At 41.7% G+C, this 71,322-nt stretch overlaps 2 protein-coding genes across 2 annotated transcripts; both read left to right on the forward strand.

Annotated features, from left to right (window-relative positions):
- Positions 1-10,342: 10,342 nt before the first annotated feature.
- RASGEF1B (RasGEF domain family member 1B) lies at positions 10,343-37,365 on the forward strand. The gene is made up of 14 exons (XM_058803367.1): positions 10,343-10,440; positions 22,445-22,627; positions 24,068-24,190; positions 24,966-25,103; positions 27,666-27,881; positions 27,981-28,055; positions 29,347-29,442; positions 30,022-30,124; positions 30,804-30,883; positions 31,271-31,366; positions 32,741-32,836; positions 34,485-34,608; positions 35,243-35,315; positions 36,118-37,365. Exons 2-14 carry the CDS (start codon positions 22,451-22,453, stop codon positions 36,140-36,142), a joined length of 1,422 nt encoding a protein of 473 aa, XP_058659350.1. The 5' UTR covers positions 10,343-10,440; positions 22,445-22,450; the 3' UTR covers positions 36,143-37,365.
- A 13,489-nt stretch (positions 37,366-50,854) lies between these two features.
- Positions 50,855-71,272, forward strand: PRKG2 (protein kinase cGMP-dependent 2). The gene is made up of 18 exons (XM_058803494.1): positions 50,855-51,361; positions 54,084-54,250; positions 55,841-55,954; positions 58,661-58,766; positions 59,948-60,011; positions 60,663-60,740; positions 61,782-61,876; positions 62,645-62,713; positions 63,478-63,576; positions 64,513-64,663; positions 65,931-66,067; positions 66,227-66,316; positions 66,491-66,632; positions 67,426-67,589; positions 68,230-68,352; positions 69,247-69,309; positions 70,156-70,222; positions 71,071-71,272. Exons 1-18 carry the CDS (start codon positions 50,868-50,870, stop codon positions 71,164-71,166), a joined length of 2,319 nt encoding a protein of 772 aa, XP_058659477.1. The 5' UTR covers positions 50,855-50,867; the 3' UTR covers positions 71,167-71,272.
- Positions 71,273-71,322: the final 50 nt, after the last annotated feature.

Consider the following 71,322-nt stretch of genomic DNA (forward strand, 5'->3'; position numbering starts at 1 on the left):
TGCACATACAGCTGTAGAAAGCATTGTGAGCAGGGACAGGACTTCCCACCTTGCTCTGGCTCATCAGGATGCATTGGCAACACTGTCCCCAAGGTTTAGTGAAACATCTTTCCTTTGACCATGTTTCCTGACAGACACACACCATGTGGTTGTGGTTTTCTGCAGTTCTGTTCTGATATCTTCTGCAGATATCAGACAAAGCTTGTGAAAAAAACTGAAATCCACTAATTTGTTATGTACTCTTGGAAAACAGCATGTTATCATCTACCTGCCTGTGCTTCTGAAGCTGCTCAGCACAGGCTTGGTTCTTTTCCATGCGGGTGAACCAAAGAGTTTTAGATTTTCATGCACATGGATTTCACAGTGTTCCTTGCTGGTGCCCCTCCTGTTTGATTACAGCACAGCTATACAGAGCTTAAACTGCAATAAAAGGGCTTAGTGAAAGTTGTACACAGTGATCTCTGATTTCCTCTTAGGAACTACAATCCCCCTTCATTATTTTCTGCATCCTGGAGTTTGGTTGTTACTTTTGTGGCTGGACTTCTCTTTTAGCCAGTCCCCCCTGTTTATCCAAATGCCCTCCCTCCTTCCCTTTCTGGAAGATAATATTTGAGGGCATTTCTTAAGCAGTGGAAACCCTCAGAGCCTTGTGCTGCCTTAGCCAGAACACTTTTATGGATAACCTCTAATCTGTGTGAGTGAGTAACTGAAGGCCCACATGTCCCAAGGGAAGGAAACCTTGGAAATGGGAGCCAGAGTGGAGTGTTCAGCAAATAACAAAACCCTTTTGGCTTTGTTCACATCAAACATTTGTGTTTGCCAAGACAGGGAGAAACTTCTGCGTGACTATTTAGAATGCCACCTGCTCATTTAGCATTATGAATTGCATCTAAGCCTACTCTTAAATTAATCCTGTCCTCAAAGACTGGTTAGTAATTTTGAAGGAGGAAATACTGTCTTACAGAGATTTTCCTCAGCAATCTGTATGTATTTCTAAACTTCTTATTTCTCCCCTATGCTGGAAAAGGGAAGGTACAGTCCAGACTCTAGATAAATGCAATAAGTAATGCTTATTCTTCATAAATAGAGAGCTGTGCTGATATATATTTGATTATTTGACTAATGGGTAAAAAAATCAATGTTGTATTTAACCTCTCTAGCTGGAATCAAATGGAAATTGTTTTGTGAAAATTTTTCATTTTCTTTAAAATATGAAAGAGAAATTGCTTTAAAAATAAAAAAATATTTTTCCTACACCATCCAAAAAAACCAGAGCAGATGTGTTTTGCCAGCTGCACTTTCCTATGTCTAAACCAAGCCCTACTGTATAGGTTGTGAGGAGGGTGAAGTGTATAACATCTAGAATCTCTGCCTCCAAATTCTCACAAAAAATTGAAAAATGAATACCTTGATATTAAAATAGGGCTATTTTTACGTGCCTTTTTGAGCTTTAAATACATATTTTGGTCATATATATAGGTTTTTGTCCAGTAACTATGAAGCTTAGATAAAACCAAATTAAGGAAATGTTAGATTTTGTGCTTAATAAAATTTCTTTCAATGCAAGGAAGCAAAAATTTTCAAGCTACAACACTTCTGCTAAAACCCTTGGGGCTGGGAAATTGAACTAAATTGCTCAAAAATGAAAGGACAATTCTAGCTTTTGTTGCATTATGATAAATGAGTACAGAGCTATCCCAGAACTCCAGCAAAATAGAAAATGTGGCACTTCTGGTTTCTGGAGGCTTTTTTTCAGATGCTTTCATAAATGCTTCCTACATTTAACTACTGTCATGTTTCTGAATTCTGACACCATGGCTGTATTACTGTTCAAGTACAAGAAAGAGGAATTGATTAAAAAAAAATAATAATAATTAGATTCAGAGCCTCTCTTGCTTTAAAATTAGTCTTCTGATGAATTTGCCTGGTGTGCAGTGTTATTCATCCCAGCAATGAAGTCAGAGGTGATGAGAAACATCTCACTTGGCTGAGGTTATGCTCTTATTAGGTAGCACAGCTCTGCTAAGTAGAGATGACAATAAAGCAATAATATTTAAACACTACTGTAAATCTGGGGAAGAAATGGCAGTCTTAAGTGTAAACCTCCTTTTTTTTCAGCCTGTGCCTACATATCTGCATTGATGGCCTCCATTTGAAGCGCTGTGTAAATGTTTAGTGAGACTCTCTCTCAGGTCAGCTCTTATTAATGTTGAGTGTGTGCAGAACAGTTTGCAGAATCTGAATCTTGCTTTCTGGCAGAGTGCCTTTCCTTCCTATTACACTGCAAGAGGGGGGAAAAGCAAACTGCCAGGGAGAAGTAGGGAACTGACAGCAGAGAGCTGCAGCCTATAATGGGTGTAAAAGCATCCTAAACCATATTTAGACAAGAACTGAAGCAGCCACTATTTGTTCTGTTTCAAGAATGGCAGTTTTGAAGCCATTCCTGTTACATGAAGTAACATGTGAACAGTTTTCAAATTCCTGCTGCTTGCTTAATAGAGCAAAAACCTGAAAAGTCAAATAATATCAGTGAAGGTTTTAAACTTCTGTTGTTTCCTTCCAGACTTTTGCTGCCCACCAAAAGTATTGACTCAATGCACATCTTTGAATTTACTGAGAATAACAGCGGAAAAAGCATAAATAATCACAGATTCTATTTTCTCCCCCGCCACTGCTGGGTTTATTTTTTAGGAAAGGAAAATCTGAGCAGATTTGTGCAGGAAGAGACCCCTACCCAGACAGATGCATACCCAGTGCCTCTGCCTGTAGCTGGAGAAGGTTCTGCTTTGCTTAGCTTTGTTTTCTGCCTTGGATGTCCTTCCTTGCAGTCTGTGAGCTCAGGAACAGCAGCTCCCAGCTTTCTGGGAGACACACACCATGCTAAATAAAGGGGATGGGAGGCTGAGTGCCTGCTATTTTTCTTGCTTTGGGAGTAGTGGCTGCTCTGTTGGGGCAGGGGGACAGCTCCAGGAAGGTTTTATTCTTCAGAGCTTTGTAATCCCCCTCTTCACTGGAAGCTGCAAGGGGACAGCTGGGGACACAGCAGGCAACCTTTCAATTAAGTGGAAAGAGTAAGAAATTTTCCACTGACAGATTTTTCCCCTCTTGACCAGACAAATTTGCAAAACTGAACACTGTGATTTAAATTTAAAAAAAAAAATTAAAAGGTAGCTCTTGCAAAAACAAGCTGATAACCTTCTTTCAGGGAGAGAATTGAAAAAGATTTGAGCTTCTTTTCTTCTGCTTAGTTATTTCTGAATATTAAAAAGCAGGGATTTTTTTTTCCAAGCCAACCTTTTTTTTCACATGTTTAAATAAGATCTTAAATAATACTAAGTTTCTAATTTGAAATTTACACATTTAAAAACTATATAAATAGAAATTTCAGTCTGAAATATGTCCAGGATTGTTGGCTCATGAACATGAGATTTTTGGGGTGATTTCATACTTATGTTCTGATTTGGGAGGGATTCTCAGCATCTTACAAATACTTAGGGAATACAAAAGCCATTTCCCACACAGCTGCTAGATGCTGTGGTGAGAGTTTGGAAAATATAAATCCATTCCCTGCACTTGACAGAGGTTACCCACCAAATTCCTTTCACTTAGACTGTCAAATTGCTTTTATTAGGAATAAATCTGCTTTTTTCTGCACTGACCAGCAGCTGAACTAACACCTTACATGTAATAAAGTCTTAATTTTCTATGTTTTTCTTCCACGTCTTTTTTGTTTAAGTGCAAGAGTCTATTTTGTTGCACATAAGGGTGGAAAACATCCCAGCTTCCCTCACCAAAGAGCATGCCCAGGGAAATGTGTGAGCATACTTTACCCACACTTCAAAACAAAAGCTGTGGTTTACGAAGTCTTTGAATCCTTTGTGCACTGGTTGTGGGTAGAGATGATTGAACTCCGGCCAGAGATTTTGAGAGGGCACTGCTAAGTTTATTAAACATCTGGGAGGCAGACCAGGTTTCCTGCAAGTCATTTGGTACAGAAGCTTCTTACTTCTAACCAGGGCTTTGAGGTTTGCAATTACAGCTCCTAAGAGCCAAGGCTGTCACAAGTTGAAAGGATTCATTTCCTCCGTGACTTACTGGGACACGGTTGGGATGGCTGCAAGTGACAGAAGAGAATGTCTTTCAAGCTAATAGATCACCCAATATAGCACAGTCCCAGACTGGCTACATGCCAGGCAGACACACCAGAGAAACAAACACAGTGCTAGTAAAAACTTAAAACAAACATAGTGGGATCACTTTCTCCGTTTGATAATCCATTGAAATGGACACTACTTCGTCCTCATGACACTTGCAGCACAAGTCTCTGCACTCCAAAAGCAGTTCAGAGCCCTTCAGTTCCAGAGCAGTTCAGCAAGGATTTATGAACATTCCAAAATTCAGAGGAAGGATTGGCTTTGGCCATGGGAGGAGGTGGCTTATTTGTTTTAATTTGAGGTTTGGCTTTTGAGGGATAGGGGATAGTGGTGTTGGTTTTGTTTTGAGGGTTTTTTTCTGCAGACATCCTTTTTTCCTCTTTATCCTGTTGTTTTCCTGAACCAGTGAGTCTGTTTCTTATAACCCAGATCCCAATACTGCAGCACAGGCAAAGATGTTCAAAGCTTCACTGGCCAGAGATGGGGCCTCGCTGCCTGGAATAGCCAAGTGTGGCTGCTCATCCATGCGGGTATTCCCTCCAGCAAGCCTTTCCCAGCCCCCAGCATGGCAAACTTCAGTGCAAAGGGGTTTTTTTGGCTGCCTGTGTGAGAGTAGTGAGTCTGCAGGACATTATTATTCAAACCCTTGAACCTGTGTCAGGTTGTTAATGTCTTAATGTTTATTCAGGGGTCAGAGACTGCTGGCAGGTGTCACAGTAAATGGGAGGCTGTCAATAAGCAAATGACTTGCCATTCACAGTGTGATTGCTGTCAGCAGGTGACAGGATGTCAGACTGAAAGGGGAGAGGATGGGGAGGCAGGAGAAACTGCAAATGTTTCCTGGTCTTGAGGAAGTGAGGGAGAAGCCTTCAGCGATAGCCACGGCAAATCAACATTTAAACAGCAAGAAAGATCCCAACACCCAGGTTTGGGATAATGCTACTAAAGGAGCAGTTTAGGTCTTCTAAAGCTTGGCGCAGATGGCATTGACACGTTTGGAAACACTTCCACTTCTCCATCAGGAAAGAAGATGGATTATATTTACTGGTACTCCCATTTCTCCCATATTTGTACATCGTGTGTACAAAAAGAGGTGAGGTCCTAAACGAGTGGTTTTATCCATAATGAAAGACAGTGATTGTGCAAAGTATGTTATTTCTTCTAGATAATCTGCTTTTAGGCACACTTCCCAGTCCATAAGGTTCTGACCTCCCAAGCCACAGAGGACCTGGCGTGGAGATCAGGATTCTGTTCTCAGTGTTAGGTGTTCACATGCTGCATCATCTGCCTCTGAAAATGCCTCCATTTCTTCGTGTGTAAGACAAGGTGGAATATTTTTCAAATTTGCAAAGACTCATTAATTAAGATACTTTGGGGAAGTTTTCTAGAAATAAAAGGGAGACTTAATTATTTCGTCCCGGACAGTTTATTCCTTTGGGACAATTAAATAGAGGTCGCTGATAATGCAAGTGATTGCAATTAAAAAATAGCATCTTTTAGTGATAAAAACTGGAATTAAGCCATACTGAGCCAGGATCAACTTTTCCCCTCCTTTTCACACTGTCTTGGTGCTAACATCGAGGGGACAGAGGATATAAAAGAGTCTCTCCATCTCCTCAGCTCTGGTGCCCGCTGCACTGAAGGGGATCACAGTAGTGCAAGTCCAGCTCAGCCCCTAAAACCTGTGACTGATTTTGTCCATCATGAGAAGGTGTGTGAGAACCAGGCTGACAAATTTTCACACGTGCTCACAGGGCAGGCACAGAGCTTGTCTGAATTTGGGCAGTTCTTGCATTAAAGGCAAAACATTCAAGGAAAATTAGAGAGAGCATATTCTTTCAATTTTCAAGACCCTGTCCAAGGTTTTGCACAGATTTTCCTTCAGTAGGTAACAGGAAGAAATAAGGAAGCCATAGTCAATACACAATAGTGTCTAAGATGAGCAATAACAATAGATTTTTGTCCACCACCTTTTCAGAAGAGTATAAATAATATTTTCTGAATTTTGTCCTAGCCTGAAGCAGGAACTTGCCACCAACACTTTGAGCTTCAATTGCTTAAATTCTGACAAAGTTGTAAACAGCTAAAATCAAAGAGTCATTACAACAGATCTGCTAGAGGAACTGCTGTATGCTACCATTCAAGTGCCCTGAGTGCTTTTACATCTCTAATGTCCACACACAACCCCTGCACTGCCACATTACTGCATCTAAACACTGAAGAATGTTGCCTGAATTCCTCTGTCTTAGCACTTCGTTTCAAATTTGTACCCAAGGCAAAGTTTAAGTGATCTGCTAGACTGATTCATCTACTCTGCATGTCTACAGAGTGAATTGCAGCAGTTTTTTGAGAATTCAGAGTGGTCAAGAGCTTTGGTATCTGTATCTTCAAGAAATTCAACAGATGTGTGAAATTCTGCAGGTGTCCCAATGATTCCAGCAGGAGTTCTGTGCACAGGTTTAAATGTGTGCTAGCGTTGCCAGACTTCTGAATTTCAGACAATTGCTTACTTTTGAATTTCAGACAATTGACTTCACATTCTAAATCCTTCCCTTCCATCCATTTGCACAAGAATACTCTTTATGTACAGAGTTCTGCTGAGTACTTTTTGAAATGCCAAATGTTGTGCATGTTTTAGGTAACAGGACTTTAATACTACTTTTCATTTACTTTGCCTTGCATCTCATTTAAAACCACAGGCTAGTTTTGGCAAGCATTAAGAGCTCTTAAATGGTTTGTAATCTGTTTTTAATATGATCCTAGTTCAAGTTCAAGCTGAATAAACATAGGGCTAAAATGAAACCTGATGTCTTTCTGCTTTATGCAGGGAACTGCTACAAACCACAGGGTAAAGGCTGATTTATTTGCACAGCAACAAGTCCTAAAATTAAAAAAAAAAAAAAATTACGGGTACTGGTTGTTTTCTCTTAATTATTACTCTTGGGTGACCTTTTGGAGTTACAGGAGGCAGACAGCAGCTAGTTTGGCCAATTGTTTTACCTTGCTCTGACAGAGAACTGTCCAGACAGTTACTTGCTGAAACAAGAGAGAATGTTCTCTCTTGATGTTTAAAGTTCACCCTCATTTAACTGTTTGAGCATGCTTGCTTGGCCAGCAAATGATTGCTGGACAAACTGAGGGACATGGTTTCTGATTTGTCACCTGGAAATGACCAGTATTGGGCTGGGGCACATATTCACAAGCCATCCTACACGAGGTCAGGATAAATCTGGAGATGGGGAGGATGCAGGTTGTTTCATCAGTACACAGATTTTCAACCATGTAATAGAAGTTAGGCCACAACACAAGTTGTTAACAACTCTATTTTCACTATGTCCAGGCTTGGTGAGTTTTCTAAAGCTGCATTTCCTCAAGTTATCTGATACCATTAAATTTGCTTTCCCCCCTACTCTCCATTTTTTATAACTTGTAACTCTTGTGTCTGAAAAAGATATGGAATAGTCTGAATATGCTGATTTGAAGCATATTAACTCACTTAATAGTCACCAGAAAAGTAAACAGAAATATCTTGAAAAATGCATTTTTATTCTATGAAAGTACCAAAATTTTAAAGCTTCCACTCCTTCAGCAGTTGATATTGGCATTGCTGTCAAACTCACCTTTTCTGGAATGGACCTAAAAACCCAGGAGCCTGGTCACAATCATCCGGAATTGTAGTTTGTTTCCCCAGGGATTTTCTATGTCTATGACACAGAGAAGTACTCTTCCCTCCTAAAATCTTTTTTTCTTTTTTGAAGCCACACATTGTTCTCACATGCTGATGTTTTATAATAATCATAGAGATCAACTGGGGCTGTGGATGACATTTTCCACAGCCCACATTCACAGACAAAGCAAAGCCTGGTTTGCAGTCCAAGCCTGCAGCCTGTATTTCTGCCATGGTGGATGGTCTCATGTTAAAGCCCAGCCTAGATGCTGGGTTTCACACTGGCAGATCCGTGAGGACTAGGCTTGGATTTTAGGAGAACTTGTTTGGCAAGAATTTGTTAAATTGGTTCAATTATTCCCCATGTCATTTTTTGGGCTTTGTTCGTGCTTAATTCCTTTAATCTGCATTGCTGTTGTGAGGACCACCGTATCAAAATGGGAAAATAAACAAGCAAAACATCTGAGCAGCATAAACCAGGCATGTTCTGTGCTTGCAGTGTTGACTCATAACTGTAATTCTTTACTCCTTCCAAGTTTTGATCTCCTCTCAACTCTGGCCAAGTGATTCATAACCACCTGCACTATGCAAAGGAGGCCTGAGCAGCACCACACAGAGTCACTTCCCTGGGATTTTCCTCCCTGCCAGGGAGCCCAAGGGCTGCCTTCACTCTTGTCAGCCTGCACCAAAACAAAGCAGAATAAACGTGCCTGTACTTGCAATTAATTCAGCAAAATATTTCCACTTTAATCAAAGATGTTGTCTGAGAACACAGGAGACGAGGGGAGGGAAAAACAATGTTTGCCCTTGCATCTGAAAGGGGCAAAAAATTAGGGAAAAAAAATGGAAGCCTCTTTACCTGGATGAAGTCTAAATCTTTTTTCCAGTAGATTTCTTGTATGTATAGTAAGATGGGCTGTCTAATAAAGAGAATTGTAGGGGTAAACAGGAATCAAGAAAGCCAGGTAGTCTACTGCATTGAGAAACCTGTCACAGAGGGGAATTGGAGGCAGAACCACCACAAAGCACAGCCTGAAGAAAATATATCACCATCCTCTGATAGCACTGTTCACTGACATGCTCACCAAAATGGGAAAAGTACCAGGGTATGTGTGCTAGTGCTGGGACCCATGACTGGCAGTATGTCATCTTCCTTCAGAAACACCATTGCAATGTCATTTTGTTATATCTCACATTATATGTGACACTGTCCAAAGGGACAGAGCAGGCTTTTGTGTGAATCCAGAACATAAAGACTTGCAAGTAATTTCTAGAATCCACAGTGAGACCATGTGGGTGTTTAAGTCCTAATTCCAGAAAGAGAAAGCTGCATGCACAAAGGCCTTTTGTGTTGGGATTCCTTTTACTATTAGTTAGATTGACAGCACAATTACTTTTCAACTAGTTTTTACAAGTATTTCTTTCTATATCCTCTATTTAAAGAAATAGGAAGGCATGTAGGCAGGATTGCAGGACTGCCTCCAAAATCATCCTGGCCACAGGGTATGAGGTTTATTCAAGCTCCTTCTACTCTTGAATGCAGAAATAGTAGCTAGAGACATCTGTCTCTCAGGGCTTTGACTATCAGGGACAATTTTCTTCAGCTAGGGAAGATCTGATGCATGTAGTTAGCCTTGCTTTTAAAGGATCTGACCTGGCTGCTGCCACTCCATAGGAAGACCTTGGTTGGATGTTCTGAGGGGTCAAAAAAAGCAAATTGAGCATGCATCAGTAAATGTTAGGAGAGGGGGTAAAGAGCAGTGAAAGTTGAAATTTTGCTCCCTAAATCTGAGGTTCAACTGCACCTTGAACTGTGAAGATGCAGCTCCCTCATCTCAGAAGGTTTAGAGGTACTGCAAAAACACTGGTGGAGGATAACAAGGCTTGTCCAAGGTTTGGACCCTGGACTTTTCATCCTGGAAAAGTGCTGACTGAGAGTGCTGAGAGCACAAAGAAGCAAAGTGTTTGTCACTCCATCCAAGAGCAACGGGACACCAGGTCCAAGCTAGTAAACCTAGTTGCAGAGAAAACGAAGGGCGGTGGGTTGAAATGGAGGGAGTGGTGATGGATCTGTACAAGATCTTTTTGAATATTACCATGCATGAGCTGGAGGGGGAACTGGACGACAACTGGGGAGAGAGAAGAAACAGCACTGGGCTGAGGAAAGAAATCCTCTGTGCTGGAAATACGACCTGGAAGACTCATGGTGCTGGGCCAGCGGCACACCAGCCGAGGCTGGCATCAGCACAGAGGACACCTGCCCGCCGGTGCCCGCTGCCCGTGGTAGCCCCAGCACAGGGGACACCTCCCCGCCGGTGCCCGCTGCCCGTGGTAGCCCCAGCACAGGGGACACCTCCCCGCCGCTGCCCGCTGCCCGCGGTGCCCCCACAGGCCGCTGAGGGCCGGGCGGGCCGCACCGCGCTCCGCCTCCCGCGGCACGGGCGCTGCGGCGGGAGGGACGGGGCGGGAGCGGCGCTTCCCGGCGCTTCCCGGCGCTCCGCCCGCCGCCGGCACAGTCCGTGCGGAGCCGAGCCGTGCTGTCCTGTGCCGTGTCGGGGATGATGAGTGCGTGAGAGCCGTAAAGCAGCGTCTGGGGCCGGGAGCACCTGCCGCTTCCAGGTATAGTCTGCGGTGCGTCTGGTCTGTCCATCCATCCATCCTTCCGTCCATCTATCTGTCTGTACATCCATCTATATATCCATCTCTGTCTTCTTTGCCACCTCCGGCAGGACGGTCTCATTCCTCCTGGTGTTTAATCTCCTTCCTGGCTACCCAGTTCTGTATTGACAGAGCTACTTTTTGGGGGGTATCAGCATACTGGGGAAGACTTCAACCCTGCAGTGGTGATGCAGTGATTGGGTCCTTATCCCCTTCTCTATAGTAAGATAAAACAGGATCCTAAAACTGCATGATGTGATTTTTTTTCCCTGTGGCTCTAATCCTTGGAGAAGCTTTCCCTGCTTTTCTTTACACCCGGTAGTTCAACTGATTAGTGGGTTGGTTTTTTTGGGGTTTTTTTTTGAGTGGGAAGGATAAAAAAGCACTGATCTACCAGATTGTGTTTGTAGGGCTGAGTAAAATGGGGGTGTGGGCGGGATGTGTCTGTGTGTATGTGTGTCACTGGGCATCTGCCGAGTGTGAGTGTGATAAAACTTCAGCCTCCTGCGCTGTGTGGGGTAGCAGCAGTTCAGGGGTACGAGGCGAGTAAGGACTGTTAAATGACCCCAGATCAGTGTTAAATGACCCCAAATCAGTGTTAAATGACCCAAGGTCAGTGTGTCAGTCCGGACTGTAAGCTAAGGCAGCCCTAACAAGCAGTGCCTCCCAGTCTGCCCGTGTGTAAAGCTAAATACAACGCAGGGGGATGAGGAACTCTTCCAGAGGAGTTCTCCGGAACAGAGCGGAGGAGGGCTGCCTCCTCTCAAAGGGCAAGAATGGCCTGAAAAATCAAAAGAGCCGGGAACAAAGAGGTGCTCTGTACCTCGGGCAGCTATTTCTAAGGCAGGAATGTTGAGGGGGCTGCTTTCAGTGAGATTAGCGCCTTGGTGGGCTGAGATGTCATCTGTGCCATCTGTGACAAACTGGGACTTGGGCAGGCAGGACTGGGTCTCCAGGCTGTCTGTTTTGAAAGCTGAGAAGAGCTTTTTGAAGTACGGCTTCCTCAGGCTTATCTTAGGGCTTCCAAATGAGATGCCTTGGAGAGAGGCTGTTAATCAGCTGAAAATCAATGCTAAATATACTCAAGACAAGCAGCTAACTGATGAGCTGTACCGAGAGAGCTGAGACCAAGCTCTGATTTTGGATAAGCTGAGACCGAGCTCTGATTTTGGATAAGCAGTGGGGATATCACTCCTTTGAACAGCAGGACTGAAACGGGCCGCTGTAGGATTTGTTAAATCTTTGTAAAAGAGGAAAGAAATGACTGATTTAGCAGGGGTTAAGCTCACAGCTGTGCCACGCACTGAGTGAAAGGCTTTTTTTGTGTGGTGTGCTGAATCCCTGTTGGTTTGCATTCTTTGTGGTTTCTTTCTGCCGAGGTTTTGGGGGACAGCTCTGTGTGTTGGTGGCTGTGTGTGGGTTGTGTGGGTTATCCAAACATTCCTCGGGGAGTGCGGGGTCACCGTGCCTGCTCCCGGCCTGTGCGGTGAGTGCTGGCACACTGTGACAGGAGTGACAGGCACAGCTCAGCCCTGGAGCGTAATCAGTGAAGGAATATGGACTGGAAAAGCTGACAGTGTGGGGCTTTACTTTCCTAACTGGGTGGTTAAAAAGTGAGGTTTTCTTGGGGTGAAGACAGGAAGGACTGTGTGTGGATGATACTGCCAGTCTGTGCTGTACATCACTGTAAGGCTCTGCTGACATATCCCAAGGGCAGTTTGGGATAGATTGCCTGCATTTCAGGGGAGGAAGCACAATCTGTGATTGCACATACTTAAGGATTTTTTCCAAATGTTAGTAAACACACAGGTGTACTCTGCAAGCACTAACAAGCACCCTTTGCTTGGCACGGGTATGAGGGACTGAGCCACATCATCTAATAAACACTTTGATAGAAAATGAGCTTGTAAACAAAGCTTCCAGAGAGCATTTTGCAGCCACAGCAAGACAATACATTAATTTACAAACAGGAGGCAAAGACTCCAGCTGAAAGCTGTTGCTAATTTCTCCTCTGTTCTAGCTGCTGTAAGAAGTGGTATTAAAAAACTAAATTGCTACTGTGAGGAACCTGAAGGGGTGGCATTTAGTATGGCTGTATTTTTAAATAGGAAATGTGCAGGATCATGACAACAATCCAGCTCACTCTCCCTAGGCGGCTCCAGAATAGCACTGAATGACTCAGATCCATGCATTCTGGCTATTTTGGGTTCGATTCATCAAAATGCATCTTCTCCCCAGAATAAAATGTTGCCCAGCTCACCTGCCCCTCCCAGGGGGTGAGGTACTCTGCCTGCTTCTGGTCACACCTGGAAATAGGGCCAGAAATGCCAGGTAACACACCTGCAGAGAGGAGCCTGGGAGCTGTGAGACCTTCGGATTCGTGAGGAGTAAGACAGAGGATAAATAAGCTTGAGTCAGCCTGGGGAGTGGGGTATTCTGTGAGGTAATTGCTCTCATTGATACAAGGCCAGGTGCTTTCTGCATGAATGTAGCGTGCTGAACTGACTGTACTTGTCCATCAGGACTAGAGCTGATCCTCCCTTAAACATCCTGCTGGGGTTCAGACGCTGTTAGGCCACGTTTGTAATGATCTTTTCACAGCCCGGCGTGGTGTCCATTTGCTCAATATCATACCTACTGGGTGGTGACTTAATAGATGTAATTGTTGCAGGGCAAGGAGCGTTTGGCCATCGATTGCACAGCCCAGGGGTCCACCCTGAGTCGGGCACGGGAACTGCTGCTGGTCCCGAAGGCTGGCACCAACCAGGCTGCTGTGGGCCTGCCCTGACTGGGGAAGAACATCTTTGCAGTCATTTTGGCTATAAGATGCTTCTCTTTGATTTCCCAAGGAGTCAAGCAAGCTGATTGCAGACGGCTGTTTACAAGTCCTCTGTACCTCAGACCCTGCTCTGTTCTAGAAGCCTCTGGCTGATACCCAGCCCAGATATAAATGGGTGAGAGGCAAGTGTAGCTGGTGCAGATATGGAGCTGTACTTCCTCTCTTAGCTGACAAAGTGCAGCCATCCATTTTTATCTTCAGTCTAGATACTGGAAAGTATATTTTTGTTGTTGTTGTGGTGATAGTGGGGTGATCAGTTAGTACTTTGACTGAAGTATTTCTGTTGCAGAAACTGTGAATATACTGCTTTCAACCTGCTGTATATTGAAGTGTCAGTGAAAATTCTGTACTGCTCATGGAGACATAAGGACTCAGTGATCGGGGAAAAAAAATCTTATGAATTGTTTGCCCTAAAACCAGCATATTTTTCTGCATCATCTAAATGGCAGAGACATCTGGCAATGAGGTTTTAGGTAGAAAATGAAATTTAGTACTGTTATTTAACACTACAGCAGCTTGCTGTTGTAAATTATAACTTGGCTGCCTATTATGATTACAAAAGGGAAAGGTGTTTTCTTTAGAAGTGTACTGTATGTAGCACCAAAAGGCTAAGCATGAGTGTCTGCAAAGACTTTTTGGGATTCAGAAGTTATCTTGCTTTGATGAGGTTGAAGAAGGAACCATGTCAAGAGAGCATCATGCTTAAGGCTAGTACCATGCTCCTGGCAGTAATATAAGATACACCTTCTGTACACCTTTTGAAAAAAGATCTTAGTGCTTAACGAAAGGAAATAACCCCTTAGTTATCCCTCTTTGTACTGTCAAGCAGAGGAGTGCAGTAATGAGAAACTGACTAAAGCCACGTGAGGAGCTTGTAGCAGAGTCAGAAGCAGATCCAAACAAGCAGGTGCCAGGTCTAAGCACTGAAATAATGCCATAATAATTCTGTTTTCTGTGGATAGATATGGGAACAGCTCTTGATGAAGCTGGTTATCACTCTGAAATGGTCCAGAATGTGCTTAGCTACTGCCCATGCAGATAGAGAAAGTGGATCTTCTGGCTTGGATCACCTGGGGTAGGTTAGGATTACATCCCTGTCACATCCCAGGGTTCACATCCCTGCCACATGGAATGGATCACACTCCCCAAGGTCAGTGAAAGTCTAATACCACAGTGATTCTCTTCTGGTGGTAGTGTAGGGGAATCTGCCCCCATTTTTTGTTGAAAACGTCAAATTTCAGTTTTGTCAGCTTGAAGTATGCAGGAGGCACAAAGCCTGCTACAGAAATTATGCAGAGTGCAGAACTCTGTAGATACAGAGCTACAGGACTCCTTTCAGAGTTCTGATTCACTGGGGGGGTAGCATAGCATGGTGGCATCACAGGCCCCATCTGTCCACCCCACCCCACACCCCATTCCTGGACATCTCAGGCACCGTGAATCAGCTGCTGAATCACTGGTTTTACAGTGTGATGTTTTGGAATAAAGCATCACTGCTGTTCCCTTGCCTTCACACTACTGACCTCAGAGCTGCAGCAGCCCATCAGCTGAGTGAGGAGCAGCATCCCAGCTGCCCCTCTGCAGTGTGGGAGCCAGGCTGCTGAGCTCCTCCGGGCTCTGGAGCTCTTCTGCAGCCTGCTGGTGGATGGCAGCCCTGACAAACCAGTCTGCAGCTGGCTGAGCAGAGAGGTGAGGTTTTAGTGTTTTAAGGCTGTATTTTTTAGTGTTTTAAGCTGTAATATTTAAGAGCAAATGGCAAAACTGTTGTGTGCTTCACTGGGTCCAATAAGGGGAATGCTTTGCTTCTAAAATCTCCACCCTGCTTCAGTAAGGTAAAGAACTGGAAGGCTTTAGTAGCATTCTTGCTTTCAGTCCAGCTGTCAGCTCAGAAATTTTGGTAGAAAAGAATAGCTATATGTGTTGTCTGTATTTTAACATGGGAGGTGTTTCATTGAATCCTTTGGCTGGCCTGAGACTCTTGTGCATTTTTCCTTTTCATTCATTCTGTAAATCCCTCAAGTTTTAAAGAGTCGCTATGGAGCATGCAATGGACTGAACTTTTCTAGAATCTCATGTGCCTTCTGACATTTAATAACTGCTGTGCTAATTCATCATGTCACTTTATATTATATACTTATCCTGTTTAATCATGTTTTAAACTTCTCCTCTGAAACTGGGATTAGCAAAAAGATGTACAAGTTACAAAATTCCCACGCTTATATGGGGAAAGCCTTATTTTGCATTCAAATGGTAAAAGAACAGCATCCAGATGAAGAAATTACCTATGAAATTAAAAATAACTTAAAATGAACTTAAAAATATTAATCAGTCACTAATGGAGCATGCTTCATATCTTTTTAAATAATTGTGGTCTCTTCAGTTTCCTAACCTACAGACAGAAATCTCAGCAGCACTGTGGTCATGGTAAGGGACAAGTGCTTTAAGAAATTATATGTTATAGGTGTGGCATCCTTTTAGTGTCATGTGTTTCAAGGCTGTTGCTTTTGTGTGTCCAGCAACACGGACAAATTGTATCATGTGTTTTGTTTGGGAGGAACACATGTCCTGTCCTCACCCTGGACTGAGTAATTTTCCTGCAGCTGGGATTTGTGCCGTGATGCAGTCTGCCTGCATGTGCTCCTCTGGCACTGCAGCAATGCTGGCACAGCCACTTCCAGCATCATTAGACTCTCTCTCTCTTCCTGCCCCACTGAAGAAGAGGATGGGAAAGGATAGAAGGGGAGCTGAGTTGTGGGGCTTAAGCAGGGAACATGGATTTACAGCATATCAGCAACAAAGAGGAACTTGTTTGTTTCCTTCCCTTTTTTATGCTTGCAGATTTGGGGAAATTCAAGCCATTCTTAAATGCCCCAAAATGTTCCTAATGCTCCCAAGTAAACCCACAAATGTGTTCATGCCCATCACAACTCTGCTGTTCAGTATCCAAGGACTTTAATTTCGAGTCATTCAGGATTCACTTAATTACTGTGCCAGAGTTCTCATACGTGAGTGATCAGTCAGCAGTGCTGCATCTGACCTTCCCAAATCATCAGCAGGGTCTATTTATAGACCCAAGAAAAATGCACATTCAGGAGGAAAATGCCCCTACTTGAAATTCAGTTCCTGTTTTAATCTTTGCTTACTGGTGTTTTTCATTTTCCTTTGCAGCTTATTGTTGCCTGGGTGATTTTTGGAAAACTTTACAAAATTGTTCCTCCTCTGCTGTTTTAGTGAAAACCAAAGAGTGCTTTAAGGCTGAGTCAGGTTTCTTACATGCACCTCAGGTCTTTTCTTGCCCCACCAGCAACTGTGCAAGGTACATTTTCTATTGTTATGGCATTGTCCAGCATGGATAGTTTTGGTCTTCTTCCTCTGGGCTGGATTCCTAATGAGAGGTTCTTAATTTTGCTCTTGATTTCAGTCTGGAAAAAGCCAATACCACTCCCCTTTTCATGTCCTGTGTGAGTAAGAAAAAATATTCTGTATTCTGCCTCTTTAAAGATGCACTTTATAAGTAATTCTAAGAAGGAACTATAACTCAGGGTTGGTGCTGAAGTCACACTCTGAGAACTGTATGGCAAATTCATCACAAAGAGTGGAAGCAAGAAGGCTTGAGCTGGGACAGTTCTGTGATCTTAATTTCTGCAAGTGAGACACATGAAACACCCATCTGGGAGTTTTTCAGGTTTCTTATCTTCTCAGTAGCTTGAGCTGTAAAATTTCCCTTTACCTTTCAGTGCTAAAAAAACCAAAAAAGGCTTTGTGAGTGAAGCACACACACCAGGAAGAGCTGTGTGGAATGCCATGGGCGGCCCCTGGGTCAGGTGTGCTTTTGTTTTGGGCAGCCTGGGTGGATGCCCCAAGCACTGCAGAAGGATTCCAGCTGCTCCAGTCACCTTTATCCAGGGCCTGGCTCAGATAGCTCTGCACAAACACACATGGCATGGGGAACAAACAGGGAGAGTCAGAGACATGCACATGCCTGCATGGGTGTGATATCACTGGCATCAGTGGCTGGAGCACTGCAATGGAAGGTTCTTGGCTTTTCATGGAAGACAGGCTGGGGAGACAAGGAGGGGGTGTAAGTTTGGAGGAATATGGGGAAATTGTACAGGAGGTTAGGGATGAGGTTAAGAAAGCTAAGGACCAGTAAGGGCTTCTGTAGGCTTGTTGCTAACAAAAGAAAGAGCAGGGATAATGAGAGCCCTCTCTGGAGCTCGCCTCCTGCAGGGAGTCAGTCTTTTGTTTTGCCATACCTCAGTTTTATGATGGCATCCTTAATAACAATGGGGGATGGTAATCACCTGTTAAATGTGGTTAAGGGTTTCAGATTGTATGGGGAACAGCTCTGAGGGGTTGTAATTGGCTTTCTGCAGTTTGCATCTTTTAAGGGGAGGTGTGCCTTAGGAATGCTACATTCCTCTGCCTGAGGGATATAGTGTGGGAGAAAACTGTACCTGAAAATGTTTGGCAGTGGCTTTAAAGGCACTTTTTATGGCTACTACTGAACTTCTCAGTGGGTGCTTCTATGAAGGATACCAGCTGTCCCTATTACTGAGTTTGTTTTATGAATCTGATATGCAGCCTGAGCTCTTCAATATAAATTAAAACAAACCAATGCAACCTTTCACTGTTTATAGTAGAAAACAGATTTTTTTTTTTTTTTTTTGTTTAACATAAAGGTTTGGAAAAGCACTTGGCAGCCTTGGAAGCCACGTCTGATTCCTTTAGTTTTGCCAAACTGAAACTTGGCTCCAAGGAGATGGTGGGGGTTTGAGCACATCATCTTTGGCTCTCACTCCCTATTTGCAGTGCTGTTCTGGGAAGGTTGAGGCTTCTTTCTTGTCAGAGGCTACTCACAGGCAGAATATGGACCCCAGTGCCCAAGGTCTCATGTTCTCCATAATGATACTAAAGGCAGAAAAAAATGTTGTATTCCTCTTTCCACAGTGCAGAGTTTTTGTCTTCTCTCTGTCACAGGAGAGAGGAGAGCATTACTGGTAAAGCCAGGAAATTATTTCATTGCTCTTTCCTTCAAGTCAGATCTTTAATAAAATAGAAAACAAAACAAAGCAAAACAAAAAAATCCCACTCTTTTCATTCTTGGGAAAAAAATAGAGAGAAGAGATAAATGGCTTTCCATGTGATTGCTAGCCAAATGTTTCCAAAGCCCAGTTAAAAAGTTCCAGTTTTTAACTCTCAGAACATTTTTCATTGGAATAATATTTCTTGTCTTTTTTCCCAATTCCTGCTTGTCAGATCTTGCCCTGCTGTGCTTTGTCAACAATATTTTTAGGTTCCAAGACACTTCTGCTCTATATGCCACGGATTTGTGGACCATTATCTGCTCTGCAACCACATTTCAGTTTCACTCAAGCTATTCTGAAGGCAGGGTTCAGCTGAAGCTTTAGCTAAAGAAGCTTCTAATTAGAATTAAGCATGCTGCTTTGTGCCTCCACCTCCAAATAAAATACAGCAGAGGAGTCAAAGTCAGGATAATAAAGGAGTCATGCTGGAAAAGCACATGTGTTGTATGAACCACCCCGTTGACTATGCTATATTTATCTCTGTCACACTTTGCTATCAGCTCTTTTCATCACAGGGGGAACGTGTCCTGTGTGCTGCTCACTTCCAAGTGAAACCCAGATCTGACCACACAGACCATCACCACAACTTGGTGTCTCACTGAGGCAGGACTGAGCCCTCTCTGTCAAGCAGCTTCCAGAAACAGACAGCAAACAAGTGAGACAGTATGTGCCCTTTGGGAGAGACTTTTGAGAATTTTATTTCATGGTTACAAATTATTGGCCTGATGATTTTTTCTTTCCTGTTGATGAGGCCCTAGGAGACTGTGTCTTCCACCTGCCTGATTTGTGTTGAGAGGATTGCATGAAATCAAAACTAATTGCTGGCTAGTCTGGCTAAATCCCCTGCACGTTCCAGTCTCACCCTGAATCAGGCTGGTTTGGTTAGTATGAGATCTGGGTTGGAACAACTACTCACCCTGGTTTTTTACAAGTGCTAATATTGGTTTCAAGTTGTTTTGCAGATGCAGACTAGCCTTTCTCACTTCGCTGTGGAGTAATACCTTGGAGCCACAGTGCTGCAAATGTTTGGTGGATTGCAGTGTTTACACACTGTTCACTACCACTTGCATTTTGACTGAATAAACTGCGCTGCAGTAGCTGAAAAAAATCTGAATTTTGGTGCAAACAGGACATCTTTCAGTGTCAGTGGGCTGAAGAATATTTTGGAGTTGGTTCAAGTCTGTAGCTTTTCATGCAGGATATGAAAACCTAGGAAACACTGCAGAAGGTTCCTGTCAGCTCCTCAGTAAAGTTTTGTTCCTTAAACTGGGTTAGCCTTGCAAAGAACCTGAAGGACCAAGAGTCTTTGTGGATCAGGATGCTTTATTGCTGCACAGCATGGCCATGGTAGGCTTGCACTTCACCTGCCCAGTAACTTGAACTCCCTTGTACAGGAACCCAGTTAAGTTCAGCCCTGCACTTTACACTGTGGCATGTGGATTTACTTTGTTCTCCTCCCAGTTAGTCGGGCTGCATGGAATTGAAACGCTGGTTGAACAGCTGCATAGAGTGTCTGATGTCACTTTTCAGGCACTGAGACTTTTCAGTCTTTCCCATTTTGATGCAGATATCTTTTGGCACCTCTCAAGGTGGAATTAGCACAGGTCCTGTAGGCCAGGAGGCTCTCTCCACTGTCCTTCTCTGCCTTTGTTTTTGGCTTTCTTTTGCTGTTTATTTACTGAACCACTCAGGCTTGTGCTGGTTTGAATGTCTGCATTGTCTGGACACACTGCCAGCAGCAGCGAGTCTGTGTGGTGCTCCAGGTCGGAGCTAAGGAATCTGGCTAATAACTTAATAGCTTCTCATCTGCACCGAGCTCACTCTGAAAAGTGCTTTATTGCGGGCTGGGGAGCACACAGATGGCAGCACTCTATTTGTCTCCAGGCTGTCACATCACTAGTTGTTCTCAAAACGGGGTGCCTTCACAGGCTGGTGTTCACTGAGGCCTGTGGCTTTAAAGAGGCTTTTCCCGAATAGGATTTGATACAATGGGGAGAAAAGAAACAGCATCTGCTCTTACAATGATGGCTCAGAGGCATTAATGCTTTTCTCATGCACATGTCGACACATGAGCACAGCAGCCTGTGGATATTGTGTTCTCAGTTTGATCTCCCTTGCCTTGAAGTTGTGGGTAGGGTTGGAAACAGAGTGCCATCCATCCCCTTTTGCAGTTTGTCTGTCTCTCCCTGAATACCCATCAGCACCAGTAACTCTCGGGTTCTCTAGTTGGTCAGAGTGACCCCAAGATACGTTAGAAAGTCTCTTTTCCCAGCCCAGAGATCGAAGAAGGAGTCAGAATTCCTCAGTTCTCATTCTCAAGGTTGTTTATTGTTTCTTATCTATAAAATTCTTTCTCCTGGCCTGCCAAGGTCTGCTCAGCAAGACAGTCAGAGGCACTCTGCCTGCCCTGGGCAGTGTTACCTTTTTATACTAAAAACTACGTGTACAATATTTACAATTACTTTCCAATACCTATCACCTGTGTTAGACAGTGAGCTTCTACTCTAAACCAATCCAAAAGTGCCAACATCACCCAGAAGATGGAGGCCAAGAAGAAGAAGGAGAAAGGCTGGACACACCCAGATCCCTCCACCTTGCCCCCTGAACCCCCATTCTAAAAACCCCAAAAATATCTATTTTTCACCCTGTGATAAATTCACTATCATTCTACTTAAACTGTCGTGGCTTGTAATTCTTCATATAAAGGTTGGTAATTGTTTTTTCCAAGGGCTAAATCAAAAGCACAGGGGTCTTGGGCTCTGTGCCAAGGTCTCTGCGCCCCCTGGGCAGGGGCTCGAGCCCTCCAGGGCAGCCAGAGGAATTTCCTGGGTTCCCACAAGTAACTGCTGCAGTAGAGAAAACCAGCTTGTTTGGGGTTAAAACTGGGCACAAACTTAGCTTCCCATCGAGGCTATAAAATCTAAGTTCCTTAAACTGACAAGAATTGCTACTCCCAGAAAGCAGGGAAGGAGGGAGAAGGAAGGAGTTTATAACTCAACACTCAAGCAATCAGAGAGATTTTATCTTTTGGCCTTTTCAGATACTGCATTACCAGAAGAGCTCCTGAGTGGTCCTGGCCCCCTTGCTGCCTACCCACTCCTCTGAGTGACTAAACAGCCTGCAGCACTGACTGATCTTTTCCTTGGAAAGACATTTTGATATTTTGATTCCACAGGCACTGAGATGCAAACTGATGAGTAATTGCTTTATTTTTCCTAAAGCTGGGAAACACAAGGCTGGATATTTTCACATTTTCACAGAATCTGGGGAGAAGGTTTAACAAAACTCTGAATCTGGTCTCATCTTTTGTATCATTGGTGAACTTGGACAGCAGTGGTAAGCAACTATGCCCAGGCAAGTTTTTCCAAATTTCTGTAGAGCCACTCAGAGGGTAGGTGGAGGCAGATGCACTGAAGCATCAGGCTTTAGCCTGGGTCACGCCTGTCACAGTGTTACTGGGAAAACCAAGCACCAATTTGCCAGGGTGGAGTTGGGAAATGGGAGGATTGGGATTGCAGTTACATGGCTGTCGTGTTGCATAAAGAAGACTGTGTTCTCACATGACTTTTCCAGGGCTTCACTTCAGTCTCTCTCCTTCTGCACTGGCACTGGGACAGCCTGAGCCTGCTTCCCCTCTGAGTGCTGCTCTTAGGGAGCTGCTTTCAGGATTTGACCAAAGTGAATGTTATGTCACATCTCCAAAAGCTTTATACAAAGTCTGAGTTCCCAAAACCTGTTAGGATTTTTGTACCTCCTTCTAACTCTTAGCCTGAACATCTTATCTGTCATTTAATAAAGAAACAGCAAGATAGGAAAGAAGCACCTGGCAATTGTGACAGGCAGTGGTGAAAGCCTGTGTGGCCCTTTCCTGAGGGGCCTGCACAGGCTTGAAAACAGTGCAGTCTTTACTGTGTGCAAGTAACCCATGACGTGACACTGAGGTTTTTTTTCTAGTGCTGTATTATCTCTGGGAGTTAGAAAACCCCTTACATTGTACCTTCCCTGAATTATCCCTTATCTCTTTTGTGTGTCTCCCCAGGGCAAGATGCCACAGACACCTCCCTTTGCAGCCATGTTTGACAGCAGCAGCTACAACAGGAACCTGTATCAGTCAAAAGAGGACAACTGTGGAGGGCTCTATTACCATGACAACAATCTCCTGTCGGGGTCTCTGGAAGCTCTGATCCAGCACCTGGTACCCAACGTGGATTACTATCCTGATGTAAGTTAACTGTGTGGCCAGGCCTGATGTGTCTCCTGAAGGGAAACATGTGCTGCAAGAGCAGATTGTGTCCCATCCATGGCTGAGGAGGGGGTTCAGCTGGCTGACCAGCAGTGATAACAGGTGCCTTACCTGAGTACATCCTGCAATAACTCACCCAGCTTAGGAAGTCCAAAGCTTTATTACTCCCGTTGTATGGTGAGCAACTCGTGACTCATTTATAAAGCACACACCTAGACTGGCTTATGGCTGATGGACTGTGTGTACCATTAACCCCCAAAAATGCTGCCAGGCAAGCTCAGGAGGAAGGCATGACCACCATCGTGACAGAATGAAAGTATTTATTGCAAAACCGAGTGGTTTTAGTGCATATTTCCCATTGTTCATCTGAGGTCAATGTGTACTTGCAATGAGCAACCAAAATGTTGGACTAGTACCACACTATTTAGGATCAGCAGAGGCTGGATGTGACAACAGGAGGTTTGTCAGTTGGTAATTTTTGACCTGTGTGGGCACATCCATGCATTGAGACACTTTCTGTAATTCTTAGAAAAGAAAATAAAAAAGAATGGTATCAAAAGGTGGCAGGAGAGGGCAGCTGGGGATAACTGATGGATGATGAAACTGCAACTCTACTTGTAAACATAAGAGAAGACATAACTCTGCTTATATTGAGCTTCTGTTATTGTCAGAGTTCTGTTCATGTTTCCAAGACATGATCTTTTTTAACTTGGGTCAGAATTAACAGCAGCACATTACCTAAGCTACTGCTTAATGCTTAGTGTAAACTTCAGATATGTAGCAATTTAGACACTGGTTGGTCAAACAGGATTATTTATTCCTAGTTTCTAGAGCCAGAACGTTGTAGAGTCTTTGTAGAGTGGGTGCCATGGATACTTAACTACTGGCAAAGTGGAAAGTGGAATGGATATCCTGAATAGTCGTCTCACAATGAGTTCAAATCATGATACATCAAAAATCGAAGGAAAATAAGGAGCCTCCTCTTGTAACCTCAGAATCAGTTACTGATTTTTATTCTGTAAAAATAAGCTGTGTAGTTCCCTCTGCTTTCATCCAGGAGATAAAAGTTTACTGTAGAGCAGGAGAAGATGAGTTGAAATTTTGTTCCGAGTAATTTCAGATAATAAGCTTGCAATAAGGCTGTGTGCAATAGGAGAGCTAAACTACCTTTGCCCTGCCTTGTTTTGGTTTAATCTTGCATAACTTGGCTCCAGCACAAATTTATAATATTGGTTCTGGAGCAATGATAAGCGTTAAATTAAATTATTACCTCTGTAGTAATTGCTTTTGGCAGAGCCACATGTAGTTTTCTTCTGCAGATAGTAAAGTACAAAGAGCAGAGTTTTCAGGAAGGCATTTCAAGAAAATATAAAAAATGTTGGTAATTTATGCTTTTCTATGTCTTCCTCTTGCTCACAGAGGACGTACATCTTCACCTTCCTGCTCAGCTCCCGCCTCTTCATGCACCCGTACGAGCTCATGGCCAAGGTCTGCCAGCTGTGCACTGAGCAGCAGAGGCTCAGCGAGCCTGGCCTGGACAAGGTGAGGTCCCACACTCTCAGGGACTTCCCAGCTCCCTGCCCAAACTCTGCTATTCGAGAAGGTCCTCAGTGGGATAGAACAGACTGAAAACCTGACACAAGCACTTAGAATGTGACCCTTTATTCAGTGAGATTCTTGGGGAATTTCCATACTGCTCAGCCTGTCCTCCATGAGGGCTGCTGCTCCTGCTGCATTGCTTGTTTTACCAAGAGGATCTGTGAAATAGGGTCATGAACAGACCAAAATCTGCCCTCTGAAAGTCCAAGGCAGAGGTTTTGTTGACCCTTGTCCTTACTTCACTGAGAATCAAAAATCATTTTGTGGTCACTATGCCCAAGGCATCCTCTGACCACCACATCTCCTCACCAGCCCTTCTCTGTCTGTACACAGGTTTCTCCCTGTAAGGTGTAGTGCATGCATATGTCGTGGCACAACTGAAATTTGCCACTTTCCTTGTTGAGGGTTAGTCATAACTTACAGAAACACTAATCAATGCCTTGCACTGAGGCACTCCTGATAATGAGGGGAGTCATTTCCACGCACCTGAAGCCCAATTTCCAGGTCAGCTAAACCAATGAGAGTCTCTTCATTGGCTTCCATGGCCATTGGCTCTGGCATATAATCCAATGCTGAATGAAGTTAAGATTAAAATTTACCTGACATTCATGCCCTTATGCTCCACAGTATCCTGCAGACCAGAATTCTGTTTCCTTTGAGCTGGATATTTCCTGCATTGCTGTTACATGTAACATTCCTCACTACTGTTTCCGTATAGAACTGGACCCAGAAAATTGCACCAAAAATCCTGCAGTTGTTGACTGAGTGGACAGAGACTTTTCCTTATGATTTCCGAGATGAAAGAATGATGAGGAACTTAAAGGAGCTGGCACAAAGAATAGCCAGTGGGGATGAGGTAAGTTGTCTGCACACAAAGTTACCGGATAAAAAGGCATTCCTGTTACCGCTTTGATATTGCTGTTAATAACATGGTGTGGCTCTGGGTGCTTAGGAAAACTTATTACCAAGGTGCTGGTAGGGAAAAAGTTCTGTCTGGTACCTAAGCCTAGGATGAAACCACACAGAATAGGCAGATCTTCTCCAAAGCATGGGCAAGATTCTCTCCACCTCTAAGCCCATAACATAATCCCATTTTGTGCAGACAGGCACAACTTGGTGGATGTTAGTATTTGTCATTTTACTTGGAAGAAGCTAACTGGGACAGTACCTGAGCAATCCCTATTGATGTTGATCATTTCTTGAGTAAGGTGTGTTGGAATTGGGCCTTTGACCTGTAGGTCAATAGAAAAGTTAGAGCAGGTTTGGGGAGAAATTTCCAAAACAGGAATGGACCAGAAGGAATTGTCTCGAGCTTGAAGTATCAACTCAGAGGAAGTGTGTCCTATTCCTTCCTGTGTGGATGGAGCACACAAGGAAATCTTGAAATCCCACTTTTCAGATGGAAGTTCCACGTGGGTATTATGAAATATTTTGATGCTTAACTGATGCTTGTCTGTTAAGTACTGAAATAAACTCGGCCAAAAGCCAAGGGTTATATTTACTTAGTGGAAGGGAATTAAAAAGGTGTAGCTGGCATAATGCTGCAATTGCAAAAGACACTGGAGCGACATTTGGAAGAAGTATAAACACAAGTAGCAATTGCTAAATGGCATTGTGTTTCCAGTGTTCCTCAGGGACCAGTGTTCCTTATATAAGTTTTTAAGTAATGGTGTGGATGAGGCAGCAAACAGCACATTAACAGGCGTGGAGGTAAGCTGCACTCAGAGAAGCTGAGAGTGCTGCCAAAGGCCTGGAAGGGCCTTGAGTCTTGAGAGGCTGTACACAAGCATGGAAAAGAACAAACCTAAACTGAATTTGGAAGCTGAAATACATTTTGATGTTGTCAGAGTGGGGAGGGACAGAAGATGGGACAAGAGAGTGAGATGTGGTATGAAATACAAATGAAAAAGAGACATAATTTGATGTGCAAGCTGAAAGTTGCAAGGTAGTTCCAGGGAGCTCTGGGCTGGGAAGGGGCAAGAGGTGTTCCCTCACTTCAGGGGGGGCAGGTTGATTTGTTTCTAGATACTCTTCATAGCAAGGTAGGAAATTGAATTCAGTTCCAGGCAAAGTAGTTGCGATTAAGGGCTCACACCCACTTGAAAAGTACTCACTGGCACAAAGAGAAAGAGCTGCTTAGCCTGGAGGAAGTTGAGTTGGTGGATGGAAGAATGAAATGAGAAGAGGGAAGGGTTGTCTGCAATGAAGTTTCTGGCACTACAGACAGTTTAAACAGTGAAATTGTCTACTGAAGGGAAAGGCAGATGTACAAAGCTGCTAGAAACCGTGCAAAGGGAGCAATCTTACTCAGAGAACTATAAATCCTTACTGGCTGTAGCTTTGAGGGTTTTTTGACTTTGATGTTTCCTTTAAAAAGACAAAGTTAAAGCACTGCAGTAAATTGACTTGTTTTATTGTGAGCTGCTTGGAACAGTAAATGGCAACTTCCTTTACCTTGCCTTTCTACAGATCACTTGGATTTTTGTGAGTTGTTACCTTAAAGGATACAAAAGAAGAGTTTCCTATTCCTGCTCACTACAGTTCTACTTAGAGCTTTTTATTCCACTTCCTGAATTATTGTACTCCAGTTCTTTTAAGAGTTGGTAGTAAGAGTACAACCAAAGCCTCTCACCACACTCACATATCTCTCCTTTAAAACAACATATTTAGGGAAATCTTTGGAGAAAAGGACAAATTCATCAGAGTAAAGGAAATATTGCTGCCTTGGACTGATCATACTATAGTTTGCAGACAATAGTTTTTAGATGATCTTTTTTGAAGCCTCTTAGGTTTTGCTGTAATGGCTTTAGGATGGTATGTGGAATCTGGAAGAGTAACCCCCTTGGTTACACAGATCTATCTACTTAAGAGTTGAGTTCTGCTCCTACTTTAAATTGTCACTCCTGGTAACTTAAATCACTACATGGAAAGGCCTACAAAGGCAAAAGAAGAGAGAGATGCTTTTATTATCTTCTACTTTTCCTCAGATTCACTTCAAGTTTGAGCTCTGACTTTGGTGATCACTGGTCGTGATTTGCTGCAGAGAGAAGCAGGCCCTTTGTTTATCACTGAACGGCCACGTATATGTTTTTTTCTGTGGTCTTAAGCAGGAGAAGATGGAGTATTTTCATTTCTTGTATTTCCTCCTGTGGTGGTTGGTGCTTTTCAGGGAGTGAATTGAACACATCTTTTCTTTGAGCTGACTGGGTCAGTATTGAACCTGAGAGACCATCACTGCTTAAACCCTCGGCTGGATTCCTTTTGGTCTGATGAGATGCTGATATTACAAATTCATATAATAGAGCTTACCTTGACAAGAGACACGGGTATCAGCATCCATCTGCTGTGGTGTTGTGCAGACTTTAGTGCTGTATTCTCCCATTTTGGAAGTGCTTTCTGACAGTGTGGTGTTTAACAGATGTACAGGAAGAGCGTGCAGCAGCTCCTCCAGACCCTGCTCCGCAAGCTGGCCACCGTGACCCAGTACGAGGAGGTGCTGGCCAAAATCGATGCCTCCACATCCACAGATCGCCTCACACTCCTGAAAACCAAGCCCCAGTCCGTGCAGAGGGACATAATCACGGTCTGCAATGATCCCTATGTGTTAGCTCAGCAGCTGACACACATAGAGCTCGTGAGTTGTTACCCTCCCAGGGATGACTTCGTCCCTCCCCTCTTTTTGAAGTGCAGGTTAACAGGGGATATGACCTGGCTGCTTCTGTGCTTTGTTTAGGAGAGACTCAATTATATTGGACCAGAGGAATTTATCCAGGCGTTTGTGCAAAAGGATCCTTTGAATAATGACAAGGTAATGGGAGCAGATCTGGAGCAGCTCTGAAATGCATCATTTACCACCAGGTGCACCATGAGCTGGGAGTGAGGTCCAGCAATAAATGAGGACCATCAGAAAACAACCTTTAGTTAAATATTTTGTTAATGTTTTTTTTCTTTCTGGAGTACAACTCCTGAAGCTCAAGAACTCAGCCAACAAATGGACTTAAATGAACACATTTCCTGGGTTTTCTGACTTATGCTAAGGGAGAACTTAATCCTGTGAATGTTTTCCCCAGGCCATTTATGTGGCCTACAGCTGGAAGAAGCTGAATTTAACTTTGCCTTCTGCATTACTCATTTTCAACATCTGTTCTCCCTTTTTAGTAAACTGAACTCTTTGCAGCCAAGTAGCACATGGGGGAATTTGCAGGTAGAGCAAATAGACATAACAAAAAGACCACAGAGGGCTCTAGGTCTATGTGAGATGGAGGGAAAATATGCAGTGTTTTTAACCAGCCATGATGGAGTTGTCATCTCTTTGAATGCTGTTTTCAAAATGACTTAATTTCTTATGTTTTTCAAGATGACTTAACCTCTGTAAATAAACTGTGACAGAGTCAATCCATTAAAACTTGAATTATCCTTAAACTGACAAACATAATAGAATGATGCAAGTCTACAATTTGATGTTCAGTCAGATGGTCTCTGAAATTGTTTTTGCAGATAGAGATCACTGAAACTGCTGCCTGCCCCTTTTTAGGCAGCTCTGAGATGTGGTATGGGAATGATTCCAAGGTGATACAGCATAGCACTGCTCAGAAAAGGGATAATCCCATCAAAATGGTAGAGCTGATCTCCCAAACTTAGGATGCAGTATATCCATTTATCATCAACAGCCAAACATAATGTGCCTGACATCTGTTTTCCTGCTGCACTTGCAGAGGGCCTAATGTTTTACCTACTCTATCAGAGGGACAGAAGTAAGGACTGTAACAGTGTGTGTATTCAAGGGAGCTTTATGCAGATATTTATCCCTGATTGTTTGCATAAGTCTGTCTTAGCTCCTTAAAGAATCCCAGTAGGACTTAAAGCATTCCACATGCCTGCTGGAGTGTTTTACTGGGCCAGCAGCTCAGGAGGAAGTTACACATGCTTGAATACTACCACTGCTGCTTTCCCTCTAAGGTTTTTTTATCACTTTGGGTAATTTGAGTTATTCCTGGTTACTTGACAGTGCTTGGGAATGGCAAGGCAGAAAGCCAAAAGATATCCCAGGGAAAAGATGGAAATGGTGCTGAAAGTTGCTGTTTTATTTCTGTCTGTAGAGCTGCTATGGGGAGCGAAAGAGGACTCGGAATCTTGAAGCCTATGTGGAGTGGTTTAACAGGCTCAGTTACTTGGTTGCAACAGAAATCTGCATGGTGAGCAAGGACTCTTTGTGCTGAAAGGTTTTGTTTAGTTATCAAAAAGTCTGAAGCCTTTTCTAGTTTGGTGCCTTCAGGACTTTCCATTCTCTTGGTTCTGTAATTGTTGACATTTGGATGCAGTCAGAGCATGTCTGAGGAGGAAATTAGTGCAGTGTTTTTAGCATTATACTGGTGCCTCAGCCTTGTTGGTGTGACAGTGATGATTTATTCTGGGTTAGCCCTTCTTGGTACATGAGCGTGTCTGGCCTGCTGTTCTCCCCTCTGGAAGGCCCTTGTGAATTGAGGCACATTCTCTCCTCTGGCTGACCCTCTGCTCTGCTCTGCTGCTCTTCATATCCTTCTTCTTGGCAGAGCCTCTTTGCCTGTCCTTGCTCTCTGCCTGCCCAGGGTCTGGTTTGTCCTTGCTGTCCTGAATGCTTTTGAACACAATAGTGTAACTGCTTCTACACGTAAAGGATAGTGTGAAACTGTGCTACATATGGAAAAGACTTATAACAGGGGTCTTATTTCTCTGGGGATGTGTCTGAGTGCTGTTTCCTGCTGAGCATAACCCTAAAAATGCATCTTTTGCAGCCTGTGAAGAAGAAGCACAGAGCAAGAGTGATAGAATATTTCATCGATGTGGCACGGGAATGTTTCAACATTGGCAACTTCAACTCCTTAATGGCTATTATTTGTAAGTATGTGTACTCAGATATTATTTTATCCCTGTTTAAATCTGAATAAAGTGCTTCACACAGCAAGCTTGGTCAGCAGCATGAAGTTGCTCAACACTGTTGTAGTGCTATGTGTGTAGTATAAAGTTGGTGTAAACCAAAGTTTTCTTTGCAACTCTTCAGAGACCTCAATCCCCACTTTTTTAAACCAACTTCAGTGCTAGATTGGAATAGTTACTTTCCCTGTGATATGGAGAATTGAAACGTCTTCCATCATTTCTGTCACATCCTAGTGGTTTGAAATCCACACCTCTTTATATCTGGTAGGAAAATACTGGGAATATTTTTTTTCATTTGAAACGTGAAAACTTCATAGTTGGGTGTAGTTTTCAATGAATTGTGTAAGAGATGGTGTTCAGAACACTCATTTGAACTTCCTGTTGTATGTACGTGTTTTATCCACATTAAATAATGTCATAGCATTTTTTTAGAGCTTTCATTCTGTAAGAGATGAAGATTTTGTTTCCAAGGTTATTTTGGAATTTAAAGAAAATAGTGACTGATTTCTTGAGTAGCTTCATTGAAAATACTTTTTATGGGTAATAAATTCTTTGCTTTATAAATACTTACTGGTCCAAGCTACCTAGAAGATTTTTCTTTCTTTTAAATACTCCAACAATCTCTTTCTTTTATATCAAGCTGGCATGAACATGAGTCCCGTGTCTCGATTAAAGAAAACCTGGGCAAAAGTGAAGACAGCCAAATTTGATATTCTTGAGGTAAGTTTGGCTAATATTTGGACAGGAGGCTGTTTATACCATGTTACTTTAAACTGCTCAAAAATGTGAGTTTGGCTTCATTATGACATTTAATTTCGTTTATTTGTGCTCTTAATGGATATTGTCCAGCTGACCTTTGTCAAAGTCATGCAGTTGCAGCACTATATGAGTTTGTGATTTATCCAAGAGAATGTGTTGGATCCCTTGTTGTGCTGAATAGACATTTTTAAAATAAAAAATGATCAGATGAACAGACAGAGCGATACCACAGTCCTCTACAAAGCTGCATTTGTGGGGCTGTTCAGAAGACCTTTTCCTATTTAAGAGTTGCTCAGTTGAAAAAGGGTTGTGTGTACCTCATTATTTGCATCTTTTCATGCCTTGCAGCATCAGATGGACCCTTCCAGCAATTTTTACAATTACCGAACTGCTCTGCGTGGAGCGACCCAGAGGTCCCTGACAGCTCACAGCAACAGGGAGAAGGTGTGTTTGCAAATGAATTGGCAGTGGGCAAAAGGGAAATGTGCTTGTTAAGTTGTGTGGTAAACCTTTATCCTGGAATTCTCATTCGCAGCAACTCTACCCCTGGTTGGCTTATAAAAAGCTGCCAGATCAGTTTGGTGCTGGCTGAAAGTCCAAACATTAAATGATCACTTTGATTATTTCAGTGAAATAAGTACTTTGCCTCAGATCATTTCTGTTTGACAGACACATGTATCTCACAAACCCATACCACAAACAGAAAGGCTAAGGGCTGACATGAGGTTGCTAGTAATTTGTTTTTAAAGCTGCTGCTTGTGCTAAACTTCCAGTAATTCATGGCTTAAGGTGGAAAGGCTTTAAAACTTACTCATAAAAGGTGTTCCAAACCTCAAATTTAGACAGAGCTGTGGCTTTTTTTTTTTTGTATATAGTCTTTAGATGCAGAATCTCAGTGGTAGTTCATGTGGAAGGGAATCAAACAGCTTCCCAGCTGCTCCCCACTTGGAAGCAGTTGCTCATCAACTCCTTATGATATTAGGACTTCATGCTGTGTTGAATAAACATGATCTTGGAGTTCATGGAATAAGCTACCAGGCAGATGAAGCAAATCCACGTGCAGTCTGCTGATCTATACTGTTGTTATACATGGAATGTCTTTCTGAGTCCTCAGGATCTGTTCACATATCATTCAAAGTACCAGAAGTCTAAATATAAGAGGCTTACTTCTTTTCAAAGAAAAGTCAGTTTTAAGACTTCAAAAAAAAAAAAAGATATTGAAATACGGCACAGTGAAGTGTTCTGTGGAAATAATAAGTGGTATTTGTTTTATCCCCAGTTGTAACAAGGATGTGTAGCTGTGAAAACTTCCATAGGATAAAAATTAAAATAGAACCATTTTAAGAAAGTAAAATTCTCCAGCATTATCCAAAGAAAATTCTTTGTTCCATTGGCAGGAAATGCCTCATTTTAAGCCAATCAGTACCAAGGCTCCATGACTTGCATGAGTTCAGGGAATTGTAGCTCAAACCATTTGTGCTGCTACCCCAATATTCCCTACCATGCTTCAATGGACATCTCCCCTCATTTACCAAGTCAGTCCTGTCAAGAGGAAAGCTACACTATGAGATACTCTGCAGGAATTATTTGTAAGAAGTAGGTGCCTCTGACCGTTTATGTTCTGGAATCTGCAAGGAAGAAGAAAAAAATGAAAACAAGAAGGACATCACATAGAAATGGAGAGCTTTGTGGAGAGGCTTGTATTTTAAAATGTAGTGAATGCACAGCTTTTGTGTAAAGATGTAGAATCATTTTTCTCTGTAGACCATTGTGTTTTGATACAGGACCAGACTGACAATAATGCTGCTCTCTCCCTAGATCGTGATACCTTTCTTCAGCCTCTTGGTCAAAGATATTTACTTCCTCAACGAGGGTTGTGCCAATCGCCTTCCCAATGGCCACGTCAATTTTGAGGTAAGGGGAGCACCGAGTGGGGTTTTAGTGCAGGGTCATCCCGTTTAACAGAAAACTGAAACAGATCCCTGTCCAATTTCCACTGGGTTCTGGGAAAGCAAACATAGACTGGAATTTGAGTGTATCTGTTACTTTTCAAGGGAGCTGGGAGGTAGTCAGGAAAAAGGAGTTTTATTGAAGATGGAATGTTAATAGAAACTTTCAATATTCCCAGTTTTTTTAGTGGGGGGAAGAAAAGTCAGAACTTCTTCCCTGTGCTCAAATTTGTCTCAACATTTCAATTCACAGGTTTGTTTTAGTTAACGGCAAAATGTTCAAATATGGTATTTTCAGGGTCCCCTGTCGAAGGAGGAAATTATTGAATCTGACTCCATGTTCTTAGAAGGCTAATTTGTTATTTTATGATATGATATTATATTAAAAATACTGTACTAAACTATATTAAAGAATAGAGAAAGGATACTTACAGAAGGCTGAAAGATAATAAGGAAAACTCATGACTCCTTCCAGAGTCCAACACAGCCTGACTGTGATTGGTCATTAAGTCAAAACAATTCATGTGAAACCAATCAAACAACCACCTGTTGGTAAACAATCTCCAAACACATTCCAAAGCAGCAAAACACAAGAAAAGCAAATCAGGTAATTATTGTTTTCATTTTTCTTTGAGGCTTCTCAGCTTCCCAGGAGAAGACTCCTGGGTGAAGAGATTTTTCCAGAAAATAGGACTGTGACATTCAAATTAGTATTTTAGGGCTTTATCTTTTAATTCCTCACATAAAAAGCAAGTTCCTCCTTTAACAAGATATATACACAGCATTTTCATGCATGTGAGTCCCAGATTGTCTCTGCAGAAATATGTGATAGAGCATCAGCAAGGGAGTTTTGACTCTCTTGTCTTCCAGTAGTTTCTCTGCCTCTGATTTCATACTTGTTATCTGACACAGGGTGAGTTACCCAATGATTTGTTTCCTGGTACTTTCAGTTTTCAGGAAGCCTGGGTCATCCACACAAAAGTACAGTACATTTCAGTTGTAGTCATAGGCCTGAGTTAGCCTAAAAGTTCTAAAACTAGGCTGTGCAATGCCCTTTTGCTCAAGGAATCCACCTGCACTTGTGTTATGTTAACTTTAATTGAAAGAGCTTATCAAATAATGGCATCAGCATGCTACATGGGGAGTGTTTATTTTTAGCATACATTTCCAGCAAGAAAATAGAGCATTCATATTTACTAAGTGACAGGAAACATCTGGATTTTGAAATGTCAGTATTAAGCATCTGATGTGAAAATCTATGTATTTAATTGCAAAACAAAAAGCATAAGCATCAATGACATTAAAATTTGGGCATAAGGAGTGTTACCAGCTCCTTGAAAGAAAAAATTGAGTGTACTTCATCTACTGTATTTGTATTCACAACAGCAATTTTAACAAGGTGAAGGAGTGGGAAGTTACCATAGATTGAAACAGGAATACAAAAGTTAGAAACTGAGTTGTTGAGTCAGATCATGTTTAAGTCTGTCTTAAAAGCCAAGGACAATTGAAGCCTTGGTCTCCAAACCAAGATCTCTCCTTCTTATTAAAAAAATATTCAGGGTAAGCAGTGCTGTTCAATGTATAGCAACATCTTCTGCTTTGTCTTCTGACAGAAATTTTGGGAACTGGCAAAACAAGTCAGTGAATTTATGACATGGAAGCAAGTGGAGTGTCCTTTTGAAAGGGATTGGAAGATTCTGCAGTACTTGCTCTCTGTCCCAGTCTTCAGTGATGATGGTAAGGAGCTCTGGGCTTCTGCAGGGGTGGTGTCACTGGCTACTGCTTAAACTCATTCTGTGTTAATTTGTGGCTTCCTCACAGTAAGGAAAAACTGTCCTGAGGACATCTCTGTCTGGCAAGTGAAAAATGTTCCTCCCTTACAAATGACAGAGAAGATAAGATTTTTCTTTTATGTGCGTATAGTCTGTGAGGGTCAACATTGGTTCTGAAATAGAATGAAGTAATGTGATGTGGTCCCTGTAAATGTCACATGAAATGTATTTATGTGGACTTTCAGGATACTTTGCACTGAAGGGTGCTGCTTAAGAAAGAAAACAGGGACTTCACTGGCTGCTTACAAAGCACCATGTCCCTGGGCTCAGTTTATTTTCTCTTGAGTGCTTTCTTCTCCTCATGCTTTTGAGTTTCCACTGGTTGGTTTTTCCCCCCTCAGGGCTGTCTTTGTTCTCATGCACAGTTTGTTAGCATTGCCTGGGTGCAATTATAAGCAATGCTATACTTCTTAATGGGAAGCCCTAAACTGAGGGATGGATAATACATGCCTGCTTCATTTAACTCAGGCTGCTTTGCAGGGAGAGCAAATTTTAAAATGCCAGTAGGCCTAACATAATGTATTTGCTTCTGATTGCAGCACTTTACTTGGCTTCCTATGAAAGTGAAGGTCCTGAGAACCACATTGAAAAGGACAGATGGAAGACACTAAGGTTTGTGTCAGAGGTTACCCAGATCAATAAATAAACAGAATAGGATACAGAGCAAGCATCAAGCAGTTAAAACCAAATGGAGTGTTACATGTTTCAACAGATGGGGTGCAGCATGGTTGTAAATCCCCCCACCCCAGTCTCTTGACTCTTCGTAAAAATAGAACAATCATTCTTTATATTAAACCCTCTCAGTCCTTCTTTCCCTTAGGAAAGGGAATTAGATAAGTAATTTTGTATTTTAATTCTTTGTGTTATTCAGTGAAGAAAGAAAGTGCTTTCTGAACTCCAAGAAATCCCCACTTCATCACAAGTACTATACAGAGCACTCTGGATGCCACACAGATGTTTTCATAGCTTCTGCATCCCTTTCTGCACCAGCCTTTCAGACAGGGCTGAGATTTGCCCAAAGGTCACTCTGGGGCAAATGCATTAATGAAACCAGCTAACAATTTAGAGCTCAGGCTGGGGAAAAATGTTCAGCAAAGTCATATTTTTGGCTTTTCTTCTACTGCTATTAGAATGCAGCCTCAGCAGCTCTTTGATTTTACTAATTGTGGCAGGATATGTGAACCATTGAGGCTGGGGATGTAACAATTCCATCTGATTGATGCCACTAATTTTGAGGAGGAGACAAGAAGAGAGTTACATCAGGGCACAGACATTCCATGTTACACAGGGTGACAAGACTTGTAACAGCTGGAATCTCAGTTTCACAGCTTCCTTATCACAGTCACTCTGTCTGAGAAGATTTACATGGTTCTATGGTTGCCTTTACCCATTTGCATTTCCCTCTGCCTTTCAGGTCAGCGCTTCTGGGCAGAGTCTAGAGCACACCCTGTCTGCTGTTGCTGTGTTACACGGATTGCCAAGGGCCATGGCTTGGTTTACTTTTCTGTGCACTGAGTGGCACTCAGAATGATGAAAGATGTGCAGTCAGTTGCAATATTGTGGCAGCAAAGATGAAAGAAGTTAATTCAAGAACAAACAGGCGTCTTCTCCCATCTGACAGATGAGATAAAATCACAGCCCACTCATCTGGGATTCAGGCTGTAGTATTGATTGAGAATCCTTTGAAGATCTCAGATGCTGCCTATGAATCATTTCACACCTGGATGGAATATTCTTTCCTTTCCTTTTGCTGCAGCTTGCTGCTGCAAGGACTCTGCAGAGCTGCTAGAAGGACTCACAGGAGGCTACAGAGGGGAAATGTTCACTGTTCCTTTCAGTGAAACCCAAGTCTACATTGAAGAGCTCTCATTCCTAATAAGCTGAATATATCCCAGAAGTTTGGGATTGCTAAGAAGGGAAAGGACTGGACACAAGAATTGGCTGCTGAGGAGAATTTCTCCCTACCACTGTAGTGGTGGCTGGGTTTTTTGTCTTTTTTCAATGTGTTTTTGAGTTGGCTGCTGGCAGGCAAACTCATTATTATTTTAAGTTATTTAAAAAAATATAAAGTAATAAAAATCTAAGCTGTGGTAGAAAATGCACCTGCTATAAAAGGCTAGTAGCTATGTAGCTCTACAGCTTCTAGGGAGGCTTTTTCTTTTGTTCACTTCTTTACAGCTAACCACTACATGCTACAGACACACTTATTTTTACTGTGAGGTTTTCTTACTCTTGATTTTCCATACTTGACCTTCTTCTTTTATTAGGTTGAACAAGCTGACTTTTCTAGAATAGTCATTGAGAAACTGGCATAAAAACTGTTGAAATGTGAGAAATGTATGTTTTTATTAAGTAATTTTTATAACTGCCTTTTTTTTGAAAGGGTAACAGTGGAGAACACAATCCACTTTGAAACAGCAAGATACTGAAAAGAAAAAAAAAGTCTTCTCCACTCCAGCTATGAACAAAACAGTCTTCCTGTGTGTTTGCTTTAGGGATTATGTTTATGACTGTGAAGTAGTTCACTGTGTTACACACCTAATGAGTTTTTACTAGCTCTGAATACTTAGTCACTCTATCTATCCTAGGAGGAACCTGATTGAAAAAGAAATACAAAACTAAGCTGTAGCTGTAGATCACCCTGGATGCAAAAATCAATAAGCAAAGTACATTCTTGGCAAAAAAAAAAAAAAAAAAAAAAAAAAAATTTGCAATTATTCTGCTGCTGTTGTTAAAAAAAAAAAAGGAAAAAAGTAAGAATAAATATATTTATTTGTTGCACTGCATCTCTTGAGTTTTCAGGTAAGGTGTTTTTTATGTTCTGTGTGTGCCTTTTCAGGCATATATTTTTATTTTAAATTCCCCAGTAACATGTTGAGGTAGCCTTTGTTAATGGGGATACTGTCCTTAACTACAGCTGTTTGCTGAAACAAGGCACTGGAAGTCTCTGAGTTATGTATTCCACAAGGAATTCCCTTCTCACCTGGGTTTCAAGCCCTGACAGAGAAGATTTCCTCTCCTCCTTTCCCATTCCCTGTGTTGGGGTGAAGGAGGAAGAAGAGGCCAACCCTTGGAAAGGAGAAAACTGCTTCTGCTGTGCACAGGCCTGCCTCCCAGCTTTCATCAGGTGAGGTCGTTCCCATCCTCCCCTCTACATCCCTCCCCTGTTGCTGCTGGTGCTTGAGAGGGGAGTGAAAATCCCAAACCTCTGGCAAGCCAGAGCTGCTCCTTCAGCCATTATTTAACTCAGTGTTTGATGTCAGAGCCTTGCCATGCTCTGTGCCCTCTGCTCCATCATTTGGTGCAGCCAAACCACGCTGGGCTTTAATTTTGAGCATCCCAAGCTGTGTCAGGCTGTTGAACCACTGGTGTGGAAAGAGCCATTCACACCTGTCCATAGCAAATGGGGGAGAAAAGGACTCATTCTTCCATGGTCCAGCAGCTCCCAAAGGAAACATCACAGACTCTCAGAAATGAGGAGTCACAAGAACTCATTAACTCTGCAAGCTGAGTGTTGAGGCAGGACTGAAAATCCCAGCTCAGTGCTGACAGATGCTCAGTGCTCAATGGGGGCAGAGGCAGCAACGATGTCTCCTGTACAAATGGCTCAAGCATTACTTAATTTCTTTGTGGTGCACTTTCTTCTCATGGTGCGGAGACAAAATCTCTGCCTCTTACAGAGCCATGTGAACCAGCTTGTTCCAACGAATCTGCAGATGTCTGGCTAAGCCCACAAGAGCAATACCTGTCCTTACCATCCAGCTATTTTCCTGCTCTCCCAATTGGAAAAATCTCCACGGCATCACCATGAAAAGAGCAGTCAGATGAATGCAAAAGTGTGTAAGAGCCTATCTGCAGCTCTCATGCCTAAAAGAGCAAGTAGGAACCTTTACATCCACGTGGGTATTTTGCATTTGAGTTGTATTTTGTCAGCCTTCCCAGACAGATGTTCTTGACAGAGCTGAAACAGGCACTAAAACAGGGAAATAGGCCAGTAGGCAAAGCATCATTCATTTTCCAAGACTTCTGTTACTCTAGGGAATATTCCCTGTCATTTTGGTAGAGTTTCTTTACTATATAAATAAGAAAAAACAAAAAATAAAAACACATAGAGAACAACTTTAAAAAAAACAAAGTCAATTTAAAAAGTCAAAATCGCAGATAAGAAAGTAAAAAGATGCCTTAGTCTTAAGCTAAAGTTCTCTTATAAAACTATAGTAAAAATATAAAATATATATCAAACTCTTTTTATTATAACTCATAAAATGCATTAGAGCAATGTAACATTCTAACTACAGCTATAAGTAAAAGCACTAGTGCTGAAGCAAACAGATGTTAAAGTAATTATGATCTAATAAGGAGCTTAAACAAAAAAAAAAGAAATAAAAAACGTTGCCCCAAAAATAAAAGAAAATCTCTGTTTCTCAGAGATAGATGAAAAGAACTTTTATGCTAAAACAGCTTATCCTTAAAATAGTACCCCATAAGTTAACATAAACCATATAGAAACTATAAGAAATCTATAAAATATAAAAAAACCTTTCACACTGCAAACAAATTTTCCTTTCCCAAGCAGCTAATTTGCTGACATTAAAACCACAAGAAAACTATTTCTTGTAGAAAAATCTCCATAGCATAACAAGAGACACCTCTTTCCCTAAAAAAACTAAAAAAAAAACTATTCTAAAAATAGCAAACTAACTAAAAGTCTCAAATTTTGTCTCTTTACATTTTTAATTTAAAAAAATGTTCTAAAAGTTTTATTCTAATTCTTATTATTCTGTGTTTTAATTCTATTAATAAGGTTTTCTTTATGCCCTTTAAAGCTTTAAGCCTGCTTTGCTCTCCTCCTAATTCTCATCTCACAGCCAAAAAAATAAATAAATAGTTCTAATATGTGCACTGGCATTTAGCCAGCATTAAACCCACTATGTTAATTAGTGTTTTAGCCAAAAATCTCAAATTAGCAAACCAAAACCACTGCACTTACACTTACTGCATGTGTGTAGCATGCTCCTTTGTGGGCTTCCTGCAGTATTTTTGCTGGAAAAGAAGAAGAATCCTTTTGTAGTGCACCAATGTCTGATTTTTCTCTCAGCTCCTCTGTCTGATCTTGGTAGCAGATTTTTCCTGCTTAAAGGGAAGGCATGTCCTAAGCTGACACTTCATACTCCAAGAACTGATAAAGTTCAGTGAGGGTTTGGTGCCAGCAAGGGCATCATTTGATACGCACTGACACTTCATCATCATTACACCGTGCTGCATAAAGCTACTGTGGAATAGGATTTTTTCTTTCTCCTTCAGCAGAAAGTTTTAGCTACAGTGTGACCCAAAAGAAGATCTCACAGTAAGCCAAGTAAATGCAGTGTCCTCCTTTCATGGAGATTACTCTTCAGGAAGAAAAATGCAAAAGATATTGTGAATAAAGCAGCTGGTTTTTATCAGCTATTTATGTAGCCAAAGAAGTCTGAGTGCCAGTGATTCTGTGGGGCCAGATTGTCTGCTTTGTCCTACTGCTTTTCTCCCCTGTCTTGTGAAGTCCAGAGGCTGGAAAGGGAAATGGTTCTTAGGTGGGCTTCCAGCTGCAGGGGAAAACAGCATCTGGAGCCAGTGTATTCCAGGAAACAATAAACCAAAATATCTGTTGGTGTTACAGCAGGATCTTCTGCAGGCCCCCAAGTCTGGCCTAGTGGTCAAAAGATTAAATAACTTTGCTGGCATTAACAAGTCCTTATTGTCTGACAACTCACTAGCGTTTACATATGGAATGCCTCACTGCTTTTTAAATGAGTTTTTCTTGGCAGAAAGCTATATGTAGGAAGTCAGAAATAATTAGGACTGGGAGAAAATTATTTCAGAAGGAGTTAGACTTTCCCTTGTCCTTTTCTCCTTCAGATGGTTCAGAGAAGTTGAATTCTGCTTTTCCATTAAAAAAGTTAGAAAAGCAATATGGAGTATTCTATGGAGTATTCTATTATTCTATGGAGTAATAGAAAAGAGAATCTGGTAAGAAATGAATTGGCACCCCTTTCCTGAGGCATGTCACATAATTGTAGCCAGCAGTATTGGATAGAAGGAAGTGCAAGCAATAAAACTTTAAGTCACAGTAGTTTGTTTGACTTGCATATGTTGAATTTCTTATGCTGCCTAAGAAGCTCCACTCAGAAATCCCACAGTTTTTTAAGGGAGTCAGAGATGTGCTGCATCTGCTACCAAGCTTTAGAGAAGATAACATCCAATGCCAGCAAGAGAAACCTAGTAGGATGACAGCCGAAGTTTACAAAAACAATAATCAGTTAGTAAGAAAAGTTTAGAAAAATAGCATGTGAAACATGAGATAAAACAAGTATTGGCTGCATCCGATGTGTTTCTTCGTCTGCTGTTGCTAAGGCAACAATCTATTCTGATGCTAACAATGAAGAACATTACTGTTTCTCCTTAATTTCTGTTTGAGCAAACATACAACTCTTATGGTACTTCTTTCTGTTTGGCAGTTCAGGATCAGGCCTAGAGGAAGCAGCAGGTGATACTCCTTGATCCCTGTGTGACTCAATTTGATAACCAGTAGAATTGGAATTCAGAGGCTGTTTGCCCCCCATAAAAAAGTGCTTACAGCGTTACATACTCTCAAGCAACCTCACAGAGAACAGGTCTCATGTGAAGATCCAATTTGAATTTGGAAGGTTGAGCATTAAGGAAACCTCATCTGTGAATTTCTGTTTCAACAGGTTTACTTTAAAATGCAATACATGTTGAGCTGTTTTTCACAAAAGATTAATGAAAATATATTCCGGAGCAATATTCACAGAGTATGTCATTAGTAGATTAAGTTTCAAGAAAAAGGTAAGTGTATGATGAGAACAGTGCACCACAGTGTGAGCTTTTTAACAGATAGAATTTTGCTTTCCTCATACAAAATCAAAATCAGGTTTATCCCAAATAGCTGCTTTCATAATACAGATTTTCAGGACACAGTACAAGTATTTTTGATGTGCTATCAGGTTGTTATAATTAAGAAACAGTCATTCACCAGCTTTAGAAGTGAAGTGGGAATTTATTCAAGTCCATATATTTATCTATACAAATTACTTTTCATATAATAGTGGCATACTTGATTGGATTATTTAAATGCTGCTTTTCTTCTCAAAGAAGAAAACTCCTTCCTTTTATTAGCTGCCGTGGGAAGCCATAGTTACACAATGTCTTGTGAAGAGTGCCAGTTGGTATATCAGTAGTTAGCTAGTTTTCAGTGAAAACAAGTGAAGAAGGCACTCCAGTTATCCAGCATGACTGAGAGAGCCTTTTCAGTTAAGTATTACATGGTTGGCCTGCTCAAATCCCTTCTCTGCAGCCTGCTACTTTTGAGTTGAGTTTTAAAAATTGCAGAGGTCCTGTTTGAGTGGGAGGAGGGCAGGGTGGGTGTTTGTCCCTCCCACTCAAGGGGAGGACACTGACATTGCAGGGGCAGCCCTGGCTGTTCTTTCAGTGCCCCTCTCTCTCCCTGTAAGCCCTTTCAGTCCACGAACTTTCCTGATTTCAGCTAATGCCTTTCAAGATGTGGATGGGAAACTTTATTCTGATGCAGAGTGCCCTCTTGTGATACAAGTGAAACAAATCCAGAGATCCACATGGGATGGGATGAGGAAAAATGAATGAAGGTTCCCAAGAAAAAATGTGTTTAGATTGTGGCCATACCCAGAAGCCAGCAACTGCTTTGTCTCCACACTCTTCAACTTCTGCCAACATGCGGTGTGAAGCCAATGAGAATTAAGCATCATAATGAATTTTACTGGGGCATATGTCCTGCACAGCCTCACTTCTCTCAGCTTTTTCCCTGGAATAGCTACTTTGTAATTGAAATAAATCTGAAAGCAAGCAGCAATTCAGGTAGGGCACTGCATCCTGTTTTGAACCACCTGGAAAGCTAGTTTCTTTGGAGTAAAGGAAATGAGACTCAGCACCAATGTTATCTTGCGTAATGCCCAACTGAAAAGTGTTCATGTATTTTAAGACTGAAATGAAGTAAAATGCAGAATGAAAAAAAGAAAAGCATCGAGAGCATTATCAGAGTTTTCTCCCTTTCATTTTACATCCTACTGAGTCAAGATTGCACTCATTGAATGTTTCTCTTGGGATTGGCCATGTGTGGTATATGATTCAATGTAAATTTTCTCTTGTAATTCCTTTTTTTCCTCCTAACTGCAGATGGGGATATGCAAACCCCAAAAAGAACTCTAGTGTTTTGTAAAGAAAAAAGCAACAAGCCTGCCATCATGTACACGTTTAATTTTTGGAAACAAATACTCAAGTACTTGGGGAATGAACCCAATGAGCATATTAGAATGGTTATGAATAAATTTATTCTCCCTCTCTCCCCTTTCTCCCAGGCTTGTCATTGATCAATTGCAAAAACATTGGTTCTAAGTGCTGTCTCTTACATGTTGATTTCAATCCCATTCTTGCTGCTTCTCCCAGTCCATTCATTTATCAGTTTGATATCTCATTGCTTCAGCAACTTCCTGTAAGCAGACGAGTCATCGAGTTTACAATTTGGAATTTACTTGGTTATAGAACAAATTATATAAGGTAGGTAAGCTCATGGCAACAGGCTGGCTCCTGCTTTTCCAGCAGCAAAATGGCTCTAAAACAGTTGTCTGAAGTTGAGGAAATTGCTTGTCTTGGAAACACATTAAGTTTTGAAGAAACACTGAACAGGGATAAAGACAGACCAGAGCCAGAGGTGGGGAGTATCTGCTCGTTCTTGAGACCAATCTTTTGTGTCAAGTTACATTTGCCTCGGGCTCTTTGGGCAAAAGAGCTTTGTATACTGAGAGATTCATCTGATGTCACACCTATAAGCCAGGGTGTTGCACATGTAGATTAAGACACTGGAAAGAACCAGGCACCTCCAGCACTTCATCGCCTCTCAGGTGAAGTGATCTCACTCTTTTGCTGTGCTTCCTGGAAAAGATAAAATTAGACTTGATCCCACCTTTAGCAGATGGAGTATGGAGTATGGAGTAGTCCCTGACCCTACATATTTCTTTCAATTCATAGAATAAATATACGTGTCCTAGTGCACAGTATCTCAGTGGGAGAGCTTGAATACCCTTCCAGATGTGTCATGCACTGAAGGATCTGTGACTTAAGTAAGCAGTTTTCCAGCATGAACTAAAACAAAGTGATGTATAGCTCTCTTCCCTTCTTGCACTACAGAGCCAAAGCATACATAAAATGTATCCCAGAAAAAGAGGGGCCAGAGACTGCAGGCACATGGAGGTGGTCCAGAAAGGACCACACACATTGTCTGGAAATATTCCTGCTTCCAACTGCTCCTGGCTGTCTCAGGGACGAGTGGGGTGCAGTTATCTGGCTGCAGAACTGACTGAAGCCATTCTTTGCCCTGTGGGGCATCTGTGTAGCAGATACTGCCTGGGGAGGTGTCACTTGCCCTGCTGGAAGTGACTCCTCTCCTGCTCTGAGCACACTTGCATGGCAGAAGTGACTTGGGCACAGTCTGCCCTTTCTTCTAAACACCCAGGACCAGCAGGTCCCTGAGGCTTGAAAAGGGGAGAAAATGAGTGACAAAGTAAAAGGGGAACAAAACTGAACATAAATCCTTGCTGCATAAACAGAATTTGTTTTTTCCTATCACTGGGCCAAAGTGTAAGAAGAAAAGATCCTGCATCCCTCCCTCGTTTGGCTTCCCTTGTTCAGCTGCCATCACCAGCTCTACCACCAGATGTCTGCACCCAGCAGAAAACCAAAATGTACACTGAGAGGAGCAGCTGGGAAAAGAAATGAAAAGAGGTAAAAAGTGGCAGGGAGGGAGAGTGCAAAGGGAGCTGTAAGGGTTTATTTCCAGGCCTAGACACCGCTGAGGCAGGGTGATCCAGGCGAGCTTTCATTCCACAGTGCAGGACTGTATTCCCACACCAGTGATGTTGAGCTGAGCTGGATCTCTTTGGAGAGTGCTCAGGAAAAGGGAGTGCTCAAAAGCAGTGCTGTGGCTGTTTAACCTGGCTGCTCAAACTCACGACTTGATGGGCAGTCCCGCAGGAGAACTTTTTCAATGTAAGGATAAGACCTGGGTCATCACCAGAAAAGGTTTGCAAGCAAGAAGTAATCACAGTAGCAGGATGCTTTGAAATGTGATAGTTGAACAAGAAAAAAATGTGTCTTTTCAAAGTGTGATAGGTCCCAAGTGATTCTAATAATCTATTCTTGCATGTAATCTTAAGACTGGTTTCTGTTTGAGAATTAAGAAGCAGTGCCATTTCCCTCATGCAGTCCCTTGTCACTGTCATATTTTCTGGAAAAATACTTTTGCCAGGATTTCTCTCCTGGGAAATTGAGAAACCTCAGAGAAAAGGAAAAGTATTATCTCATTTGCTTCTCCTGTGTTTTTCTGCTTTGGAATGTGGCTGGAGATTGTTTATCCAACATGTGAATTGCTTTTACTTAATGACCAATCATGGTCCAGCTGTGTTGGGACTCTGGAGAGAGTCACATGTTTTTCATTATTATCTTATTAAGTCTTCTGTCTGTATCCTTTCTCTACTCTTTAGTATAGTTTTAGTATAGCATAATATAATATAATATAATACAATACAATACAATACAATATAATATAATACCAATTTGCCTTCTAAGAACATGGAGTCAGATTCATCATTTCCTCCCTTTGATGGGGGACCCTGAAAATACCACAGTCCCTCTTTTGTATGCCATAATCTCTGTTATCATATCTGCATAAAGAGGCTGCTCAAGACATCCTAGCAACATTCAATCTGTCAATCAATTGTAAAGAGAGGCAGCAAAATATGGTGAACTTTGCCCAGTGATCGTTTTAGCAGGATGAGAAGCTATTTTTCCCACAAGGCTGAAGAGAAGGAATTTTTTTTTGGCAAATGGGGACAGAAAGAAAAGCAGGATCTCACTTGTTTTCTGCTGCCTTCTGAACAGCCACTGTTGGGATCCAGCCTCAAGCCAAGACTGCAGCACCACCTCTTGCCAAGGGTGTTGTCCCAAAAAAGCTTTCCTCACCCAGTGTGCAAGAGGCCAATTTACAGACTTGAGGTATTTATTTACAGTTCTGTGCAGACAGAGGTGCTGGGTGGCAAATTCACAAAGCCAGCACGACAACTACCAAACCTTTTGCTCTTTATACACTTTAGCAAACAAAACATGCTTTCTTTTTTTTTTTTTTTTTTTTTTTTGACAGCAGTGTATCTTAGATTATTAATGTCCTTTAGGTTTCAAACAATGTTTTTCTGATTGTTTGATTTTTAATTATGCTGCTAGATGAGCCAAAACCACAAGAACAGCCCCACACCCACAATAAAAAAAGCTATTATTTGAGGTGGAAGGGAAGAAGGGATCAACTCCAAACAAAACATTCTTTCTGGAAGTACGGTGGGCAAGTGAGACTGTGTTGTGTTTCAGGTTGAAGTCCCTCTTCTAGATTGCTGATTCAACAGGCTAGTCACAAAATTAGGAGCAAAATTGTTAAAATAAAGAAATACTTCCCAAGGCATGAAAGAAGGAGAAGCACTGTTATTTTCTGTTATTTTCTAATCTCTGTTTGATTTCTACTAAAAAAAACAAAACAAAACAAAACAAAACAAAACAAAACAAAACAAAACAAAACCACCAACAAAGCAACATTTAACATTAACATTAACATTTAACATTAACACCATCAATTTTATTCTGCTACAAAACATGAAAGCAATCTAATCTCCCAAGTTTTCAGGCTCCTGCTCCTCATTTATTGGCTTCCTGCCAATAAATATCTCATCTATTTCTCTCTAAGACAACAGTACAAATGGAGAGGATTAACAACAGGCCACCCCTGTTGTGCTTCACAGGTTTACTGCTGCCCCTGCAGTTTGCAGATAGGACAGTGGTTATTATGGGATATAGGCCTTGTGTGATATGATTGCACAGCTTTTTCTTTCACAGTAACACCAAAATAAGCTTTCCAAATTTTCAAGCTAGCTTGTATCAAAGGAAGTTCTAATTTATCTTGACCAAAGCACCCCTAATTTTTCCCAAACATACTGCTACCCTGAAACAAGTTCTGAAGGGATAAAAAGGCTCTGTAAGATATCTAAGGAATTTTTAGACGAGGTGTGACAGCTGGACCTGCCCACACAGGTATGAGGCCCTCCAGACAGAGCCCTGCAGCTGACCTCAGTCCTTTCAGGTCTGGAATGCTGATCTCCACAGGATCCTGGGAGGTGAACTTCTGGTGTTCCCATTAGCTTTTTCACCTTACAGCAAAGAGCAACACCCCACGGAGCCCTGGTGTACCACAAATAAGGACCAGGCTCTGGATTCCTGTCTGCATTTCTTATGAACTTTGCTATAGGAGAAGAGGATGCTGGCAAACTGCCTCGGGGAACTGGAGCCAGTTGCTGCATCCCAGAGCAGCTCACTTGCAGAGGAGTTGCTGGGACAAGTTTTCTCATCACATGCTTCACTGAGCACTACAACATTTCTCATTTGAGGCTGTTCAGCAGTGAAATGTATGTGACCAGCATTTTTTATCATTTTTTCTTTTGGGGGCTGGTCCTGTTAGAATTTATGTGAGCTGCTTCATCCCGGACATGGACAGAGATTGTGGAGCACTGAGATCTGTTGGAACCAAAGGAAGATTTATAAGTGGGCAGTCCCAAAAGGAGAGCGTAATGTGATGGTGGTCACAGGGGTCTTAGCATGAGGGAAGAGACAAGAATGTTGACTCCATGTTTCAGAAGGCTTGATTTATTATTTTATGATATATATTATATTAAAACTATACTAAAAGAATAGAAGAAAGGATTTCATCAGAAGGCTAGCTAAGAATAGAGAAAGAATGATAACAAAGGCTTGTGACTGACAGAGACAGTCCGGACAGCTGGGCTGTGATTGGCCATTATTAGAAACAATCACATGAGACCAATCACAGATCCACCTGTTGCATTCCACAGCAGCAGATAATCATTGTTTACATTTTGTTCCTGAGGCCTCACATCTTCTCAGGAGAAAAAATCTTAAAGAAAGGCTTTTTCAGAAAATATCATGGCTACAGTGTAATTGTAGAGAAGAAATTGGAGAGCCAGTGTCCTAGAGGCCACAGGTTGGTGTTAGACCAAGTCTTCTTGACAGCATGCCTAGGAGAGGTATGCGTGCATCTCTTTGCCTGTTGTAAAATCCTTTCATCCCTGGTTTGTCAGGCTGTTTGGGTAAGCAAAAGGAGACAGATGTTTTGAATCAACATAAAGATATGTGCTAGGAGAGAATAGCCTTTATGAAATGCTGTACTCTACCAAGAGTCAATGCTGAACATTGCTTCATTCTGGGGCAATCCTGAGTGGATATAGATCTATCCTAGAGCATGGGCCAGCCCCTCGCAGGCTGTGCAGCGCTGGTTGAGGGTCAGTTTGCGAGAGCAAGGGCTGCAGCATCTCTGCAGCTGCGTGCCCGACAGCCGAGACCCGCACACAGAGCGGCAGAAAGCGAACAGGACAAACACTTGAGCTGGGCCCGCGTTACCTCTGTGCCAGGTGGGTGCCTTCAGGAGCCCGGCCCATCTCTGCCCACCGGGCACGGCCCCGCAGCCCCTCACGGCCGAGGGAGGGGCCGAGGGCGGGACGGGCCGGCCCCGCCGCAGCCCCGGCCGCCGTGACGGGAGCGGCTCCGTGCCCAGCCCGGCTCCGCGGGGAGCAGCGCTCCGTGCCCGCCGCCGCCAGCCCGGGCTCTGGGCTCGCAGGTGAGGGCAGCCCGCGGCTCCGGGCGGGCGGGGGCCGGGGCAGGCCGGGGCCGGGGCAGCCGCGGCCTCCCGGGGCAGGAGCGGGTGACAGCGGGGTGGGCGTGCTGGCCCGGCAGCGACAGCATCCCGCGGGCCTGAGGCGGACCCGGGTCCGGCTGGCGCTGGGTCCCGGGAACATACCCCGGGCATCTCCCGGACATCCCCCGAGCATCCCCTGGCATCCCGGGAGTGTCCCCTGGGCATCCGACGGGCATCCCCTGGCATCCCGGGAGCATCCCCCGGGCATCCCGCGGCGGGCGCGGACACCTCCGTCTCTCCCGGGTGGGTTTTGGGTCAGTCCGGTACTCGTCCCCGTTTGTTCAGTGACCTGGAAGGAGCGTGTGAGGTGCCCTGTGGGCAAACACGGAGGAATGAATGCCCTGTTGAGCTTTTTGTCTCCGGAGCTGTGGGTACAGCTGGTCAGGAGCAAGGCTTTAAGTTTTCTGCTTGAATTGGCTGGTGTAATGCTGAATTACTAAAATCACCTGTTAGTGTTTTATTGATTCCTGCCACATCCATGAGTTTCCTACACAAGCGGCCAGTTAAGATGTGGAAACAGGAATCTGTCAGATCTGGCTGCCTCTTTCATTGCCTACTGACAATTAACTGTGCATGTACAATGGGAAGACAGAACATTGTCGCTAACATTGTCACTCCAGTGAGGCTGATAGATTATGAACCTCTAACACCACACAGTAAACCTGTTCTGTTGCTGGGTACAATCCCAACAGTAAGTTTTTCTGTGCCTTGGGGCAGTCACTCTGCCATACATAATTTTGAAGTGTGTGGGATATCCTTTATTTGTAATGCAGTGACTGCCGCTGCTTTTAGTAGCAGGGACTGCTACAGTGTGGTGATGTGTTTCCCACAATCTCCTCTCTGTATTGTAACTTTTAGTTTATGTTGATTGTTGTTTGGTGTTGTTTTTAAATATGGTTGCGTGCTGAGCTAAGATCTTTGGTTAAGCCATGTGCAGTGACACACAGGTCTCTCTTCAGAGTTATTTGGTTCAGTTCCCTGATTGTGCAATTTGTTTAAATGCTCCTGTGCAGTACAGATTTGCCTTCATTTCTGATATACTGAGGTGTCCCTGTTAACAGGCTGAAGCATCAGCTGTTCAAAATGCATCTGTGAAATTGGCACAAATGAAAAATATTATTCAAAGTCACAATAAGCCAGACAGAGCTGAGAAGAAAGACTATGTTAAAGAAAACTAGATTTGGAATGAGGTACCATGTCAACTATTTCAGTTCTGACCCATTGAAGGCTGTAGACCAGAAGAGAACTGTGCATCTGTTAAAAGTATGGTTATGCTAACAAGTAAAAGCAAATTGCTGAAGCTTGTCATCTGACCAACACACCTTGTCAGGGCCATGTTCTTCTCCAGTTCTAATAAAATGGTGAAGGAGATTATCTTAATCCACATCACTTTGGGTTCAGCCTGAAAAAGGTGTCCTTCATCTATGGGGCAGACAGATAGCTGCTTTGGGCCTGCTGATGCCTGACCACAACAGCAGCACCATCCCTTGCTCCTCCTGAAATGAATGATCCAATGAAACATGCCAAAGATTGTGTCCAAGGAAGAAGGGGGACACTTCCCTGCAAATTTACTGAAGGCTGCTGGTTTGCATCAAGTGGTTGTTGGAGCCATGGGTGTGTTCTGACAGGAGCCCAGGACCATTTGTTTTCCTGGTCACTTTTCATGAGTAGCCTGTGGAAAGGGTTAATTCCCCATAAAAAGATAATTGTTCCTTGACAGCAGTAGCAGCTGTTACAGCAGTTGTACTAACAAATATGAGCCAGTTTTAGATGAGTAAGTGAGCTGCAGAAATGATGCCAGCTGCCTGTGTATTAACACATATACTTACTAAACACATATCCTTTATGCCAGGCAGGTATGTACCCACTGGTTAAATTAGTCTGTCTATTAAATTAAATTAAATTAGTCTACACAATAATTATTCCTCAGTGGGCAAGTGACCCAACTTTTGTTTTTTGCTTCTAACAATTTTCTTGCTTTAGCAGTCAAGCACAAGCTTTTCTCCTTCCTGCTGTTTGTTTTGTCTTTGTTAGGCTGAAAGGAGCTTACACATCTCTTCAGCTCACAAAAATGAAGTGGTAGCCATGAGATCTTTTGCTTTGTTTCTACCACCTTTCCCTGCCTCTTCTCCTTGCCCTTTACTCTGCTGACTTGCAGGACTGGAGAGGATGAAAGCAATCAGCTGTGTTTACTACAGTTGCATATGGCAAATTCAGCTGCCAGCTAATTACTGAATTCAGTGCTCAACATTCCATGACTAAATTTTATTTTTTATTCAGGAATGAAATAAAACTACAGACTTATTTTCCCACCTAGGTCCCTGGACAAAATGGGGAACGGATTAGTGAAGCCCAAGCACCTGAGGCAGCCCAATAGGCATGTGGCAAACCTGGCTATTGGCTGTGCTGCCAGCCACAAGTTTCTCATGGACCCATGCCTGGGCATCAATGTGATCAATGGGCCAGCTGATGTCCTCTGCAGCAAGGTACTGGAACTGGAGAAGGAGCTGAAGAGAAAAGATCAGCAGCTGCAAGAGAGTCGTAGCCACGTTGCTGAGCTTCAGGAACATCTGGCCATGCAGACTAAGGTCATAGCAGAACTCACTAAGGAGCTCCAGAGCAAGTGCATTCAGCTGAACAAGCTGCAGGATGTAGTTAGCACTCAAGGAGAGCACTCTCTTCAGCCTTCTCCATTTAAAGTCTCTGCTGACAGGAGGAGAGGAGCCAAGGAAGGTGTATCTGCAGAGCCAACAACAGGACTGTGTGATTTGAGCAGGCAAACTGTGTTTTCCCTTGAAAAGGCAACAGTCCGAAAGGATTCCAGGTGAGCTCATTTCAGAGGGCTTCTCTGTTTGTGTTACAAGGTTATTACTAACATCATAATTATATCTTCTCCTCATGATTAGTCAGGATTAAAGTATTTGTCCTTTTCATGCAGGCTTTGCAGCTGTGATAGACTCTGGTTGAGTTTGTGGGTAGCTTTAAGCAAGAATCATCTGTGTCCCACAGACTTCAGATGAAGAGTGGTGGGCAGCCTCTGTATTTCAGATTAGAATCTTACTGTTTTTTTGGGGGATTTATCTTTATTGCCAGCTTCCTCCTTCCCTCCAGCTTCTAACAATCGTATAGGAACTGAATCTTACTTGTTCCTCTTTTAACCCAATTACACCTTCTAGACTCTGATAGACCCAGAAACCTCTGTGGTCAGAGCTGACCTTGCAGACAGAGATATCAGTCTGGTATCCTTAAGCATAAATTAGACCCTCTTTTACCTTGCAGTGCAGACATAACCTGAGAGTCTGTGTAACATGGTGGTAGCCAGACCCTACCTGGACTTCAGCCAGTGACTTTAGTGCCTTCAGATTTGTGGGGAGCTTTGTTATCCATGGCATATCTGAGTCTTTACCATAGTAGACCTGAGAGTTATGAGGCATGTTTTTTCATCCATCATGTCCAGCACTGCACCTTAGAGGGTGCCTCATGAATCAGAAAGGCTGCCTGAGTCACCACAAAGAGCTGAGAACTTCAGCTAGCAGTGTTTTTCCAGAGTAAGGGAACTGCATTAATATTTTATCACAAGTACCTGGGTAGCTTAAATCATAGTTTTAAGAGTGTTCTGTTTGTAACCTGTCTTCTCCTTGGCATAATCCTTGTACTGCAGTCCAGCACATGGTTTTCTAGGGTGCCTTCAGAGACAGAATTGTAACAGCAGTGAGGAGAAGAGCCAGTGGATTAGCAAAGTGCAGCAGCCAGAACCAAAGCAAGTATTGCAGCTTAAGCAATCCAGACATAACGCACATCATTTTTTGATGTCGTGGTGGCCAAAGTATTATTTGATCTTCCAAATATTTTGGAAGCAAACATATGCCAAAAAAGCACCACAAACCTGTAGTGCTGTGCATTGCTATGTCTCTCAGTTAGATAAGCCTGTGATACACATGCACTTGTGTAAAACCCCATCACCTTGCTGTTGAGACAGCCAAATGATGAAAAGCACAAACATTTGGTTTCCTTACCTGGCCTGTAAATACTGTAGTAGGTCAAGTTCAGCCAGTTCAGACACATAAGGACAAAGTGTAACCTTCACTGTCTACAGAATTCTTTGTGCTATAATTACCAAATACTGACCCCTTAGCCTGACAGTGTCTGTAGGGGTGTTTGGAGTTGCTGCTACCAGTAGCAGCCTCCCCTTTACAGAGAAAGGACTTAATGCAGCCCCACTGCTGTGTAAGGTAACTTTGCAGTGCTCCTTGTGCAAGGAGCTGCCTCAGAAGGAGGGGGGGGAAGCTCCATGCTTCTTGAATTTGCATTATTCCAGAGTGTCACCAGTCCCTTTAGAAATATTTGTAAAGCAAATGGCACAACTTGATGCTATTTGTATGGCAGGGGTTTGAGTGCCATGCTTTTGTTTGGAGTATCTCAGCATGGATGATTTTAATGAAAGTTTAGAAGCGTAGTCTCCTCTTCCACAGTTCTGGAAGCTTTTGTGCTCATTTCACATATCAGGTTATATGCAATTACTGTGTTTTATTGCAGTATTGTACACATGATGCAGGCCAGGATGAATCAAATTAGCAAGGTTGGCTTTAGATGAAAACTAAGTTAGAGCTTATATTCCAATAACCCTGTTGCTTTCAGCAGAAGGTAAGTTATGATTCCTATTTCTAAACACAGTCCTCACCATAGCTACTTGGTTTTATTTTCCTGCATCATCTCATCACCTTCACTTATTTTCAGTCATTACATGACTAGTAACATTGTAAGTGTATTTACGTGCTCTAGGTTTGTTCATTCCTGGATTGTCCTCAGGAGATTTTTTCCCACATAACCTAGTTTTGATGACAACCTCCCATTGCTTTATGAATACAAACAAGAGGAAGCCTAAGTGCCTCAGAAATCTGTCAGGGTATTGACTTTGTCAACATTGGGAGCATGGGGACTTGAAGGCAGAATTTATCCTTCACTTCAGCAGTAAAAGAAAACTCAGCAGGGCCATAAAAGCCCCATCAGTGCAGAAGTTGTGTAATTGCCTTCATTTCTGGTGTGGACTTGAGGCACTGCTTTTTAGGATGCCTTTGAGCCAGAGCATACTCAAATCAGTAAGAACCCATAGATTGTGTATGGCCTGCTTTGTTTTGGCTGGTTAGCCCCTATCCACAGATTCATCCATTGTTTCTTTTTCCATGTTTTCTCCTTCTTAAAATCCAGCCACTGGGCTCTGCTACCAGCAGCTCAAATACAGACAGTTCTTGTCTTTACAAGTCACCCATGTATTTATATGCATTTAATGCAGCAGGAAATGCTGCAGAGACTGTCTCAGGGAGCAGTGAGAACAAGATTGTTCAATGGGATTGTTCCACCAGGTGGCTACAGCACAGACAATTCCCTCACTAGCCAGGCTACCATCCCACAAGGTCTAAACAAGGCAGGCAGAGCAGCGTGTTAGAAATGAGAGGAATGCTCTTGAGAGCAATGGATGCTTGGTGAATAACAAACCCCAGCCATGCTGGGCATTTTAAACTTCGTGGTTTTTCTTTTGCAACCAGTGAGAAGAAGCTCATCACAGATGCCCTGAACAAAAACCAGTTCCTGAAGAGACTGGAGCCTCACCAGACACGAGACATGGTGGAATGCATGTACGAGAGGACGTTCCAGCAGGGGAGCTACGTCATCAGGCAGGGAGAGCCGGGAAATCACATCTTCGTGCTCAAAGGTGAACATTGCTCACTTGTACAGCACACAAGTCCAAGGAACAGGAAAGGAGTTTAGGAGGTTTTGCAGGGAATCACAGTGAGGGTGTTTGTGCTCCTAAGTAATTGGTCCCTGTAGAGGGCAAGGCAAGTTTTACCAGTGACTTTCATGAAACGGAGTGAGAGCAGTAAAAAAGCACCTTGGAAACATGAGTCTTGATTTAATGTTTTTTCATGGCCTTTTTCATTTCTGAAAGTTCAGAGGCCAGCATCTCCTTTCTGTTGGAGGTGTAGCCAACCCTTTACTCTCCAGAGGAAGAACAGGTATTATTTAAAATACAGAGAACTGTTCAATCATGAAGCCACTCCTGAAACAGACTTACTTTTCAACATTCATAAGATACCAGTTTTCAGTGCATGGAAAATGGAAAGATGAGGTCTACATTCATAGTTCTCAGAGCTGAGAGGTTGCCTTAAAAAAAAAAAAAAAAAAAAAAGACCTGTTTGGCTTTTTATGGGGGAAAAAAAAAATAAAAAAAGCTTTAGGATCAGAAGGCTTTCTTAAAATAAGGCCAACAAGTCTGAAATAATTTGTGCTGACTGCTACTGTGCCCCAAATTGCTGTTCAGCTATATTTTAACACCTGGAATTTGCTCCTATCAGCAATAAGGTCTTTCATCTTTTCACCATTAAAAAAAATTGTGTTAAATTTGCATATTTCATCAACTGGGGACCACTAAAAGTCTTAGAGACTCATATGAATTAGAACTTATACTATATATAGTATGAGTTCTGTTGAGGTGGGAATATTTAAACAGGTATACCAACAAACTGGTATATGTTGGGAAGCTCATTTTCTAGCTTTGTATGGATGGGTTAGTTGGGAAAAAATGATGGTAACTGTGTTAGGAAAACAGAGATGCTACAGGAAAAAAGAGGAGGCAGGATTTGTGACAGTGTGGTCATATTATTGCAAGACAAAATGATAACACTTTGAAAGCAGATGAAATATCAGAAAGGAGATGTGCACCTGGAACTTTTTCTGGCACGTTAGAACCTTTCTTGAGGAGATGGTGTGGACCTTGCAGAGAACAGGGCAGAATTTAAGGGAAGGTTTTTGGGGGCCATAAACTGTGAAGTTCAGACTTACTTTAACTTTTACTAGTAAAGCTCAAGAACAACTTATTGAATGAAGATTTGATGTGCTTTTAATTTTTCTACCCTCTCCTTTACATTCTGCATATACATGATCATACATCTCTATGAAGAGATAAACCATGAGTCATTTCTCCTGTGACCATTATTTTGAGACTTCTTTCTTTACACCACACTAGATTATCTGAACCACAAGGGAGTGACTTGTTGTAGCAGAGGTTTATCCATCAGGATTTAGAATGGCCCTTCCTTCCAGAGCACATCTGTAGATTAGCAGTACATTTTAAACAATAAATCTTTACGGGTTTGCATGTGAGTTTCAAAGCACTTTTTGCACTGTTGCTCCCCATCCTGTGTTCCAGGGAGTGGCAAAGTCAGAAATATATTGATTTGTTTCCTATCCACTCTGTGCAGCTGAGCACAGGTTTAACAGCTATTATCCTGGTGATTTTTGACAGAGGGCAGTCTGGAAGTCTTTCAGCAGAATAAACTCCTCTCCTCAATACCTGTGTGGACAGCATTTGGAGAACTGGCCATTTTATACAATTGCACACGGACAGCTTCTGTGAAAGGTACCTGAGGTTAAATACAGCAACCTTGCTCAAACTAAAAACTGTGGATTTTTGTGAGATCCTGTTACACCCAGATTTCCTTTGAAGTTTTCAATTAATAGATGTTTGCATGTCTTGGTTATCTACAGTAAACTCACATATTTCTTCCTTGAGTTCTTTCTCCTTGGGAACTTGAATACTATGCCATGAATGTCATTCCATCTCTGACATAACCTTGATAATTTATCTAATCATAATCTTGATAAGCAATTAGGCACCTCCAAATTGTGCTGGTTAGCCTGATGTGTGGCATACTAACAACTAGGGCAGGACTGTGTTTTAATTGTGGATGCTTTAGTAGAGGCGGTGGTGTCTGGGTCTTATGGTCTTGTGTCTAATGCAGTGCCCAGGATGAAACTGCAGTGAGTTTGAAAGCATGTGAGAGCCATGGTGTTTTTAGTAGAGTGGGTACAGTTCTAATTCAATTTCAAATGTGCAGGAATTAGTTGCTTTTGCCCTTCTTTTAGTTCTGTATCATCATTATGTTACTGAGTCTTGCCTAGGCCCATTTGCAGCTGGCAGTTTAAGACTGACCAGTATGGAGCATTTAAGTGTTGCTCTGATACAAATATTCCGCTTTCTGCATAAGACTGGGTGTACATCCATTAAGTACCCCTGATTCCCTTTCCAACATGCCATAATTGCTCTGTGACAAACAAGTAGGTGACTAAATATAGTTAAGGTCATCATTTTTTCACTCTCCACCATTTCATAAATAATACTTTTGTTTGAAGACTAATTTCTGTTCTTGTCTAAATCTGCAGGGACTTTGTGCCACCAGTAAGTATGAAGAGTTCATGTTGACTTAAAAAGGAGCAAATGGAATAAAACAAGAAGTTATTTGCTGTAAAAGCTTTTGGTCTTTCTTCCTGCACCCAGTTTAGACACTAAATCATTGCTGGCTTTGCAGATGGAAGTTATTACATGTAATCTGTTTTTGTTGCTGCCTGATAAACAGAACAGCATCAGTAATGTGATTATTTTTCTTACTAACATGCTGTTCTAATTGAATATGTTCTCTATTTTTCTTTTTTGCCTGCTGTATAGTATTAGCATTATAAAGTAGTGTTTCTGCATAATAAGATGTCAAGCTGCTTTAGGCCTTTGCTAGCATTAATTGCTTTTGAGGTAGGACAGGAATTGTCCAATTATGGACAAGAAAAGGTATTTGAATTCTTGCAAACACTGCAGAAATGCACCCCTCCCCACCAGCTTTCCTGTGGTCCTTGTGGAGGCAGAGCAGTGCAATGCCATACCTGAGCATGAATAGTGAACACACGTGTGAAACCCTTTCCTGATGCTGGATCTCCTGGTGCCCTTTTCCTGCAGCCTGTGAAAACTCACAAGTGAAGGGTTTCACCCAAACAGCATCTCAGTGGCTGCTGCTGCTCAGCAGCATCTTCCCAGGCAGCAGCTGTATTTGAAATTGGCAATGTGATTTACCCCAATGTTTCTGAATTTCTCTCTTTTTTAAATCTTATCTTTCAGACGGCAGGCATTTTTCTAACTCTATAACCACTTCATTTAGTTAAGGTGCAAGATACAGGAAATACCAATTTCCAATAGGCTGGGTGTACTTGCCATGCTTTCTTCATGCAAAATAAACTGAAAGATGTTATCCAGGAGAGAAATAAAACCAAAGTAACACCTTTGTTCTCCCATCCAGCATCCAAAAATATTTTTTGATCTATTTTGATAGATGGGAGATCATATGTGTGTATTGTATACAATGAGAAATGACTGTGCTTCATTTTAAACCTGGCATTTTTGTTCCCTGAAAAAAATGGTTCCATGTTGATGATAAACAGAGGAAATCAATTGTCCCAATTTTTTTCTGTAAATTTTATCTCCCAGAAAACATAGTTTTGTTCTTTCTTAGGGCAGAAGGAAAACTGCTGATTATGGTGTAGCATCTTTTGAAAGAAGAGATTAAATTTCATGGAATCACCTTTTGCTCAAAAAAATAAGAACTGTTTTGTTGTGTTGGTGATTGCACTCAGAAGCTGCTTAGTGGTTTGCATCTTTGATGCTGAATCCTGTGCCTGCTTACCATATTAATAGTTTGATTCTCTTTTGAAAATGAGACACTAATATTTTGATTACTCTTTATTCCCTTATATAATGGATAGTTTGGAAGAAAAGTGTATGAGGATCACAGGATTAAATGAAATTAAATTTATTTCTTGACCTCTGTTTTTTTTTAATTTGCATACAATCTGAATTTGCATATGATCTGAATTAGAGTTTGATTCAGGGCACAGTATTCAATGACATAGGTTTTGGAAAACCAACCATGTTCTTCTTTCTTTCCAGTCAGCTTCTTTGCATTTTACAGCTTTTGAGTGCAGTGACTGTCTGTGATTAGGGTAGATTTTCCCAAGTGTTCAGCCCTGTCATTTTCAAGGTTGCTCAGCCTATGAAATTGCATGGAAAGCATTCCCTGGAGGAACCATTTGGAAATCTATTCCTTACTTTAGTGAGCAATTTTAAGTGGGAATTGAATTCTTTTAAAAGTCTGATTACAATAGGGGCTGGATAATTTAAAATTCAGCCTTGGGCCTTGTTAAATAGCTAGTCTGTCTTCTACCATGAGCTGATTCTGTAATATCATCTATCAAATAATTTGGAAACATTGCTGATTTTGTTCTTTTTTTTGTTTTCTCAAAGCAATCACTAATGTTAAAACATGGGCACTCGACAGAGAAGTGTTTCAAAATATCATGAGAGTGACAGCACAAACCAGACAAGAACAATACAGAAACTTCCTTAGAAGGTAAATATGGTGAATTTCTATTTCTGATACTGCTTTGTGCTACTTACTAAGGTGCACAACAATACTGTGCCTGTCTTGTAAACAGAGAGAAAAAGGTGCTCTTCAGGCAAATATGGCCTCAAAAGCCTGAATATTTGTATTTTTTTCTTTTAATATTCATGAGAGTTTTTTCCATTTTAATTGTTTTTCTCCTGCATCACACTAGAAAGCTTCAATAGGTGCTTGAATGCCTTTAAGTAGTGGTATAAATGTATAGGGAACTTACAGGTCTAGAACATAGAACAGTATAATAAATAAAGCTAAGTAAATCCTTCAATGAATAATTGGTTTGCTGCTGGAGTAGATTAAGGAATATTCCTTGTCCTTTGGAGATTTGAATATGAGATCTGCATATCTCTCAACTTATGAACTAATTCAAATCTAAATTACTAAGAAATCTGCAGAGCAGAATAATTCTCTCCTTCAGGGACCACTGAGAGTGGTGCCATGCTTCTCCTCAGGAAGATGGGGAAATCAGAGGTTCCAAACCACAATTAGCTGTGTGATATTCTATCTTTTTAACCCAGAATGACCATTCTGTTGTGCCTTCAAAGCAAGATGCCAAACCTGGCCATGCATAGAATGCTTGTGTATTTTCACATCCTTCCCCACCTTTGATTTCTATACATACTTCTTTGCTGAGCCTAAATAGATAGAAATTTCTATAATTTCCTAACTTTTACAAGTCCAAGTGATCAGGGTGGAAGGTTTTTTCGTTCTTACCAGCAAGTTCACAAAGGTTTTACTGTAATTGGATTATCTTTCAATATCTGTGCAGAGTACTGAAGTTTTAACTTTTGCAGTCTCTGCAGTGCACTTGAAAATATATTCTTGAATTGCTATCATGTCTTGAGTGTATAATTGCTGGGTTCTTTTGAAATCAATCCTTATGCCCACTAAAGTCCCTCCTCTCCTGAAATTCAAAGTTGGTTTATGAACTGACCAATGTTTGCCACATTTCTAAGTTGTGCGAGTTTGTTTATCTAAAAACCAGGATGAGAATGCTTGAACCTTCCAAATTAAGATTTAGTCATATACTGTGTTCACCATTAGTTTAACTAGTTATAAAATTTGACTGTGAAAATTGCTAATGATAACTGCTTTGGGTTATGGGGCTTTTTTTTTGTTTTGTTTTCTGGAAGTGTGGCCCTGCTGAAAAACTTACCTGAAGATAAATTAACCAAGATCATGGACTGCCTGGAAGTGGTAAGATATTAAGTTTTTCTAAATAATATTCTGTAAGCTTCCAAAATAATAAAAAAAATAAAAAGCAACCAAGCTTTTTTAATATGAGAGTGGTTTTGGAGTGATCAGAGCTGAATTCCAAGTTGGCAGAAAATAATAACATTAAAAATAATAACATTTAGTGACATAGAAATAAGTTATATTTTTGGCATCAAAGGAGCCAAGCAAGTAGTTGAGAGGATTTGTAATCTATCCTTTATTAAGATTAAGTACAAAGTTGCTCTCCAAGACTCTTTTGGTAATCAAATTTACCTCTTTGTGATGTGGGCATGTAATTCTTTCATATCCCTTGGACTACATACACTGCAAGATGTAAGGGAAGAAGGCATTAGGTGCCCAGCACATGAATCCAGTCAAATACCTGTGTGCCTTAGGGCTGCATTTGCCAGCAGCCTTTGAAGGTAAAGGCCTGATCTATAACCACAGCTGGGATTTTTTTCCAAGGATAATGGTAACTTTATTCTTTTCACATGGAGGCATGTTCTTTTCACATGGAGGAAGTTAAACATCAGTAAAACATCCACGTGTTCAGAACTCTTTAGTAGTTCTTACTCTCTAGTAACCTTTCAAAGATTTGTTGGACAATATTTTCTCTCACTTGCCCCCCACCAGGAGTACTATGACAAGGGAGATTATGTTATTCGGGAAGGAGAAGAAGGAAACACCTTCTTTATAATAGCAAAAGGAAAGGTAAGTATAATAAACCTAGCTTAAAAAATAACATGTACAAACACTTGTATCTCAAAAGCTACTTTAAGGGGTGTGGTCTTCAGTAAAAATGTTGCAGAGTGTTTCTGCACATGCTATTAAATTCACAATATTCGTGATAAAAGCCTGGAGCAGCAATGCAAAGATTCAGGGAGCCTAATTTTTCATTCACAATGAATTCATGTTATACTATTCTAATTACAATGTAATTAAATTTTGTCCTGAAGCCTCTTGATTCTGTGCCACAGATGTAAAGCCAATTTTTTTGTAAATTTTTTTGGTAATTTTTTTTGTAAATGAGATTTGACTCTATGTCTTCTCCTACATGGTGCAATATCTGATGGGCAAAACCTAGACTTGTGAAAAGTCTAAGTAATGGAGTCCCAGGCCTAATGGAGAATGGCCTTTGAGGTGTCTCAGAATCCTTTCACTGGTTAGTCCCAGAGGAGCAAGGCAGCAGCCTTTATCCCTCAGCTGATAGCTTGGAGGCTGAGTCAGGTCTCTAAAGAATTAAATCAGGAGAATTTTCCACAACAAACTTCCAGTTTCCAAAACATCTCTGTGTCTGTAGATATTCTAGTTTGTTTCTTGCTAGAATGGGCATCAGCAGAAAGTGCTACTGTGGAAGCAGAGTTTCGTGAGGGGAAATGTTAATGAATGCTTCTGGAGTGTTGCCTGTTTAACTGAGAAGACAAAAAGCTCATATGACATCTGCCCACTGTGGGAACTGAAATATTTTTCAGTCTTTCATTTAAATGTGACTTATTCTGCTCTGTTTCAAAAAGAATGAGGAGAAAATGTTGAGGGCTTGCCAATATTAAATATATTCCTTCTTCCCAGCAAAACTCAGAGAGGAGTTAGGGAATGTTTGGGTGTAATTTTTGAGAGGGGTAACAATATATATCTGTAACTCTTTCTGCAGCATTACTGAGTTTAACACATTTCTTAAATACACAGAATAGAAAGAAAATCATGCAATACTTTAAAACTTTCCCTTACAGAATTTTTTCCTGTACTTTGCAGGTGATAGTTACCCAGAGTACCACAGACCACTCGCAGCCTCAGGTGATTAAAAATCTATACAAAGGAGATTACTTTGGAGAAAAGGCTCTCATTAGGTTAGTTCACACTGTCTGATTCATTATGTGAATTTCAGGATCTCAATTGTCCCATCACTGTGTGTCAGATTCTACAACTCATGGCTGCTTTGAATATATTTCTTTTCATTGTAAAGTCAGTAGATGAAGGCAGTGACCAGATTTGTGTTATTGTTTTGAGGGGTTGCAGAGAGAGCTCGAAAGTTTACACTGGCATCTACCTTTGGTTTTCCCTGCAGAAGTCAAAGTCTGACCCTCTGCATTGTGGCTTACTGTTAACACTTCAGTAAAAACTGTGGTGAGAACTTGTGCCAGGTTGTAATTGCCAGAATGGATAAGGTCCATTGTGAGTGGAATGAGCTCTTGTTTCCATTGCCAGTGGCAGTAAGAAACAGAGAGAAGGAGTCACACAGTACATATTTATGTGTGTGATTGAGGAGGGAGTCACCTGGCTTTGGGAATGTTTTATATCCAAGGATCTTTTTAGAAATAAGTAGAGAATCCTGATGTAGTGATAACTACATCTCACCCTAGTTTCTTGGAAGCTTGCTAAAGGATGTTATGATCCAAACCCTATTGAAACTGGAAAAAATACTGTGCTTGACCATAATAATGACCAGTAAAAGGCTAAATATTGTATTTGGTTCAGCAGCATTAATCCAGGTACAGGCTGCAGAGGCTTTTGAGGAGTTTAAGCCAGAGCAGCTGTGCCCCTCCATGAGTGCAGTGTGAGGTACTTTGAGGATTTTGACATGCTTCTGAGCTCTCCTAATGCATTTCAATTCTCAGTGACGACGTCAGATCAGCAAACGTCATTGCAGATGAGTACAACGTGGAGTGCCTCGTTATAGACAGAGAGTAAGTACATTGCACCTTCATGAAAGATTTGCATCCTCTTTCAGCAGGTTAAAGTGACTTTCAGTGGGTTAATGTGACTTCACTGTAGGCAGAACCACAGCGTTTCCTTAAATGGATCCTGAACGAGTGGTGTTGCTTTAGGAATACCAATGAAGAAAGGCTGACAGCAGGTGCTGGAGCACAGAAGCTTAGAAGTAGTTCAGAGTTACTCTTTTCTTTCTCTCCTTGTAGTGATGATATTTATCCTGATCTCCTGGGTCACCTACAGGTTCCTAAGGCCTATTCTTCTTGTCAGTGAAGCCCAATGCAAAGACAGCATTCAGTAACTCTGCCTTCTCTGTCACCAGAGTCCCTGCTGCATTTAGTAATGGGTCCTTATCCTTTGGAGATTTGAATATGAGATCTGCATATTTAGTAATGGGTCCTTTTCATTTAGTTACTGATGTATTTGAAGACACCTTTCTTCTTGGCCAGATTGATTCCAGGTGGGCCTCAGCCATCCTTGTCTCATTTATATTTACCCTGACCACCTCTCTATATTGTTCCAAGTAGCCTGACCCATCTTCCATCTCCTATGTGTTTTCCACTTAAGCCTGAGTAATTACAAGAATTCTTTATTTCTCCACACAGGTCTCTTGCCCCCTTTGCCAGATTGCTTGATCATTTCTTGAGCCTAGAGGAAGTGATCCTTGAGTATCCACCAACTCCTACTGGGTCATAACTCAAATGTTCAGCAGTTTATGGTGTTTCCTTTGTGGTTTCAGGACATTTAATCAAACAGTTGGAACTTATGAGGAGCTGCAAACTTACCTGGAAGGTTACGTGGCCAATCTGGCCCAGGCTGATGAGAAACGACACGCAAAGTAAGTCAGATCATGTTTGTTACACCTATAGTAGCTAATCATAAAAAAATGTCATAGATACTTAACTAAAATCATGGATGGTAGTTGAAGGAGATGGACCCCTAGGAATGACAGCAATCACTGTAGTAGAACAGTCTGGCTATGCTTATGAAGCCAAAAAAACTTTTTCTGATACAAAAATTACATAGTATCTCAGGGTATTGACTTCCAAACAAGAATTCATTCTATTCCTGGAAAACTGAGCACAGGAAAAAAATGATGTTGTGCTCAAATAGATTTTGCATTTTGATGGTAAGTTCTTTGACTGGTAAAAAGCCCTGAAGGCCAACTTTAACTCCAGGTTTAGTTAAAGAATCTGTATTACTGTGCAAAAGATTGAGTGCCATTTCAAAAAGAAAGAAACAGACATAAAGAAACAGTTTATTTTTAATGTTTCAGTGCAGCACTGATGGTATTGATGTCTGCTCTTAGCTGTGGGCCACACTTTTAGTTTATGTACCTTTGGTTTCAGTCTGAGCACTGCTGGAAGGTTAGCAGAGTGTGTTTTTCCTCTGTCTAGAAATGTATCTGCATTCTTATTTCTGATAATTCCACTGGAACTGGTACACAGTCCTTCAAGCATTGCTTCTCCAGCTTGGACTGCCCAAACTTTTGCAGCTGCCCTCATCAACAGGAATCTCACCAGGGATCAGGTCTTGCTAAAATTACTATAGATTCTACTCAGTGAATTTCAGTACCATTTTTGTCCTAATTTACTTCTATAGGATTTCATTAAGATTCTGTTAGGAAATAAGAAGAGTTTTCTTTCCTTCTCCTTTCCTCATTTTCCTTTGCCACTTCCCATTTTCCTTTTCCATTTCCTTTCCTTTATATAGGATCATTAAAAGTAATGGCAAGGAAAAGAACTAACCTATGTTATTTTTTTTTTTAATGCAGAGGCAGATCCTTCTGTGGACAGTTGACCAAAGAGGTGTCTTTGGAGATGATAGAACTGAAGGAGAAAGTAGCCCAGTTCCCTCCTTCCCCATTCCAGAATTTAGAAGTTGTCACAACTCTGGGTGTTGGTGGGTTCGGAAGGGTTGAGCTTGTAAGAGAATGTTTTAAAATTATTCATGTAACTCTCTGTCTTGGATGATTGATTTAGCCACTGAATAATGGGAAGGATTTTGATATTCTATGTGCTTCCGCCCCTCAGGCAGAAATAATTCTCCATAAAGCACTGCATAGTTTAAAAAAGCATTTCAGGACTTGGGTGTTTAAAGAAGCCAATCCATTCTTGTGTGCCTCCATCTCCTGCTGTTAAAAATACCTTCCTGCTCACTAGACATAGTCATCAGTTTGTGCATGTGGAGTTTACAGATGTGCCTGCCTGCATTATGTCCCCTGAATGGCAGGCCTTTTTCCAGGAATCTGCCTGGACCTGGAGCAATCTGAATGGCACCACATAGTCTGTGCTGGTAGAACTGCTTCTGTATGCCCTACAGCAGCTCCAGCCAGCCTGAGCTGTCTCTGAGCTGTGCTCACTGGGAAATTTCCAACAATTTGCAATGGCTCTTTTGAGTCATATTCAATAGCGTGATCAGCTGTGCTTCTGGGATACCAAGGGCTTCATTAGCCCAAAGCCTTAAATTCCACTGGCCTCTGGCTGAGCTGCAAACATCTGACAAAAACCTGAATGCTTTTTGTGCAGGCTGCTGAAGGCAATGGTAAATTAAAGGAGACTTTGTGCTTTTAGTGAAGTCAATAATCCTTTACAGTCGTTAGACCATCAACTATTCCATTCTGATTCATGCTTCACAAAAAAAAATCCACACTGGAATTCTACTGCAGCATCTGAATATTAAGCTGAAAATTGAATTCTCATCCAGCTGTAGAACAGATATCTGCTTCCTTCATTTCAAGAGGCCCTTTTTTAACTTCCATCTTTTTATTGCATATTGGATAATATTTCAGTGTAATGCAAAATAATTTGTAAACATTCTTCCTAAACTGCCTCTCCTTTTTGTTTGTATTATGCTGGTGATTAGAAATCTTAAATTGAAATTGGGACCCACTGTGATATAAACTCACTGTAATATGTAGTACCTATCCAAGCTGCTGCTATTTGGTATATATAACATGAACAGAGGGAACATTTCACTTTACGAGTGGGGATTGGGAAACTAAAATATCTGATGCTTGGCGTAAAATCCACATAACAGTTCTGCAGAAGATCTGGAATTTGTCCCTTGTTACAGCCATCAATTTCAGTCCTGTGCTGTGTTGAAAAATATCCATATCAATGTATCTACTGAGAACAATTTAGTAAAACATCCTTTCTTTGCCTCATGTGCTTTCATCATTTTTATCCACAGGTTAAAGTTAAAAATGAGAATGTGGCTTTTGCTATGAAATGCATAAAGAAGAAACACGTAGTGGATACCAAACAGCAAGAGCACATCTATTCTGAGAAGAAAATCCTTGAGCAGATATGTTCTCCATTTGTTGTGAAGTAAGTTGAGCATAAGGTTCCCTTGGTTTTGTCCCCCAGCTGACCCCTGGGGCAGCACTGTTAGGAATGGGGTTTGGCACTCATGAGCTCTGGAGGAAAGCCACTGCAAGTCTCGTTTTTATTTTGCTTTTCCTAAATTGCTGCTGTTTGTCTCCACAGGCTGTATCGCACATTCAAGGATAACAAATATGTGTACATGCTCCTGGAGGCTTGCCTTGGAGGGGAACTTTGGAGCTTGCTGAGAGACAGGTAACAGCAAACACAGCATAACCTTGCCCTTTAAAGTCAGCCCCATGTGGCTACTGAGTAGGTTCTCCATTCAATGTTTGGTTCAGTTTGGTTAATATTCTGGATGTTAAATATTATCTGGTTAATAACTGAGGCATTTTCAGAACTTGATTGTGATTATTATTTTTGTTCCAGAGGCAGCTTTGATGAATTCACCACCAAGTTTTGTGTTGGGTGTGTGACAGAGGCTTTTGACTATCTGCATCAAATAGGAATTATCTACAGAGACCTGAAGCCAGAAAATTTAATTTTGGATGCTGAAGGATATATAAAACTGGTAAGATGTAATCAATTGTAATGTTATCCTTTTGTGCCTGTATCCTGTTTCTTTGCAGGGGGGGATATAAATAGCATATAATTATAGAACCAGGATCCTGGAGTGTAGTAACTCTTGTGCTTCAGCAGTAAAGGGCTTCTCATTGTGCAATGAGGAACTAAGGCATTACAAAGCCACTGCAAGCCATGGACAAAGTGGGGAATTGCAACCTCTGAGAGCTCTTGCCACAGTATAAACAGCAAAAGACAGAATTCTCCCAGCAGTCAGTTTTATTGTGAGAACAGAAACCACATTTCCCGGGTGCAGAACTGCCTCCTTGTCCAGCCTCATACAATCACAGGTTCAACATTCATTGATTCCATTTACAGTCACAGGTTCCCTCTCTTTGTAGAGAGAGAACACAGGAAAGAACTCCTGCCATGCTTTGCTGTGGCCATGAGATGTGCAACAAGAATACCCTTCAGGGAGCTTGAAATATCCATTCTGAAGACAATGAGCCACCCACTCCTTTCCAGGGACAGTAAATCTCATGTCCTCAAGGAAATCATGGGTTGTTCTCCCCAGAAGGAAAACTATTCAGAAAATTACTTGTGATAATAAATGTATCTGTTTTATAACATTCAGTAATCCAGTGGAATTACCTCTCCCTCCTTCACAATTACACTGTGAGGTTGTTTTAGCTGTAAAGTAGCAGTTCTGGGGTTTTTGCAGAAAGTGAGGAAGCAATTAAGACATTAATGCTTCCCAGTGCAAAACTCCTCTGCATTATGCAGCATATGTTGATTTTGATCAGGTTGATTTTGGATTTGCAAAGAAGATTGGATCAGGACAGAAAACCTGGACATTCTGTGGAACCCCTGAGTATGTTGCCCCTGAAGTCATTCTGAGTAAAGGCCATGACTTCAGCGTGGATTTTTGGTCCCTTGGGATTCTTGTGTATGAACTCCTCACTGGCAGGTAGGTGCCTCCTACTCAAAGTTCTTACCTAGTTTATCTGTTATTAGAAACCTTTCCAAGGTTATTTTTAGACAGCCTTGCAAAATGATACTTCTTTATGCAAGTCCTACCTTCCATCATTTCAGAAATGTCACAGACCTACTGGGTTCTGTATTCTCAGTTCTGCCTTATCCAGGCACAAGCTATAATTGGCAGGTGTAGGACTCCTGCAGCTGCTGCTGCTGTTTCCTGTGAGGAGCAAGTGACAACAGGCTGTTCTCTTGCCTGTTAGTGGGTGATGGGGTGCAGTGGGATGGGTGAGCTGTAAACAGGGCTCTCTCTCTTTAGCTCCCTCCACACTCCCATGACAACTCTTTGGGAACGCTCAGTGGCAGTACAAACTGGAAGCTTCTCTGAGTTAGGCTTAAAGGGACACGTGGTCATGCATTTTACCTGGTACATACAGGAAGCTTCTCAGCTTCAAGCTTTTCTGTTATCTTATCTATTATCTTACAGGCTGAAAGGGTGAGGGTTGTAAAAGTAGGAAGGTGGGCTTTTTTTTCCATTTTTTCCATATTTTTTCTATATTTGCTTAGATAAGTACTGGCCACATCTGCTCTTGCCAGATGTTTCATTTAGCAGTGTTGCTTTCTTTTTCCAGCCCACCATTCTCTGGGGCTGATCAGATGATGACATACAATTTGATTCTCAAAGGCATTGAAAAGCTGGATTTTCCTAAAGCAATAACAAGGCGACCTGAGGATTTGATCCGCAGGCTCTGCAGGTATGAGGGGCAGTGAGGCAAAAACGGAGTGTAGAGAGATTGAGCTCTTTTAGGACTCACAGTGAGCACTGAATTCCTGAGAATCTCATTTGGAATTGTTATGCATGACATGGTCTATTCTGATTGAATTCAGTAGGCATTGCATGCTCCTGAATGTGTCACACCTCTGAGTCTGCAGAGGCTCTGGGCTTTCTCTGCAGCTGGGAATTTTTTCTGAAACACATCTTTGGGAAAATTTATTAAGTGGGGGCTGAGGAAAGAGCTAAGGGATTTGATTATCAAATCAAGCACATTGTTAAAAAAATAAAATCTTCCAAAATGACTTAGGCATATAGATTCTACAGAAAACATAAGGCACTGAAAGACTGGCTTAAGTCCTTCAGAAAATGTGCAGAAGGTGATATTTCAAAAGGACCAGCCTAACTTAGTGGCCTGCACAACCTGTGGCTGGTGACACTGACTTTGGATTCCCAGCTCTTGGGGGATTTCATCCATGGCACTGGGAACAGTATTCAACATTCTTGTGTACCACAGCTGGAAGGATCTTTGTAATGTAAATTTTGATCTGCCTCCTTTTGTAACTCAGACCTGCTGCCCAGGAAAAAGATATGCAGCTAAAACTCAGCCAGCTGATTTCCCTCTACTGCTTCTCACAGCTGAGTGACATTGCTTTGGCTTTCTAGAAGGTTTCTCCATCCTCAGAAAAAAAGAGCAGTGAGCAACACCTCATTATATCTCCTCATGAGGCCACATGTTTTATGCAAGCTGCATCCCTGTGCAACTGTTAAATGCAAGCAATTAGGACCTATAAATGCTCTTTTAAAAATAGGAATATTTCGTATATTATTATTCTTATTATTTTTCTTTTTTGTCCTTTTTTTTTTTTTTTTTGAGGCAAAACCCTACAGAAAGATTAGGCAATTTGAGGAATGGAATAAATGACATCAAGAAGCACAGGTAAGCAAAAGAGACTTCCAAGAAGAAAATTTGGGGGCTTATTTTGAAACATTTTTAATACCCAGATAGGTAAACTCATAGACATCTCTGTTGCTCATGAGTATTTTTGCAACTATAGCAAGCAACAACATGAATGTAAATCCTCAGCAGGATTATCTAGAAATCTTATTTTTTACTGATTTTGCTGCAGGTTGTTGATGTAGGAGTTTAATTCAGTTCTCAGAGAAATCAATGCCAGTTCAGCATCTGCTTCTCAGACCTCCTGACTCTTCAACATTTGATTTTTAAGAATGAGTAGTTAAGGGCTCCATAGCAATAATTTTAGGGGTTTGTCTTCTTTCTTGTAACAAAGAAAGTCTTTCTCACAATGAATTTTTCTAATGCAAGTCCTCTTCTAACAAAGAAAGCCCTCTGTAAAGTAAACATTTTCTGTTTTCTCTTTTTATCTGAGCTGTTTCTAAGCCCTTTACTTTGTGCCTAGGGAAGGCAGTTCTTTGATTTTTCTGCTTGTCTTCCTGTTCTCATGCTGTAAAAAGGGTGGAATTCCAAGGAGGCACACAAGCCTCTGCATGGCTGTGTTTCTGCATGCACTGACCTGCCTGTCTGTGCACCTCCTCCATGCAGAAGTGCCAAAGTGCCTGGTGGGCCTGATGCTGCCTCTGCCTTGTGTGGCAACAACGGTGCTGGAGATTCCTCCTTCTGTGTTCTTACAGGAGCTGGCATGAAAAAAGCCTCTTATAGCCCTTGTTCACGTGATTTTTCTGCTCTTTGTGGTATGATGTCCAAAAATGACCTGTCTTTCTCTTTTGGTCTCTCTCTGTCTGTCTTTCATCTCTTTTTAATCAGGTGGTTGAGTGGTTTTAACTGGGATAGTCTGAAAGTGAGGAAATTGACATCGCCTTTAAAAAGAGAGGTAATGGCTTTGGCTTTCAGTGTCATAATGCTTTGCTAACACAGCTTGGCTACAAAGGAGAACTGATGGTGGTAGCAAATCTTCCCAAAGATGCATTTGAATTATTACAGTTCAACATTTTTTGTGAAAATTGAATGAAAGAGAGACAGCAAGCAATACATAACTTACAGTCAGTCAAGTAATGGCAATATTATTCTGCCTGTGTACTTTGTATTACATTTTCACCATTACTAGAACAAATGTTGTTTGGTCAGAAACTAATATTGAAAAAATATATCTCCCTTGGTAATGGGCACATTATTAAGATGCACTGTTCATATTACTGTGAAGAGTACAAATTCCTGTGTTCTCCTGCTACTGAGTTCCAACACATCCTTGAGTAAGCTCCCAGCTTTAAAAGGCCTAAATGTTTTTGCCCTTAAACGATAAAGACTAAGGATAAAGCATTTGAAACTCACTTTGATCTTAATTTGAAACAAAAAGTAATTCTGAGGTCTACTTTGAGTAGCTACCCTATGAGTGTAGATTTGGTCTTAATAGCATTCAAATTGTACAGTGTGGCCCAGTTTTCTTACTGAATTAACAGGGCTTGGGATGAAATCAAGGATTTGATATTTGGGAATTCCTTTTGTACAAGAAGGCTAATGCCACTGTTCTGTTCTACAATGCAATTACTGGAGGTATTTCTTTTAAAGAATGAGGAATTGCATCCATTGAAAGACATCATCTTTGTCATATTAGCCTTTCATTTCCATGTTGGGAGCAACACAAATTATGCATAATCATAGAGAACATTTTCAAAAGGTACTTTCTGAAACACCCTTTTGTTTGTGCTTTCAATGTCCTAGTTGTCTGGACCAACTGATTACAGCTACTTTGACAGCTATCCACCTGAAGTGGGGAGCCCTCCAGATGAACTTTCAGGCTGGGACAAGGATTTCTGATCATTTTTCTTCCTGGCACATTTATAGAGACCCTTAGGCATCGGTTCTATCTTGTTTCTTGCTTAAAATGAAGTTACACAAATTACACAGCACTCCTTGAAGAATAGAAGACAGTACAGAACCAGAACTTGTTTGGATAATCCACCAAAATCTGTG

Source organism: Ammospiza caudacuta, chromosome 4 (assembly GCF_027887145.1).
Source record: "Ammospiza caudacuta isolate bAmmCau1 chromosome 4, bAmmCau1.pri, whole genome shotgun sequence".
NCBI classification, from domain to species: domain Eukaryota; kingdom Metazoa; phylum Chordata; class Aves; order Passeriformes; family Passerellidae; genus Ammospiza; species Ammospiza caudacuta.

Coding starts and splice junctions, on each gene's coding strand:
- RASGEF1B (XM_058803367.1), top strand. CDS start 22,451: ATGCCACAGACACCTCCCTTTGCAGCCATGTTTGACAGCAGCAGCTAC. Junction 27,882..27,980: donor AGCTGACACACATAGAGCTC/GTGAGTTGTTAC, acceptor TGCTTTGTTTAG/GAGAGACTCAATTATATTGG. Junction 31,367..32,740: donor CTCACAGCAACAGGGAGAAG/GTGTGTTTGCAA, acceptor CTCTCTCCCTAG/ATCGTGATACCTTTCTTCAG.
- PRKG2 (XM_058803494.1), top strand. CDS start 50,868: ATGGGGAACGGATTAGTGAAGCCCAAGCACCTGAGGCAGCCCAATAGG. Junction 68,353..69,246: donor TTGATCCGCAGGCTCTGCAG/GTATGAGGGGCA, acceptor TTTTTTTTTGAG/GCAAAACCCTACAGAAAGAT. Junction 70,223..71,070: donor CATCGCCTTTAAAAAGAGAG/GTAATGGCTTTG, acceptor TCAATGTCCTAG/TTGTCTGGACCAACTGATTA.